Raw genomic sequence first — 68640 nt, 5'->3', positions numbered from 1 at the left:
TATTCCACAGTTGCATGATAAAATTGAGATCTGGAGGATTTGGGTTTGATGACATCATTGATGGTTAAGTCATCTTCGATCTAATGTCCTCATCGATCTGATTACATCAACAAAATTGCTGCTAACATGATCGATCTGATGACATCACCGATCTGATGACTTCACCAATCTGATGTCATCACTGACGAAATCAATGATCTAATGACAGCATTGATGACATCACTGATTACATCACTGATCTGATGACAGAATCAATGACATCACTGATTATCCACAAGAGAAGACAAGACACAAAAATAGAATGCACTCTGGAAAATGGTAATAAATTACTAGGAAAATAATTTTATTGTAGTTGAATATAAAAAAAAAAAACATAAAAAAGGAAAAAACACCAAGAAACAGGAAACTTAAAACCTCTTATTAAGGGACAACAAATCCATAGTTGACCCAAGAAGCAAAAATATTGGATATATAACCTACAGGGAGCTGCATACACATAATATTGTAACCATGATCTGAGTGAGAATAACCAATAATCAAATAAATAAACAATTGTATGATAAGGTATTGGATAACAAAGCAATATATGTCAAAAATACAGTGCACAATCATGCACAATAAATCTAAAAATAGATAAATAGCCTCAAAATGCATAACTATTAAATTATTTACTGGAATAAAGTGCAAATAGTGCAAAAGAAACCCCACTTGCTTCCAAATGGGAGCCTGCTAGTGAGATAATGAACACTAATTCTGACCTCCGTCACTAATGTAAACAACTCCTAATGTGAAATGAATCAGAAATAATAATAATTAAATCACTGTACACCAAAAATTATTAGTGAGATACCAATACCAAAAAAAAACTCAGATAATTATGAAGCAGCCACCCTGGAACAGACTCTGACATCACTGATGACAGTCTGTGAAGTCATCATCAATCTAATGACATCATCAATGACATCACTAATGACATCATCAATCTAATAACAACATTAATGACATCATGGATGACAGATAATGTCACCATGGATCTGATGACATCATTGATGATATCAATAATGTCATCATGAATCTGATGACATCATTGACAACATTATCTCTGGCATCAATTATTACTTTATCAATGACATCACTAATCGGTTTCATGACATCATCAACAACGTCACTGATGACATCATCAATCTGATGGCATTATTGATGTTTTCAGTAATGTCACGATCTGTTATATCACTGATTACATCATCGATCTCACTGCATCATCAATAAAATCATTGATAAAATAATCTCACGACATCATCGATGACATCATTAATGACATTAAGGATGACATAATTGATGTAATCATTAAGGCAATCATCAATCTGATGACAATATCAATGACATCACTGGTTACATCATCAATCTAATGACAACATCCTTGACATCATTGATGACATCATGGGTTTCATAAAATAGTTAATGTCACCATCGATCTGATGACATCACTGATGACATTACCGATGGCATCACTGTTTACATCACTAATGACATCATCAATGAAACCACGGATGACATCATCAATGGCATAAATAAAATCATTATTGATCGGATGACATCATTGACGACATAATTGGTGACAATTGATAGTCATTATCTATCTGATGGCACAATCAACGACATCACTGAAGTAATCTGATGACAGCAACGATGACATCATCAATGGCATCACTGATTACATCATCGGTTTAGTTACATTATCGATGACATAGATAATGTCATCATTGATCTGATGACAATGACAACATCAATGATTGCATCATCGATCTGAAAATCACTAATGAAATCATCGATTTGATGACCACATCCATGACATCACTGATGAAACATTGATGAAATCATTGAGGTACTCATCAATGTGATGACATCATCGATGACATCACTGGTGACATTATCAATCTGATGTCAGTTTGATGACATAAATAATGTCACCATCGATCTGATGACATCACTAATAACATCAATGACATCAATGATGACATTATCAATGGTGTCACTGAAGTCAATATCAATCTGATGACATCATTGACAACATCACAGATCACATGCTACGAAGTTATTATCGATCTGATGACATAATCGACAACATGTCTGATTACATCGTTGATATGATGACATCATCTGGTGACATCACTGATGAAATCATCGATCAGATGACATAATTGATTACATCACTAGTAACATCATTGATCTGATGACCTCATTGATGAAATAATTGGTTTAATTTTATTATTGACATAGATAATGTCATCATCAATCTGATGACATCGACATCACTGATTACATCATCAATCTGATGACAACATCGATGACAAAGATAATGTCATCATTAGCGACATTATTAGCTTGGACTGGCCCACAGTGGGCCCTACCCTTTGGTGGGCCACCAAACAGGAGATGGGCCTGCCTTTCTAGCAGCTCCAGCATGACATATAATTCCCATGCCTGTCACTTAGTCACTTACTGCCTCTATCTAGTAACCTGGGGTTTCATCATATTATATAAAGGCAGGCAGTGACTGGGGTGACAAGCAGCAGCTTGTAGTGTACAGATTTAGCGCAGCCCCTCTCCTCTTCCCTGGGACCCTCCACCACCTTCTCCTCGCAGGCTGCTTTTATGTGCTCTATGTGCTGCTGCTGGCAGTCAGGACACAGGAGGAGAGGATGGAGAGGGGCTGCAGCCTGCAGAGTGTAGCACCGGGGCTGAAAATCTGACAGCATGTGAGCTGTACCTTGTGCTTGACATATGTATATTGTGTGAGTCTGTGTGTATGGTGCATGTGTGTGTATTATCTATGCGTATATGTAATGTGCATTTGTTTAGATGTGCAGATGTGTGTATTGTGCGTGTGTGTGTACTATGTATGCATATAGGTTATGTCTTTATTTCTGTGTATTGTGTGTGTATTGTGCATGTGCTATGTATGAATATAGGTAATGTGCATTTCTTTATATATGTGTATGCATTGTGCATATTTGTATGTAATATATATGTACACGTTATGTGCACTCACTTGTAACTCCCCCTCCCACACCAAAACCTGCTGAGGACTCAACATCCAGGTGTCAATTAAGCAGGGAGTAAGGAGAGAGGAGACATTCCAGGTTGCAGCTATCCAGGAGCATGGAGAAGCCTCTTAGACTCTTTGTACCAGAGGATAGAAACATTTTCTCTGTCATAGAAGCACAGACAAATATATTTAAGGTACCATGTGTCTTCTTGACCTAACAGCATCTAACAGGGTCAGTAGTTGTGAAACACATTACATCTAAAAGGTTCCCTTTAAAGGAGAAGTCTTGTGAAACTAACAAATGAGAGGCAGGCAGGCGGCTGCGGGAAGATAATAAAGAAACTATACTCATCAGTCCCCATGCCCCTGTGCCGCTCTCTCTCTCCCACAGACGCTGGAAGTCATTTTCAGTAATTTTCCACGGGGTTCAATGTATGTTACGGCCCCAGCTCCTTTAGCTGCAATGTCACATACTCAATTATTATACTTTAATTCCACCTGGACACTTAGCTATAACACCAAATTTTATCTACTAAGTAGCTGACAGTACTGTCCAGTATACTCCAAACATCAACGCCTATTTAACATTATATACTCAAAAAGACAAGGCTTGTTTACCATTAAAATCAGGGCCGTTTTAATACATTGGTGGGCCTGGTGCACAGCCTTCAAGAGTGGGCCCCCCCCTTCCCTTTCGGTACATGGTATAATGTACTAAATTTGCCCCCACACTGTATTAAGAGCCCCAATACATACAGTAGTTACCTTATAACACTATTTCCACCATACAGTGATTACATATTACATGAAAACTGCACTGAACAAAACAAAGATATCACCAATGATACCATTACATAATACCGCCACATCATGACCCCTTCACTACAGACCCTATAACAGAGTTCAGTTACATCATGTGACTCACCCAGGGACGTCTTCTCTGATCAGAGTCTGTCACCTTTTCTTTTTCTCTCCATCCAGCCTGGACCACCTTGAAGTCTTCTCCTGGCTGTGAATCTTCTCTCCAGAATCTGCCAGACAAATATTTCAGGCTCCAAAACATACAGTAGTTAGGTCCCTTGTACCCCTATATAGTAGTTACACCCCTCCGTACCCCTATATACTTACACTCCTCTGTTCCTCCATAGTTTTAAGGTGTCCCTGTAGTATATAGACCCTCGCGTGGGCCTCCAGTTATATACAGCCCTCCTGTGCGCTCCCCCAAAAGTATATAGCCCCCTGTGTGCTGTCCCCAGTAGTTTAGAGCTCCCCTGTGTGCTATCCCCAGTAGTATATAGCTCCCCTGTGCTCTCCCCAATAGTAAATAGCCCCCTCGCTGTTGTCTCCCCCAATAGTATATAGCCCCCCCTGTGCTCTTCCCCAATAGTATATAGACCCCCTGTGATTCCCCCAATAGTATATAGCCCCCTTGCTGTGCACTCCCCCAACAGTATATAGCCCCCCTGTGATCTCCCCAATAGTATATAGACCCCTTTGCTCTCTCCCAATAGTATATAGCCCCCTGTGCTCTCCCCCAATAGTATAGAGCCCCCCTGTGCTCTCCCCTCAATAGTATATAGCCCCCCTGTGTTCTCCCCCAATAGTATATATCCCCCATGTGCTCGCCTCCTATAGTATATAGACCCTCTGTGCTCCCCCCAATAGTATATAGACCCCTGTGCTCCCCTAATAGTATATAGACCCCCTGTGGTCCCCCAATAGTATATAGACCCCCTGTGCTCCCCCCAATAGTATATAGCCCCCTTGCTGTGCTCTCCCCAATAGTATATAGCCCCCGTGCTCTCCCCCATAGTATATAGACCCCATGTGCTCTCCCAAATAGTATATAGACCCCCCGTGCTCTCCCCCATAGTATATAGACGCCTTGTGCTCTCCTCAATAGTATATAGCCCCCCCCCCCGTGCTCTCCCCCATAGTATATAGCCCCCTGTGCCCCCTGTCAGGCGCCAGAGGGAGAGTGCTGCCTCTTGTGACCGCAGGAAGTGCGGCCACAAGAGTGACTGACAGGGAGGGAGCCAGTGGTGCTCTCTCCCTGTCAGTACTGCTGCTGAAGCGCAGCGGCGGGCTGGGGGGGGGGGGGGGCCTGCAGGGGGCACCATGGATGGGTAAGTAGATTACCCATCCATGGCGCTCCCCCCTGACAGGCTTGTGGCCGGAGCCCTGTGCGACTGCACTGGTCGCACATAGCAACGGCCGGCCTGCTCGGGGGGGCCCTTTAACCAGTGGGCCCAGTGCACGTGCACCATGTGCCCTCTGGTTAAAGCGGCCCTGATTAAAATATTCGCTTTTATTAAAAAAAATAATAAACCAAACAACATAATGTAAAACGAAGGGACAGACCAGAATAAAGTGGCAGTGTGCAAAACAGCATAAACAGCATAAGAATAATATCACAATTATCATATATTTACTATGGGTAGTGTAGTATAATAAATCGCCAAGCATCCACTTCCTAATTTCCCATATATAACTGCAATCCCACTTAGGGTATCTAGAACAGCATGGTAATGGAAGGTGCATATAAATTGTACACTAAAAACTCTTACCCATATCGTTGCTGTAAAATTGCTACTGCCACCAAATACCCCTCGACGTACGTTTCACGCTTCCTAAGGAGGGTATCATATGTCACATACTCAGCTGATGGATTGCCTGCTCAGCCAGTCAATGACTGCAGCGGTGTCCATCCCCAGTCAGTGATTGGCTGAGCAGGCGATCCATCAGCCGAGTATGTGACGTTGCAGCTGGAGGAGCTGCAGGAGGCCGGTGGCTATTGGATATCATTAAGGAAGAGCTACCCTATAAACAGGAGTGGAGCTTTTTCTGAGAGACGGCTGTGTTCACACAATGCGTATTTCTGTTGCGTTTTTTAGGCTATGTTCACACTACGTAAGTCTCCAGACGTAGCGCGTTCCGTGAAAAAGCGGCCGGAGATTTATGTAGTTTGCGTACAATAGAAAGTATACGATGTACGGCTGCACAGTTCACACTACGTACGAACTTACGCCAGGTTCGTACGCGGCGCCGTAAAAAATTAACCAGACCATTGTTTAAGGACAAAAATGCCGTAACTTACGCCTGTAGCGTAACATGCAGTCCCGTACGTAGTGGCGATTTCTAAATTTTTCCACTTTTCTTTGCCGATCCAAAAGGTTCTGTGGGGTGTCCGGGGCTAGGCGAAGATTTCCAAGTAAAAGACCGCTGTCAGATCGCTACGTAGGGCCCTCGGGAAGCGTAAGTAGACTACGGGCGTAAGTTCGGGGTCCATACGTAGCCGTCTGCAACTTGCGTAAATTCCCGGCCGGAGTTTAACACGTATATGTCCGGCCGCGAAAATATGCAGCCGGACATATACGTAGTGTGAACATAGCCTAAACATGCATTTTGATTGGTGAACTTATTGAAAGACTTAGGAGTTTACCAATCAAATCGCTTCATAAACGCACAGTGTGAACCCATCCGAAAGCTGCCAAGGCTGTTCACGTTGCTGCTTTTAACATTTTTTTTTTTATTTGTAAAGAACTTATTTAAAGCTTAAAGGGGTACTCCAGCGGAAAAGAAAAATCTTTCAAATCAACTGGTGTCAGAAAGTTATTTAGATTTGTAATTTACTTCTATTAAAACCCCTCATCTCCCAATACTTATAAGCTGCTGTATGCCCTGCAGGAAGTGGTGTATTCTTTCCAGTCTGGCACAGTGCTCCATGCTGCCACCTCTGTCTATGTCAGAAACTTACTTTGGACACAGTTCCTGACATAAACAGAGGTGGCAGCAGAGATCACTGTGTCAGACTGGAAAGAATACACCAATTCCTGCAGGACATACAGCAGTTGATAGGTACTGGAAGACTGGAGTTTTATTTAATAGAAGTAAATTACAAATTTCTGTCACCAGTTGATTTGAAAGATTTTTTTTGTTGGAGTACCCCTTTAATACTGAGGACTATTTTACTTTTAAACAACTAGACAACCCCTTTTGTACAGTCAAAGCAATTTCTCCAGTGATCAGCTAATCGAATGATCACCGATTTCCTATGACAGCCTGGGAAATTTAGTTTTACATGCCACCCATACTGCTTGTCTTTACTATGGAGGATTTCCAAGTAGGGATACCCTCCTCTATTCACTTCAACAGCTTTATTATTAATACTCTTTGGCAGCCCTTTCAACACACAAAGAAATCAGATTGTCAGCAGTCTCCTTCATGTTAACAAATCCGCCGTATATAACCCTATATCAGTGGATTCTAAACTGAGTGACCAGAAATGCTGGGATTTGTAGTGTATAGAAATGTCTGTGAACCACAAGTGTCCCTCCAAACAGTTGGAAGGTATGGAGGAAGGGCTGACTGCAAAGCATTATGGGGAAGCTTGATGTCATGTGTTGTCAGTTAGTCATCATCATCATCATCATCATCATCATCATCACATCATTACAACAATGGAGCAGCTTTATCAACCTGCCAGAGACAAAACACAGTCTGATTCGCCTATATCAACCAATCACAGCTCATCTTTCATATCTTAACAAGCTCTTTAATTAACCCCTTAGTGACCGCCGATACGGCTTTCTACGGCGGTCACTAATGGTCCTTATTCTGCTGCCATCAGCTTTTTACGGCGATGGCAGAGAATAAGGCTGCGGGGCCGGGACGGCCCCCACCCCATCCCCCCGGCTACCGGAGGTAGCTGAGGGGTTGGGGCAGTGTGTGGGGTCCGTCCCGGCCCCCCCCCTTACCGACGATCGCCGCTATTAACGTTATAGCGGCGACCGTCGGTAATGGGGATTACCGGTGCCGCCGCCGCCTTTCATCTCCCCCCGCCGTGAATCTACGGCGGGGGGAGATGAAATAAGTGTCCCCCAGACCTCAGATCAGCCCCCCCTAGTGCCCCAATAACTAACCCCCCTCCCCCGGCGGCCATCATTTCCAAGATGGCCACCGCCATCGCTGTGAACCGACTAATGTCGGTTCACAGCGATGTAAAAGTTAAAATGAATGAAAGCCCCATGCTCTCCGCCACCGGAGGTAGCGGAGAGCATGGGGCAGTCATCGGGGACCCCCCTGTTTGGTCCCGGTACGAGCGATCAGCGGTATATACTATATACCGCTGATCGCTTGTGCCATGTGCATCCAGGCACTTTTTATCCCCTGTCACCATGAATGATTGGTGACAGGGGATAAAAAGTGATGTCCCCCCACCCCCCAAGTCGCCCCCCACCCCCCCTGTCACCCCCGTCCCCCAGTCACCCCCCCTTCCCCATATACTCACCGGATCCACGGAGCTCCTTCCTCCTCGACGTCCTGGCTGGTTATGAAGTGCGCATGCGCTTCACAACCAGCCAACTCTGAAAATTTAAAGTGACAGAGACCAATTTGGTCTCTGTCACTGAACTATGATTACTGAGATAGAAAATATCACAGTAATCATAGTAATACAGTGAAAATGAATATGTAAAGTACAAAAAGTGACAAACATACAAAAAAATAAAACACACACTTTTTATTATAGTAATAATTGCAGTTTACTCCCAAATTACCCCTAACCCCTCCCCAGATTACCCGTAACCACCGCACGTTGCCCAAAACCACCGCACGTTGCCCGTAACCACCGCACGTTGCCCGTAACCACCGCACGTTGCCCGTAACCACCGCACGTTGCCCGTAACCACCACAAATTGCCAGTGACCCCCTCCCGATTGCCCGTAACTACCCCAAATTACATGTACCCACCCCAGATTACCTATAAGCACTTCAGTTTATCAGTAACAATCCCAGATTGTCTGTAACCCTTCCAGGTTGCACATAACCCCCCAGGTTCCCCGTAATCATGCCAGATTACATGTAACCCCCCCCAGATTGCACGTAACCACCGCGTGTTGCCTCTGACCACGCCACGATGCCTCTGACCACGCCACGATGCCTCTGACCACCGCACGTCGCTTCTGACCACCGCACGTCGCCTCTGACCACCGAACGTCGCCTCTGACCACCGCACGTTGCCTCTGACCACCACACGTCGCCTCTGACCACGCCACAGCGCCTCTGACCACCCCAAATTGCCAATGACCCCCTCCAGATTGCGGTGCCCATGCCAGATAACAGGTATCCACCCCAGATTGCCTATAAGAACTTCAGTTTATCCGTAACCACCCCACATTGCCCGTAACCACCCCACGTTGCCCGTAACCACCCCAGATTGTCAGTAAGCACTGCAGGTTGCCCGTAACCACCCCACGTTGCCCGTAACCACCCCAGATTGTCTGTAAGCACTGCAGGTTGCCCGTAACCACCCCACGTTGCCCGTAACCACCCCAGATTGTCTGTAAGCACTGCAGGTTGCCCGTAACCACCCCACGTTGCCCGTATCCACCCCAGATTGTCTGTAAGCACTGCAGGTTGCCCGTAACCACCCCACGTTTCCTGTAACCATCCCAGATTGTCTGTAAGCACAGCAGATTGCCCGTAACCAGCCCACGTTGCCTGTAACCAGCCCACGTTGCCTGTAACCACCCCACGTTGCCGTAACCACAGCAGGTTGCCCGTAACCACCACACGTTGCCCATAACCACCCCTCGTTGCCCGTAACCACCCCACGTTGCCTGTAACCACCCCAGGTTGCCGTAACCACAGCAGGTTGCCCGTGACCACCCCATGTTGTCCGTAACCACCCCAGATTACCTGTAACCACCTCAGGTTGCCCATAACCACCCCTGGTTGCCCGTAACAACCCCACATTACCTGTAATCTCATTTTTTTAATTCTATTTTAGTAACTGCGCTATTCTAATAACCATTACTAGCTGCGGTTTTGCTCCAGCAAATTGGCACTCCTTCCCTTCTGAGCCCTGCTGTGTGCCCATACAGTGGTTTATGCCCACATATGGGGTACCGTTGTACTCAGGAGAACCTGCGTTACAGATTTTGGGGTACGTTTTCTCTCCTGTTCCTCGTCAAATTGAGAAATTTCAAACTAAACCAACATATTATTGGAAAAATTAGAGTTTTTCATTTTTACTGGCCAATTTTGAATACTTTCCTCTAATACCTGTGGGGTAAAAATGGTCACCACACCCCAAGATGAATTCTTTGAGGGGTGCACTTTCCAAAATGGGGTGACTTTTGGGGGGAATCTATTCTGCTGACACTAGAGGGGCTCTGCAAACGCACCTGGCGCTCAGAAACTTCTTCAGAAAAATCTGCACTGAAAATGCTAATTGGCGCTCCTTCCCTTCTGAGCCCGGCTGTGTGCCCATGCAGTGGTTTATGCCCACATATGGGGTACCGTTCTACTCAGGAGAACCTGCTTTACATATATTGGGGTGACATTTCTCTCCTGTTCCTCGAGAAATTGAGAAATTTCAAACTAAAGGAACATATTATTGGAAAAAATCGAGTTTTTCATTTTTACTGTCTACTTTTGAATACTTTCCTCAAACACCTGTGGGGTCAAAATGCTCACCACACCCCAAAATAAATTCTTTGAGGGGTGCACTTTCTAAAATGGGGTGACTTATTGGGAGATTTTACTCTACGGACACTACAGGGGCTCTGCAAACGCACCTGGCGCTCGGAAACTTCTTCAGCAAAATCTGCATTGAAAAAGCTAATTGGCGCTCCTTTCCTTCTGAGCCCTCCTGTGTGCCCATGCAGTGGTTTATGCCCACATATGAGGTACCTTTTCACTTAGGAGAACCTGCGTTACAAATTTTGGGGTACTTTTTTCCTCTTGTTCCTCATAAAATTGAGAAATTTCAAACTAAAAGAACATAATATTGGAAAAATTTGAGTTTTTCATTTTTACTGTCTACTTTTGAATAGTTTCCTCTAATACCTGTGGGGTCAAAATGGTCACCACACACCAAGATGAATACTTTGAGGGGTGCACTTTCCAAAATGGGGTGACTTATTGGGAGATTTTACTCCGCTGGCACTACAGGGGCACTGCAAACGCACCTGGTGCTCGGAAACTTCTGCAGCAAAATCTGCATTGAAAAAGCTAATTGGCGCTCCTTCCCTTCTGAGCCCTCCTGTGTGCCCATGCAGTGGTTTATGCCCACATATGGGGTACCATTGTACTCAGAAGAACCTGCGTTACAAATTTTGGGGTACTTTTTTCCTCTTGTTCCTCGTGAAATTGAGAAATTTCAAACTAAACGAACATATTATTGGAAGAATTCGAGTTTTTCATTTTTACTGTCTTCTTTTGAATACTTTCCTGTAATACCTGTGGGGTCAAAATGGTCACCACACACGAAGATGAATTCTTTGAGGGGTGTACTTTCCAAAATGGGGTGACTTATGGGGGGTTTTCTCTCTGCTGACACTACAGGGGCACTGCAAACGCACCTGGCGCTCAGAAACTTCTTCAGCAAAATTTGCATTGGAAAAGCTAATTGGCACTCCCTTCCTTCTGAGCCCTGCTGTGTGCCCATACAGTGGTTTACGCCCACATATGGGGTACCGTTGTACTCAAGAGAACCTGCATTACAAATTTTGGGGTGCTTTTTGTCTCATATTCCTTTTGAAAATGAGAAACTTTAATCTAAACGTATATATTATTGGAAAATTAAAATTTTCAATTTTTTTACGGCCTAATTGTGAATACTTTCCTCCAGCCCCTGTAGGGTTAAAATGCTCATTATACCCCTAGATTAATTCTTTAAGGTGTGTAGTTTCCAAAATGGGGTCACTTATGGGGGTTTTCAGGATACCAGACTTCTAAATCCATTTAAAAAAAGAACTGGTCCCTAAAAAAATCAGTTTCACGAAAATGTGATAATTTGCTGATACATTTCTAAGCCCCATAACACCCTAAAAAAGTAAAATATGTTTACCAAATTATGCCAGAATAAAGAAGACATATTGGTAATGTGACTTAGTAACTAATTTATGTGCTACGACTTTCTTTTTTTAGAAGCAGAGAATTTCAAAGTTCATAAAATGCAAATTTTTTCAATTTTTCATGATATTTTGATGTTTTTCACAAAAAACACACAAAATAGTGACCAAATTTTGCCACTAATATAAAGTGCCATATGTCACGAAAAAACAATCTCAGAATCGCTAGCATACGTTAAAGCATCACTGAGCTATAAGAGCATAAAGTGAGACAGGTCAGATTTTGAAAAATTAGCCTGGTCATTAAGGCCCAAACTAGCTGCAGCACGAAGGGGTTAAAGCTAAGCTTTGATTGGTTGCTATGAGCAGGTTAGACTGTCTAAGGTGTGCATGGCAGCCAATCACAGTTCAGCTTTTATTTTACCAGAGTAATTTGAGAAATGAAAGCTGAGCTGTGATTGGTTGCTATGGGCCACATCAAACCATATTATTTCATGTTCTTAGTGTGGCCTAACCATAGGCTGTTTGCTTGTTCACAAGTGTGTTTAGTGACCTCTGCAGTAAAGCACATCGCCAGTCATTAATGGGTTAATGCTTTAGATGTGTTTACCTGCAGTAACCATGGCAACCGTGCACTGTGATGACAAGCGCTAATGTCATAAAGAAGGTTTCATAAAGCAATGCACCGCGCCCTGATCAGTGCCATCTTGGATGCGCCAGAGGACCTTGAGCTTGACTACTTTACTGCCCCCTACCTTTGGTTCTAGCAGGGGAAAAGGGGTGGTCTGCTTTGGACTACCCCTTCATCAAGTCTCCACCTTCTTGAGAAGTAAACCTGGATCTGTGAGGAAGACGAGATACATCCGCCTAGCCATCAATAAGGTGACAGATATTGCAGCCGGATATCTCTCTCATCCAGTTAAGTATATTTATAGTATGGTATTACCCTCTTAGTCCAGGGGAGGGGCAACTCTCCAGCCATGGCTCCCTCGAAGTTTCCCCCACAGGGGGTTTTTCCTCGCCTGAGTGCTGGAGAGTGACTCTTCGTGAGTCGGGGGTCTGCAATTTTCAGTAATTTTAAATAAAATTGGGACCCTTTGACACCTGAATACAATGTGTTGTGTCTTTATTTTGCGATCTTTGGTTTAACTTATTATGCTTGGGAATTGGGGATCCATCACATATTGCAAAGTCATAAAGCTGGACATTTGCCAGCTACACAGATCTATCACTTGCACAATGAGAACAAGTAGGATGGAGCAGTGGTTAGTAAAACTCCTGCATGTATGTGCGTATCCCTGGATTAAAGGGGCACTCATACATCTTGAAGTAAAAACATGCATCGCAAGGTTTATACCTACATCTGAGAAGTTTGTCAAAAGGGTTTTTCAAGTGTGAGGGTCACACCAATCATAGCAACATGGACACCACCATAAATATACATCATATATATATTGCAGGGAAATGATAAAATCAGGGATTTGATCAAATTCCTAAGGATTTGATGTACATATTGTGCGTGTGTGTGTACTATGTTGTGCTTGTACTGTAGGTAAGGTGCATTTCTTTATATCTGTGTGTGATGTATGTATATATTGTGCATATTTGTATGCAGTGGCGGGTTATAATGTGGGCAGTTTGGGCGGCCGCCCGGGACCCGAGGCTCTGGGGGGGCCCATGCCGCCCACATTATTACTGTGCATGAGGTTGCACAGCAGCAGCTATTAGAGCACGGGGACAGGTAAGTATACTTTCTTTATTATGTTCCTGCACCCCCCCCCCCCTGCCTTCCTGAGATTTGTTAGCTTCATGACACTTTTACTTTCAAGAAAATTAAGTGGCACACTATGCTGTTTGCATAGAGTGACTGATAAGTTACTAGCAGTGAGCTAGCATCGATGGTCACATACACTCAATATCGCTATAGTAATGTAAAAGGTTTGACACTGGTTATATCTGGTGTATGTAGGGTGGGCCCTTAGAATTAAATTCCCTGGTGGGCACAAGGTATCCCAGTCTGCCACTGATCACCGATGACATTATTGATATGATGATATTACTGATGACATCATCATTCTGATGACATAGATGGCGCCACTGAAGTCATTATCAATCTGATGGCATCATTGATGACAACACTGAGGACATCATCGATCTGATGTTATCATCAATTATATCACTTATTACATTATCGGTTTAATTACATTGTCAATGACATAGATAGTCATTATCGATCAGACGACCAACAACATCACTGATGACATAATCGATCTGATAAGATCGTTGATCTGAAGACATCACTGATTACATCATCAATCTGCTGACATCAATGACAGATAATGTAATCATGAATCTATGACAACACTGAATGAAGTTATCAATGGCATCACTGATGATCACAGTCTGATAACATCATTGATCATCTTTGCTGGTGTAATCCATTTGATGATATCATCAATCTGATGTCATCACTGATTTCATCATTGATCTTATGACATCACTGATGGCATCAATGATCTGATGACATCATCAATAACATAACTGACCTAATGACTTCATCAGTGACATCAGCGATCTAAAGAAAACATGGATGACATCACTAATGACATCATTGGTTGGATGGCAACATCGATAATCTCACTTATTACATCATCAATTTGATGACACCATCACTGATCTGATGACATCATTGACAACATCACTGATGACATTGATCTGATGAGATCACTGATTACATCATCAGTTTGATAGCATCATTGATGACATACATAATGACAAAATCAGTGACATCACTAATAGCATCATCAATGCTATAGCTGATTACATCATCAATTACATCACTGATGACATCATTGATCTGATAATATTACTTATGACTTCATCGATTTAATGACATCTTTATCGGTCTGATGAAAACGTGTATGACATCACTGATGACGTAATCGGTGTGATGACATCATCAATGACATCACCGCTAACTTTACTTAAAGTTGAAGTCATCATCTGATGAGTCATGACTACATTGATGATATCACAGTTTACATCATTAGTTTCATGACATCATCAATAACATGACATCCTCGATCTGATGACACCATCGACAACGTCATCGACATAATCATCGATTACATCCTTATGACATAATCAATGGCGTCACCAATGACATTGATGCCATCATTGATTGACACCATCTGATGACATCATCGGTGGTATCAATTATGACATCATCAATGGCATCACTGATGACATCCTCGATCTTATGATATCATCTATTACATCACTTATAACATCACTGATCTGATGACATCATCAATAACATTACTGGCCAAGCCAAATTCCAATGAAATCTTTGCTACGTTACTTAAAGGGAAACTCCAGGTAGAGGTTAAATAAATGAAACTTCTGCAGAAGCGTATAGCATTACTTGGCAAGAAAGAAGAAATGGATTCCTCCAGCTCATATAAAATTCCACTTTATTATATCAAACGTCTAAAATGATAGCCGACGCGTTTCGAGCCTTTACGGCTCTTAGTCATGGCATCTATACAATCAGACAAACAGATTTAGTGTTAATATACAAGATTACAAACATAGTTAAAAGACATATATACATATATAAGTGCACACACATATATAAGTATCGCATGCACAGGAACAAGATCATATTTTTTCTGAACAAGAACATGCAAAAATTACTTCACCCTCATATAATATATTAGTATAGGTATTAAATAAAATGACTCGTGTTACATTATTCTTCCTGTAATACTCTCTTAATGGCATAAACATCACAATTTCTGTATCTGAGTATATATGAATCATACTCCTGTATAATGCATGAGTATAAATGAATAAGAGAGATAAGGAGGAAAAAACATATAGTACCTGCATCTGTACAAAATTCGGGGGAAATTCATCCCAAAAACAGGTCACCAGGAGACAACTGGACTCTAAAAAAATGTGAGTACAAACACCTAAGCAGGCTATATTGAAACCCAAAATCAAAGAACATGAAAAGGAAAAGAATCTAAAGAGTCACATATCAACAAATGGGCAAACACTGTCCTAATATCAACTGACCTCCAATTCCATAGCTGCTGGAGAGATTCCAACCACCGCCGTTTGCCTGGCCGGCTTCTGAGACGTATAATCATCTAACCAGCCTTATATGGGGGAAAAACAGGAAGTGACCTCATACGTCACATCCGCCCGGTGGAACGCAAAATGCGTTCCACCGCCGACATACATGAGTCCAGCCTCATATGAGAGGAAACCGGAAGTGACCCCATAATGCACATCCGCCCGGTGGAACGCAGGATGCGCTCCACCGTTAAAAACACACTTACATCAATTCAGGGCGTCCGGTGAGACGTACGATACGCCCCAAACAAACTATAAGGTACTTCCCACTAACTATAGGATCCTAACTGCGCCGCCCAGCAGAGAAAACACCTGCCATGAACGATGCCCGCTCGGTGGAACGCATATGCGTTCCACCGCAGCCGATGTGTTCCACCGCTGTCACTGGCATATAACAAGCTGTCAAATACAGCTATAGTGGGCAAAAACCACAGCAAGGGGGAATAGATAAAAGGCAGGATATAGATCAAAGCATATATACTAGTATACACAGACCCAGAGTGACAGCAACCATGAGAAAAGTAAACTATAAAACTATCACAAAGCATGAATGAATACAAGTATCAAATGTCAAATACAGGTATAGTGGGCAATAGCCACAGTTAGGGGGGATTAATCAAAAGCAGGATATGGATCAAGGCATACATGTTAGTTTATACAGACCCAGGATGACAGCAACCATGGAAAAAGTAAACTATGATAACAATAGTAACACCTGCAGGTTAAATCTAAGGAAAATGGCAAAAAATGATTAAATAGAGGATTTGTTCTTTATAGAAGAGATATATATACCGTGATAACAAGAAAAGCATCAGTTAACAAAAATGTGATGTACAAACATATACACTGTCAATACAAGAACATAAGATCACTTCTGATATTGAGACCATGTGGAGACCGTGTACCTAGTTTAAAAATCCACTCGGCTTCTTTTTTGAGGAGTTTCTTTCTCCAATCACCACCCCTCATAGGTTCCCGTACTTTCTCAATTGCAAAGCAGCTAAACGTATCAAGGCTACCACCATGTATATTGCAGAAATGTCTAGCTGCCCCAGATAGCTGTACCCCACCGTGTTTGATGCTACTGACATGTTCGGCAATTCTGATTTTTAGTTTCCTGATGGAACATCCCACATACTGTAGGTTGCATTCACAACAAACAATGACATATATGATGTGGTCAGACTCACAACTAAGGGGGTGGCAGATGTTATAGATTTTGCCCCCATTACTCGCACAGAACGATTTGCATCTGTTAGAGTATTGGCACATCCCACATCGTGGTTTACCACATGGGGAGAAACCCCCCTTACCCATTGATCTCAAATTTCTGGTTAATTTTTTGCTAGTGAATAAACTTGGGGAGAGTAGTGTGCCCAAAGAGGGGCCCCTGCGGGAGACAAAATGGCATCCTTCATCTAAAATGTCCGCCAACGCTTCATCATGGCGGAGGATGCCCAAGTGTTTTTTGACAATATCTCTGATCGCCCCAAATTCTCTGCTAAAGGGGGTACAAAAAAATATTCCACCACCAAATCTATCCCTGTTTTTATTCTTATTATTATCGCTGGTAGCCAGGTAGTGACTTCTGGACTTCTTGATGGCTAGCTCTTTTGCTCTATTTAGGTTTTGTGGGGAATATCCCCTCTCTGTCAATCTCAACTCGGTTTCCCGAATTTGGCGATGAGCTGTTTCCATATTAGAACAGGCTCTCACTGTGCGGATAAATTCGCCTACAGGTATTGACTGTATGGTATGACTAGGGTGCTGACTGGTTGCATGTAGCACCGTATTACCTGCTGTAGTTTTTCTGAAGATGGCAGTCTCCACTCTGCCTGTGTGTATATTGCCTGTCAATTCTAGGTCAAGAAAAGAAATTTTGTTAATAGACGTCTCATATGTGAAGCGTAAGTTAAATTTATTGTTGTTGATGGTGGAAACAAAGGATGGTATGGACGACACATCGCCCGACCACACAATCAGTATGTCGTCGATGTATCGCCCATACCACCCAATACTGCCGCCAAAAGCATTCACTTCGGAATATATGGCCACTTCCTCCCACCAGGCCATCACCAAATTCGCCAAAGATGGTGAAAATTTCGCGCCCATTGGCGCGCCCACCAACTGAATGTAAAAAACTCCATCAAAGGAAAAAAAATTGTTAGTCAATAAATACCTAATTGAGTCCAGTATGAATTCACACAAATCCTCAGTGTATGGACTATATCTATACAAGTGATGTGCTACAGCTGTTATGGCTACATCATGGGGGATCGAGGAGTACAATGCGGTAACATCACAGGTCAACCATGAAAAATTCTCCTCCCACCTAAATTTATCAAAAACTCTGAGGATGTTCTTTGATTTTGGGTTTCAATATAGCCTGCTTAGGTGTTTGTACTCACATTTTTTTAGAGTCCAGTTGTCTCCTGGTGACCTGTTTTTGGGATGAATTTCCCCCGAATTTTGTACAGATGCAGGTACTATATGTTTTTTCCTCCTTATCTCTCTTATTCATTTATACTCATGCATTATACAGGAGTATGATTCATATATACTCAGATACAGAAATTGTGATGTTTATGCCATTAAGAGAGTATTACAGGAAGAATAATGTAACACGAGTCATTTTATTTAATACCTATACTAATATATTATATGAGGGTGAAGTAATTTTTGCATGTTCTTGTTCAGAAAAAATATGATCTTGTTCCTGTGCATGCGATACTTATATATGTGTGTGCACTTATATATGTATATATGTCTTTTAACTATGTTTGTAATCTTGTATATTAACACTAAATCTGTTTGTCTGATTGTATAGATGCCATGACTAAGAGCCGTAAAGGCTCGAAACGCGTCGGCTATCATTTTAGACGTTTGATATAATAAAGTGGAATTTTATATGAGCTGGAGGAATCCATTTCTTCTTTCTTGCCTTTGACACCCCGAAATCCAGGGGTTTCATCCCCCGTGCTCAACATCTTCCACGTGATATATGAGAAGCTTGATGATTATTGGGAGCTGACCACACCTACTGTCTTTTTCTTTATTGCATTACTTACCTGTCTATCCCAGTTTTGAAACTACCAAAAATCCATTTGTTTGGGGAGGTTTTGTTCTGTATTGTGTTTCTGTCCTTCCTGGTTGAGCAGTTCCCAGAATGCAATGCTTTCCCTCAGCTGATCATTACATTCCTCTACCCATCACAACACCTGCTTCTGGCCATTCAGAGATGGTGGATCACTCAGGGGATTAGGGGATCCAGCCAAGCCTCCTGTGAGATCACGCCCTGCCCCCTGTCTGCATCATCAGCCTGTCCTCAGCAAACACACACAATGTGAGACAGAGGCATGGAATATTTGTCTCCTAAGGTGGGAGAGCAGTGGGAGCAGGAGACAATGTGAATTGGCACAGGGGCCACTTCTTGGATTTCTATCAGCTACCAGTGTGGCAGAACTGTACAGATACAGTAATACATTGTATAGACACATCTATATAACTTTAAATCTACTTTTAATAGAAAACAAGTTTTTCTTTTACGGAGTTCCCCTTTAAACCATTCCTGAATAGGTATGCAATAGAGTGCAACTTGAGCATGCTTGGGTCTGACTGAACCCGGCTTATCTTTGTTGTATGATTCTGAATAATTTGAATAATTCTTGCTGTACAGCAGGGTATATTTTATTCTGCAGAAAGAGGCCACTGCCATGCAGGGATGTATGTTGTTTGCAACAATATTTAGTTAGGTGGTATGTCATGATCCTCCTCCATACACTCCACACTATGAATGAAAGACTTCCCTTTAACCCCTTTAGGACAGAGCCAATTTTATTTTTTGCGCTTTTGTTTTTTCCACCATAGCGTTTGCATTTTTTCACCTAGAGACCAACATGAGCCCTTATTTTTTGCGTCACTAATTGCACTTTGCAATGACAGGCTGAATTTTTGCATAAAATTGGCTGCGAAACCAGAAAAAAATTAAATGTGTGGTGAATTTGAAAATAAAACAGAATTTTCTTTATTTAGAAGGTTTTGTGTTTACGCCGTTGGCCCATGGGTATATCTGACTTGTTATACATGTTCCTCAAGTTAGTACGATTACAACGTTATTTAACTCGTGTAACTTTTATTTTATTTGATGGCTTTAAAAAATTTTTAAACCTTTTTAAAAAAATAAATGTTCGTTAAAATTGCTCTATTACCATCCTACCATTAACATAACACTTTTATCCTTTGATCTTTGGGGCTATGTGAGATGTCATTATTTGTGTCATGATCTGTACTTTCTATTGGTATCTTCTTTGCATATATGCGACTTTTTAGTACAATTTTTCTGGACTTGATGTTCAATTTTTTGGTGGGTTTTTGCGCTTAAACCGTTTACCGTGCGAGATCAGGAATGTGATCATTTAACAGTTTAGGCGATTATGCACGTGACAATACCAAATATGTTTCTTACTTTCTTTCTTTTTATTTATAAAATGGGGAAAGGGGGGTGATTCAAATTTTAATTAGTGGAGGGGATTTTTTTATCCCCCCCGGGGGACATCTAGTATTACAATTCTGATCTGTCATTGAGATATATGCAGTATAGATCGATCCATTACGGCTCAGACCCCCGGCTGGCTCAGATTTGGGGACCGCTCCTTCGCGATCACTTCGTGGGCGGGGTGATTCCTACCCCCCACCCCCACCCCCCCGCTAGACCACCAGGCATAGGGAAAACAAGTTTGACAGCTGCATTTAAATGACTATTTAGTGCGCACGGCAATCGGACCATGCCCGCTAATTGCCACAGTCCTGGGCTGCAGATAGCAGCTGGGATCACAGCGGTTCAGAGCCCCTCTGAACGCCCCTAGAAACGCTCTGTGTTGTTAAGGAGTTATTCTCTGACCACCCACCTCTGGGCAGGTGTCCTTGTCATGGTCACCAGCAGTTTAGTGCCTCCCCTTTCTTGCTGTGCTACTGAAGTTTCTTTTCTTTCTGCTCCCTTAGCACCTTACTAAGCCAGCGCATTATTCAGTTACTTCTCTCCCCACATACAATCTAAAGTACTGTATTGTGTCATCCTGTTCAGTCCAATGCACTTTCTTTAGTTATATGTCATGCATAGCATGTTTGGTCAGGCAACTAAGGCCTGTGTAAGTACTGCTGGCAAACAACCCAGCTCTGGTCCTAGCTCCTTAAATGGATAGAAAGAGAAATAGCTGTGCGCTGAGGACGGGGCCCTGAGGGTCTTAAAGAGTTTTTTCAGGAATTAAAACAATTGATATCCTATCCACAGTGACTAGGAGCTGAGGCTGCAATACACCGGTGCTATATAGAAAACAGAGTCAACTGCCTGGGGCTCTGTTCTAACTGTAGTGCGGCCATCGGACAATTGATCAGCAGGGGAGCAAGGTGTAGGTTTAAGTTTGATTTTTAAATTACGTCAAGGCCCAGATTTATTAGTCTGTATAAAATGAAAATAATTAAAACTTAACTGTGATTGGTCGGTATGGAAAATTTGCCAGTTTTTGTTTTACACAGATTGATAAATCCGGGGGCATGTTTTTTTTGTTTTTTTTAATTATCAGGTTTTAAATTTAATTGATTCAGACACAACAAAATGAACAATAAAAGGCATATTGTTTGTCCCAGCTATTTCGCCCCTCTTAACTACAATATAGTCATTGTAGTACCAGCATTCTCCTGACATTCTAGGGACAATTAGCCTGTGTCTAAACCTCCCCAGCCCCCTGTAACACACCAAGCTGTATTTAAAGACAGCCTGTCAGCTGCTACGTGACATCAAGTGTCATTTCAGAGACACAGTCTGATATATGCGACACAACTGTCACTGCCAGGAATCTCCTTCACCGTCGCTGCTTTACTGGGGCTCCCAAAATGAGGAAGTTATGCAGAGACCCCCCTCCTGTGCAAGAGCTGGAAGCACTTCTAGAAAACCACAAAGGGGGTACACACCACGTGGATGAGATTATCCCAAACCTTTACCTAGGCGATGTGTAAGTTGCATTTTTATATAAATAAATACAATGACCTTTTCAAGTTCAGATTAAACTAATTCAGAAAAATTACTAGTAATACCTGGAACCTCAATCACAGTATTTTAGGGTACGTTTACACAGAAAGATTTATCTGACAGATTTTGGAAGCCAAAGCCAGGAATGGATTTGAAAAGAGGATAGATCCCAGTCTTTCCTTTATGAACTGACCCCTGTTTATAGTCTGTTGCTGGTTTTGGCTTCAAAGATCTGTCAGATAAATCTGTCTGTAAACGCAGCATCAGGGTCCATTTACACAGAAAGATTATCTGACAGATTATCTGCCAAAGATTTGAAGCCAAAGTCAGAAACAGACTATAAACAGAGATCGGGTTATAAAGGAATACCTAAGATTTATCCTCTTTTCAAATCCATTCCTGGCTTTGGCTTCAAATCTTTGGCAGATAATCTGTCAGATAATCTTTCTGTGTAAATGGACCCTTACATATGTCTAAATAGTGCTCTGCATTATATCTCATGAATGGATTTACTATGCCTTTGTATTATGACAAACATGTAACATTATGGGGGAGATTTATCAAACTCGTGTAAAGTAGAATTGTCTTAATTGCCCCTAGCAACCAATCAGATTCCACCTTTCAATTTTTCAAAGAATCTGTGAGGAATGAAAAGTGGAATCTGATTGCTTGCCAGGGGCAACTGAGACAATTCTACTTTACACCAGTTTGATAAATCTCCCCCTATGTGTTATCAACTATAGACCACTTACTATACTATAGATTTTTTTTAACTATATGGGCCACTATTTCTACATTCTTTATTGTGTAATCTAAGTGATTGTAAGTAAACCATCACTTTAGTAATAGCCTAGTGCTGGCAGTAAATACATATCCACAACCTAACTTTATTTTTTCGTGTAAACCTCTAATAGTGTGATCGCCAGTGACAAAAAGAAGCTGAAGAAAATGGGCATCACTCATATCCTAAATGCAGCTCATGCCTCATGGGAATGCACTGGAGATGGCATTGACTATGGTCCTGACGTCCAGTATTATGGCATTACGGCTGAAGATTGTCCAGAATTTAACATGAGTATATATTTTCGTCGAGGGGCACAGTTTATTCATCAAGCCCTCAATACACCCAATAGTAAGTATCTAAAAAAAAACTACTAGCCAATAAAAGATTCAGTGGTGTCAATAATACTATTTGTACTATTTGCATGGAAATGAAAGTTCAGAAATCTTTGAAAACCTATAGCATTTCCATCACACATAGGGGGAGATTTATCAAAGGGTGTAAAATTTAGACTGGTGCAAACTACCCACAGCAACCAACCACAGCTCAGCTTTAGGCAGTGCTGAAAGGAAAGCTGAGCTGTGATTGGTTGCTGTGGGCAGTTTGCACCAATCTAAATTTTACACCCTTTGATAAATCTCCCCCATAGTGTAGCAAGCTGATACTAATCCAAATAGGAACAAGTGAATCTCCCAGTGTTTTACCAGACAGTCACTCATGGTGGCTCTTTGGCTGACTTGGCTGAGCAAGTGGCAGGATAATAATATTTATTTGTGTAGCGCCAACAGATTCCGCAGCGCTTATTTAAATATATAAATACATTACAGGTTATATATTAAATTTTACAATAAATAAATTACTATAACTAATTAGTGACCTGCTCTCAAGAGCTTACAGGCTAGGATGACTGGGAGTAGCACGAGAGGCAACAAGTGCTTTATTTGTCAATGTTCCAGTCATTGTACATGGAATCTCTAAGTGCCTATAGGTGACTGGGCGAGCCAGTCACAAGCCATTTTCTAAGCTCAGATAACAAGGACAGTGTAACTAGCACCGAAGAAGTTATAGAGAGGGGATAGCAAAGGGAGACGAGATTACGAAATGTTATAAGCACGCCTGAAGAGATGGGTCTTCAGGGCACGCTTAAAACTGGGGATGTTGGAAATAAGTCTGAGGTCTTTGGGTAAAGAGTTCCAGAGAACTGGTGCAGCACGAGAGAAGTCTTGGAGGCGGGAATAAGAAGTTCTGACTAAAGAAGAGGTTAGTGTGAGGTCATAAGCAGAACGCAGAGCACGGGAAGGATGGTAGGTGAAGATGAGGGAGGAGATGTATGGAGGGGCAGAGTTGTGGAGAGCTTTATGGGTGAGGGTGAGGAGTTTGAACTGTGTTCTATATTTAATGGGTAACCAGTGCAGTGACTAGCACAGAAGGGAGATGTCGGTATAGCGGCTGGAGAGGCAGATTAGCCTGGCTGCTGCGTTCAGGATAGACTGGAGAGGGGAGAGCTTAGAGAAAGGAAGACCGATTAGTAGGGAGTTACAGTAGTCAAGACGGGAATGGATCAGGGCGACAGTCAGAGTCTGAGCGGTGTCAGTGGTGAGAAATGGACGGATTCTGGAGATGTTTTTGAAATGAAGATGACAGGAGCGTGTAAGAGCTTGGATATGGGGAGTGAAGGATAGGTCAGAGTCTAGCATGACCCCCAGACATCGAGCCTGATGCACAGGAGTTATGCTAGTACCACAGACTGAGAGTGAGATGTCAGGTTTAGGTTTGTTAGAGGGAGAAAATACAAGAAGTTCAGTTTTAGAGAGATTAAGTTTGAGGAACAGAGAGGTCATAGTGTTAGAGAGAGCAGATAGGCAGTCACTTGTATCTTGCAGGAAGGCAGGGGAGATGTCACGGGAGGAGGTATATAACTGGGTGTCATCAGCATAGAGATGGCATTGCAGGCCAAACCTGCTGATGGTCTGTCCGATGGGGGCTGTATAGAGGGAGAAGAGGAGGGGACCCAGGACTGATCCCTGGGGAACCCCAACAGAGAGAGGTAAGGGAGAAGTAGAGCTCGAGAAGGATACACTGACGGAGCGGTCAGAGAGGTAGGAAGAGAACCAAGAGAGAACAGAGTCCTTAAGACCAAGAGAGCTGAGCATGGAGAGGAGAAGCTGGTGGTCCACAGTGTCAAACGCTGCTGAGAGATCCAGGAGAATAAGCAAGGAGTACATTCCTTGTGACTTGGCCTTCAGCAGATCATTTGACACCTTGGTGAGAGCAGTTTCGGTGGAGTGAAGGGGTCGGAAGCCAGACTGTAGAGGGTCAAGAAGCGAGTTATCAGAAACATAGCGAGTAAGGCGAGAGTAGACAAGACGTTCCAGGAGCTTAGAGATGAAGGGGAGATTGGAGACAGGTCGATAGTTGGCTGCACAGGATGGGTCTAGAGATGTTTTTTTCAGTAGCGGGGTGATTACAGAGTGCTTGAATGAGGAGGGAAAGATACCAGAAGAGAGGGAGAGGTTGAATATTTTGGTGAGGTGAGTAGTGACAGCAGGAGAGAGGGACTAGAGGAGGTGTGAGGGAATAGGGTCAGTAGGGCAGGTAGTAGGACGAGAAGAGGAGAGGAGCTTGGAGACTTCTTCCTCTGTCAATGGATCAAAAGCAGAGAGTGAAGAGAAGGTGGGAGAGGGGATGGGATCTATGGGGCTTTGGGGCTGGGAGGTGATGTCAGAATGGATGGTGTCAATTTTGGATTTGAAGTAGGAGGCCAAATCTTCAGCGCAGAGGTCAGTGATGGGTGACTGAGCTTTGGGCTTGAGAAAAGAATTAAAGGTGTCGAAAAGGCAGGATGACAAGATGTTAAAGAGGTTATCCAGCGCTACAAAAACATAGCCACGTTTCTCCCTTTCTTGTCTCCAGATTGGGTGGGGTTTCAAACTCAGTTCCATTGAAGTAAATGGAGCTTAACTGCAAACCACACCTGAACTGGAGACAAGAGAGAGGGGGGAAAGTGGCCATGTTTTTGTAGCGCTGGATAATCCCTTTAAGTCAGCGTTTTGGGGGGCCCATATTCTTCCTCCCTGGACTGCAGAGAGGCTCTGTACAAAAACGAATGAAACAACATGATTAGCGCATTACTGCTAGCACCCACAGAGCAGTCGTTCCCCCTGATCACAAAGCCACATGGAGTACTCAATCATGTGCTGGATATGGGACCAATAAATGATTGCTGGTGCTCCTCCACTATGACTCCTATCATTTACTAAATGGAACACTCAGGTCCACTAAGCCTCCTTACTGCAAAACCATGATGAGGAAGAGTTTGTGAGAGGCAACACTCAGGTATGTACACTGCTGCTCAAAGTTAAAGGAGCTGATGGAGACAACCGAGTATAGTGCTAAGATTAATGGACACAGATACCGTAAGTGCATCTATCACCTCCTCTGTGATTTATGTAATTTGTAGGAAAACACCTTTAAACCCTTAAGGACTGAGCCAGTTTTAATTCCCGCCCCTTTTTTTTTCCTCCTTGTGTTTACAAAAAATAGTGCTTGCATTTTTTCATCTACAGACCCATATGAGCTCTTATTTTTGTGACCCCAATAGTACTTTGCAATGACACCTTATTTTTCCATAAAATATTAAAAAAACACTATTTTTGTTGTCTTTATGCCGGTTGCCCTGCAGTTTTTTATTTATGTTCCTCAAGTGAGTAAGATTACAAAGATTTATGTAACTTTTATTTTGACTGCTTTTAAGAAAATAAAACTTAAAAGAAAAATAGGGATCAATGCAGTATATATGTACTGCATTGATTAATGCTTTCTTCGATCGATTGCTTTAGGCTCCTGAAGGGAGCCTGAAGAAATCCCCAAGCTGAGGACAGCGTGGGAGTGTTGCTGAGGCCCTGGCCGGTAAGTATGATTGATCACCCACTCGCAATCGCATTGCAGGGGGTGATCCCACCACTGGACGACCAAGTTGTGAGCCCTCTCTGTACCCCCTTAATGGTACCATGATGTACCAGGTACATCATTGGTTGTTAAGGGCAAAAAGGGGTTTGCTAGGACTATATCATTGATGGTCTATCCAAAAGATATATATATATATATATATATATATATATATATATATATATATATATAGCATATAGTGTAAAAATCTGGTAGAAGGGCATCAGAAAAAAGAGAAAATGGAGATTCTCACCTGATGGTGTTGTGCAAATACAAGGAACAACACTCGACCACAGCAGGCATATGAACCGCAGCCACTCCCAGGCAACCACAACGGGATAGTAACAGCAACAGAATCCTCCACTCTGCAGGTCCAGGTAAAAAAGCAAGACAAAATAAAGTACTAAAAATGTACTTAAGTACTTAAAATGACACAAAGCGTTTCAGGATCACACCGATCCCTTTCTCAAGGTCAGACACTTGAGTACTTTTTTTTTGCTTGCTTTTTTACCTGGATCTGCGCCCGTTGGACCCAGTTGTGTAGTGGAGGATTCTGTTGCTATCCAAAGGATAGGCCATCAATTGCTATTTGTCAGGGTGCTGCGGACCAGCAGTAAACCTAGCTGGAAACACCATGCTGTTCAATGTATGGTGGTCGCACCAGGTTACTGCAATACTGCCCAGATTAAAGCAAATGGAAGCTGTTTGACCCAGAACACCACTATGCAATGGTGCAGGGCAATGAACATCTTATTGGCAGGTACCAAACAAGACAGAAAGACAAAAAATGGCGCACCCGCAATATGATAATGAATAAATCTGATATCTTTATTTTCAAAACACATAAACAAAGCAGCAAATGGACATACACTTAAAAACACCTAAAAACCCAATCCGGGTAAACCATCACAGGGAATGCTCGTAATAATATACGTGTCCCTCTAGCCGCAGCCCCAATAGCAAATAAATGTCAGGCCCTGTATCCTGTCTAAACAATTGAGTCGGAGACCCTGACTATTCAAAGTACATATATCCTAAAGTGCACGTGCTCACCAAAATGACATAAATTAATTCATAGACAAATAAACAGTCATGTATGAAATATCAATACTGAAAATCATGAAAATCCCCCCCCAAGAAAGTGACCAAGTGCATAACCTATCCTATCATTTCAAAAAGTCAGGGTCAAAGCCATACAGAATAATCACATATCACCCAGGGCTCTGAGATGGGGCTCCGGTCTGTAACCCTACGCGTATCGTCACCTCACGTGACTTCGTCTTATTGGCAGGGGCGTCAGCACTCCTGTATCCTGTAGATAGGCCATTATTCATAGTCCAACAAATCCCTTTAATTATACTAAACAAGGTGAAATAATAAAAGACATTGTAATAGAAAAATGATACATTGGAGAATCAAACTCAGCCAAGGATTTTGTTCTTCTTGGCTTCTTTCACAGCATATCAATAATCATTCATTAAAGGGGTAGTGCGGCGTTTAACATTTATTCACTAAATAACAAACATTACTAAGTTGTACAACTTTATCATGTGTGTTATTTAAGTGAATGGCCCCCTTCCCCGTGTTCCCCCCACCCTGGAAGTGTGGTGCAGCATACTTACTCAATTGCTGTTGACCCCGGCCTCCATCTTGGGTCGACGTTGTCATCTTCGGGAGGCCAGCTGGAGCTCTCTAGCCGTTCCTCATGCCGCCCCCCTCTGCGATTGGCTGAGCACAGTTATGCTGAGAGGGGGGCCGGCATGAGCGGTCCACCCAGCCTCCCGAAGATGATGTCATCGACCCAAGATGGCGGCCGGGGCAGGTGAGTATAATGCACCACACTTCTGGGGTGGGGAGAACAAGGGGTAGGGGGCCATTCACTTAAATAACACACATTACAAAGTTGTATAACTTTGTAATGTGTGTTATTGAGTGAATAAATGATAAACGCCGCACTACCCCTTTATAGGGAAACTGACAGCACAGCTATGCATTTATCCATACTGCCAGTTTCCAAAAATCTGTCACACGAGCATTGCATGTATACCAGAATGACCGCCCCAATATCGGCTGCGCACAATTTCAACATAAGCCAGTTGTCAATCACTCTACAGCGGCGGCTGGAGAGTGGAATGGGCGCTGACAGTGTCACAGCTCTGCCTCTACAATATCAATGTATCCACAATTAAAATTTTTCTACTAAATATAGAATCTATACTTTTAAGGCCACACCAAATGAGTTGTTTTTTTATAAATTCCATTCATTGCTGTGAAACTCCTAATATTTTACCATATTTTCTATAAGGTCATAAATACTAAAAAGAATAAGGCACTGGCTATTTACTGAACTTACTGTCATAGTGTTGCATGGCGTCACTGATGTGTGCCAACAGATTTGTAACACTAATAAATCATAATAAAACTAACCACATCCTTGGAGCGCCTTACTGCTTCACTGAACAATAAAATGGAGACATTTGACCAGGTGTGGGCTCCCTGGGATGAACATTACCCCCCAACTCGATTATAACTTGATGGGCTCTGCCACCCCATTGTGCTTCCCTCCCCATTTTACCCTTTGTTCCCCCCTCTCCTGTCTTGTTCGTCTGTCCTTGTCCGGTCCTGATATATGTTCTGTTTTGTCTGGTTGCCCGTGGGTGTCTATTTGTTGATTTGGCGCTATCTTATACCTACTACAATACCACATATGGCCCAAGCGCTGGTTTATGCATGTGATTTATGCTCTTCTTTTGGGTACTGTATCTTCATTGTATGGGTTAAGCTACATTGCTATGTTGGAACTCTTTTGTACTTTCCTATGTTTATACTGAAAACTTCTAATAAAAATTACATTTAAATAAAAAAAAACTAACCCCATTCTCTATTTCACCTCTTTAGCTTTTACCCTGGGATAACCGGCACTTGATATCATCACCAAATACTTAGAAGTAAATTCACCCAGTAGTTCACCCAACACCAATTCCTCCCAGCACCTCTATACACATGCATGCTTGGCTTAGCAAAGCCTGCCTGTTCTCTGAATGGGGAAAGGGGATTAAGATACTGACAAAGAGAACAAAAAGGATACTGAAATTCAACAAACCTGATCAAAAGAAACTTCTTTGCCCTTCTTTACCAGTACCACCGAAGTTATGTGCAATGACTAGAAACTTTTTATGAACATATACAATTTTTTTAATATACAAAGTTACCTGCATATTTATATTGTGCAGTTAACATGGTACTGCATCACATTTCTTCTCATCTATGCTAGAAAACTAGGTCTCTACAAAAAAGAACCTGATTCATAGTACACAACAGCACTCTAATGCAGTCAATGATTGTAAATACTAACCAACACATCAACTGTCATATTACACATTAATACAAAAACAGGAAAATGCTACAGCAACCTGTAAGGGCTAGGACTGTATATACTCCGCTCGTCGTACACACAACAAAAAAAATCCTTTAAAGATTTTTTAAAAAAAGAGGTTGTTGGCAAACTATTTAATCCACTAGAGTGTACCATCAGACCATGGTTCCTAACACTGGCCTCTCTCGGGTTGACAATAAGCTTAGAAAACTGGGCATGAAGGATCCAACTTAATATATTAGCCACAGCAGTGTGCAACCTGAATAGTGTGAACAGTGGTATTGTAGTACTATAATTTTTTTTCACGTTCATGTCCTTCTGTAGTTCTTTTAGAAGCACTTAAAGTAATTTCCATTCCTTAATAAACACAGGTGTTCTAGTATCACCATTTATTAGAGTATAAGGAACTGAACAATGGTGACATAAATACTAAAGATATAAACTTTTTTCTACAGGAAAAATTCTTGTACATTGTGTTCTGGGGAAAAGCCGCTCTGCCACATTGGTCCTGGCCTACCTTATGATCTATCAGGGTTTCTCCTTAGCAGATGCCATCCGCCATGTCTCTGAGCGACGTTGCATTGCTCCAAACCGTGGATTCCTGCAGCAGCTACAGCAGCTTGAGATGGATTTGCACTATACGTTTTGGAGGTGCTCTATGCTTTAATATGGAACAAAGGAGCTTATGAGACAGAAGCTGTTAGTTACTGTGGTATTTTACTTACCACCAATGATTCATGTAAAGCTCTGGCAAAATCTGATTCTGGTTTCTTCCATATGTGGAATACATTTTAGGTATTTTATATAAATGATACAGAATATTCCACTTTCAGAAATGTCTGTGTTTGTACTGGAATTTCTACCAGTCTCCTCTATATATTTTTCCTGTGTCAAGTCATGACTTCTAAGCATTCACACAGTGGTGATTTTGTTATTTCAGTAACATGAGAGTTAACATGTTCTAATATATCTTAGATAGGTTTTCCGCTAAAACATAAGTTTTCAAATGTTGCTGCCCATGGTGAGACTAACAGTTTCTTCCATACTTGTTTTATTATATTCAGTCTCCTTCCCCCAGTTCTGATCTGCTGCTTTCTGCTGAATGCACAAAAAACTGTGTATGAGCTTTTCTCTACATCTCCCCCTCACTCCTCCATTCTGAGACAGCTGATGTAAACAAGTCCTTGGCAGGCTTTATCAGCAACTTTACAGCTTCTTTGTACTGCAATGGGGGTTAGTCTGAGGCCAAGTTGCTAATTAACTCACTGTGATTGTCCCTCCTAGCATTACAAAGTCGCAGATAGGGACTTGTTTACAACAGCCTTCTTGAAAGGGAGAGGGGGAGGAGGGGTCGATGGAGAGAAAAGCTCACACTCAGATTTTTGTGTCTTCAGAAGAGAGCAGTAGCTCAAAACTAACTAGAGGAAGGAGACTGAATAGATAATAGCAAGTATAGAAGAATTGTCTGACCATGGGCAGCAACCTATAAAAAGTTTTGTTTGAGTGGAATAAGATCAATCATTTTTCATTGACTTTGCTAGTTTGTAACCTAAATGAGCTTTAATAACAGTTCTGTTCTATTAGGTTGTAAGTGGAGGCTCAATACAAAACAAAATCTTACCAGCATATAGTGTATAAACATTACTGGTACATTCTCCTTTTATACAGTAAAAAAAATATCTGTGGCTGTTCAGTGAAATATTTGAAATAGATTTTAAAATGTGTAGATTTCTTTATGGTTGGTTCACATGCAGCAAGTGTTGCAGATTTTTTTGCAACTGCACTGTGTAACTTGAGCTTATAGAAATCCATGCATATGCTGTAGCAACAACTCCAGTCAGATATATCAAATAAATGAACTAACTATTAGGGCTCATGCATTAAACTTTCTGGCTACTGCACGGTTGCCGAAGCAGCCCAACCTCCCAGCCCGTGCAATGGCTCTCCACACTGCACTTTGCAGAACAGATGAGAGGGCAGCCCTGGAATTGTACTTTAGCCCACTTAGATGCATCTAACGTCTTATGCGCTTGGCAAAGTCCAAACAGTGCATGTGTAGGGCATCATACTCCAATAGTTGTAAGAGATAACACCCCTGTAATACATTATGTAATGGAACAATGTTTGAAAGGCAAGAAAACCTCTATATACCAGTGTACAAACTTAGAGGCATATAGATGTACTGTATCAGCCCATATAAGTCTTTTGAGTACTGAATAACTGACCTGTACAGCACAAATCCATAATATAACCATGTGCCTGAGCATAAGAAGGATAAAAAAAGGTAGGATACTCCTGTTGTTTCACCCATGTTATTCAGATCATTTACTGGTTGTATAGTTAGAGCGCAAGCCCCGACAAATGTCACAATGGCTATCTTGAGAGAATACCTATTAAAGAGGAACTCCAGCCATTTAACATTTTTGCTATAGTGCTGTGGCTGTGTAGAACTAAGTTGGCCATGTTAATATACAGTCATGGCCAAAAGTTTTGAGAATGACACAAATATTATATTTTCACATGCTGCCCTCCTTGAGACCAGGCATGACTCCAAGAATCTCCGCCTCACAGTGCGTGCAGATGCACTCACACCTGACTGCTGCCATTCCTAAGCGAGCCCTGCACTGCTGGTAGCTCGATCCCGCAGCTGAAACACTTTTAACGGTCCTGGCTCTTGCTGGTCTTTCTTCGGCCCCCTGGAGCCTTTTTGGCAACAATGGTACCTCTCTCCTTAAAGTTCTTGATGATGCGATAGATTGATGACTGAAGTGCAATCTTTCAAGCTGCGATACTCTTCCCTGTTTGGCCATTTTTGTGAAGTGCAATGATGACTGCTTGTGTTTCTTTAGAGATAACCATTGTTAACAGAAGAGAAAAAATGATGCCAAGCACCAGCCTCCTTTTAAAGTGTCCAGTGGTGTCATTCTAAGGGTCCTATCACACTGAGCGATTTTTAACGATTAACGACTAACGATAAATGATTGCAAATAAGATTGTTTATCGTTAACCTGAAATCGTTCACCACATTACACAGAACGATAATCGTTAGTTACGATTGTTACTATGATCGTTATTGTGATCGTTACTATGATCGTTTATTTCTGCTGATCCCAGAAAAACAATGAAAAATGTGCTATTACACTGTACAATTAGTGAAAAAACGCGGAACTTGAGCGAATGAACGTGGAATTACAGCGAACGATTAACGATAATTTTAGGTTCAGATCTAAATAAACGATCAATGATATACGAACGATTTTACAAACGTTACCTGCAATTACACAGAACGGTAACGGTTTAACGATTTTTCGCACGATAATTGTCCCGTGTAATAGGGTCCTTACTTAATCATGACAGATCTCCAGCCCTGTCCTCATCAACACCCACACCTGTGTTAATGGAGCAATCACTGAAACGATGTTAGCTGGTCCTTTTAAGGCAGGGCTGCAATGATGTTGAAATGTGTTTTGGGGGATAAAGTTCATTTTCTAGGCAAATATTGACTTTGCAAGTAATTGCTGTTAATCTCATCACTCTTTATAACATTCTGGAGTATATGCAAATTGCCATTTTAAAAAATTAAGCAGTAGACTTTGTAAAAAATTTATATTTGTATCATTTTCAAAACTTTTGGCCATGACTGTCCACATACTTTCCCCATTGAATGTATTGAATGCATTTTCAGTCACAAAAAGTTCTGCTGAAAATCTGCCACATGTCAACATACTCTTAGGGTATAAACCCACACACCGTATACGCAGCGTATTTACTGCTGCGATACGCAGCAAATACGCAGCAGATTAGATCTAAATAAATGAACACAGTATCAAATCTGCTTCGTATCTGCTGCGTATCTGCTGTGTGTGTTTGTACCCTTAGGGTATTTTCACACATAGTGTATAACTCTGCAGATTTTACGCTGTGTGAGGGTGCGTTCATACCTACAGGATCTGCAGCAGATCTGCAGCAGATTTGATGCTGTGTTCAGTTATTTAAATGAAATCAGCTGCAGATCCTGTAGGTGTGAACGCACCATAAAACAATAAATAAAGTAAATAACTGAACACAGTATAAACTCTGCAGCATAAAATACACTCATTAGAATTGTGCATCCGAATAGACATCAAATGTTACTAAATGTTGCTAATACACATACACAACAGGTTCCATCGAGTGTATGAGAACGCCTTATCATGGTGGGATGGTTCACACTGTTTGCAAATGGTATGCCAAGAGCCTCATTGTTTTTATGGAGATTTTTTTAAGCAGTTGGGGGGCTTCTTTTAGTGATTTTCATATCTGTATTGGGTCTGTGTCTTGCCATTAGCCATGAGCTTTTGCGTTTTTGTGTTTTCATGTGTCTGCAATTTCAGCCTTAGCAACGAGCTCCTGCCTAGTGTGAATGGTGTTCTAGGAGAGCTGACCAAATTTGTCTTTTTGCCTGTGTGCCAGACAACTCAAATATGAAATTTAACATACGGCATCATATTTCAAGCATAAAAAGCTCCTCCTTCAAATGAGCTCAGCCAATCTATTTAAACTGTCATGCTTTGTCATAAAGCTAGGACATACACTGACCACAAGATCACCATACAAATCAAACTGCAATCAAAGTTCAAGAAAAAACCAACAGCATATCAGTGCGTGAAAGGACAACACACATGAAGAGTCTGGACATAAACTTGAGTGGTTATAGTAAAATTAAATTAATAGTAGTTGTTAACAAAATGAACTCAGTTCTGAGTTCAGAACTACCAAGGTCTTCCTCTTCCTCTACAGCCTTACTTTCCACGTCCAAACTTAATTTAATTTTTTCTTTTTATAAACATATTTTATTGGTTTTATAAAAAATCAACATGGTGGGGAACTTCCTACTCAAGAACAAGAATAAGTGTGCGCATCAAGTCCCACTGACTTACTAATGCCATATAGTTCTTTTACAAAAGAGGTCATATATACTTATTTATAATAGAAAGGTATAACAAAGCAATCATTCTCCACCCTGCCCCCACCCACTGTGCTCACAGCCCCCCCCCCCCCCCCCCCCCGTTCCCACAACATCTTTTGTTAAGCACCATTTTATATCCTTGAATGGTAGCATAACTTTCCTCCTGAGAAAGAAATAAAAGTTTTCCAGTTTGAAAAAAAAACAACAACACTTTTGTAGACTTTTCTTTTGTGTGACTTTCAGTTGGTCAAGGGACATATACCTTTTAACCTGACATACAACATCCTCTGGAGAAGGAATATGGGGCAACAGCCAGTTTGCTGGCAGGCGAGGAGAGTTACTCTAACTTCAAGCTGCAGATATAGAGTAGGAGAAAGAGCGGATCTAGTGAGACAGATATTCACAGTTTGTTGGTTTCGAGGTTTCTCAACTTGACCCAAAAATGTCTTGTTAAAACACAGGTCACCAACAAATCAGTAAACCTCAATACAATCAGGTTGTTTTGTGGTGTTTGGAAGAGTAAAGACATAAAGTCTTTTAAGTCCTAAAGAGACTCTGTCAGCAGGTTAATGGTGTCCTATCTAAGGGTGGCATAAACTAGTGACAGAGAAGCTGCCCTCATTAAGGCTGCGTTCACACTACGTATATTTCAGTCAGTATATGTATATTGTAGTGACGGGCAAGATAGGTTTTGAGGGACCTTTTAAGTTATCTTTATTCCCTATACACCTCCCCTGGTAATTCAGTTATTACGCTCTTCCAACATTGAAACATTGCAAAGAATCTAAAATTATTATGTGGCACAAAAGTCCCCACATATTGTGAAGCATAGCGTTCTGTAAAATTCCCATAACTATCAATTACAATATCCTGTAATTCTGTTAGCCCACATTCCAAAACAAATAGTCACAACACAAGGACAATCCAATACTAAAAAATCATTCTATTAAACCGCAACCACAGAAGAAAAACATTACATGCAGCCAAACCACCAGTGTTCGCCAAGAACTAAAGAAAGTTTTTTGGCCATATCCTTAAAGGGTTTATCCAGCGCTACAAAAACATGGTCACTTTCTTCCAGAGACAGCCCCACTCTTGTCTTCAGCTTGGGGGGGTTTTGCGGCTCAGTTCCATCGAAGTGAATGGAGCTTAAAGGAGAAGTCCGGCCAAAATTTATTTTTTATATGTTATTACTTATGGAAAGTTATACAATTTTCTAATGTACATTAATTATGGGAAATGCTCATATACTGCTATTTCCCTTAATTTAGTGTATCAGGAAGTGTTAGAATTCTCTCAGAAGCAGTGACGTCACGACGAACGGTGTAATTCCTATAGAGTGTCCAGCAGGGGGCGCTCTCTATATAGAAGTCAATGAGTACCATTGACTTCTATATATAGTGCGTCCCTGCTGGACACTCCATTGGAATTACAATGGATGTGTGTATGTAATGTAATGTAATGTACTGTACTTTGCGATTGAATACATTTATGGAATACTTTGGGGAGCAAGTGTCCTTGCTCCCTAAAGTATCCCATAAATGTAATCAATAAATCTATTTGCTGGGCACCGAGCAGGGAGGGAGAGAGGTGCCATCTACCTCCCCCCTCCCTGATCGGTGCTGGGAACATATACAAAGTACTACTCCCCCATTATCTGCAGATAATGGGGGAGTAGTACATGTGCTATCTTATCGCGCCCGCGCCGCCGCTCACAGAAGTGCCGCCCGCTCCGCCGCCACTCACACAAGTGCCGCCCGCTTTGCCGCCGCTCACAGTAGTGCCCCCTCCTCCTCCGCTCCCCCTCCTCCTCGAAACACTATGGCCCCACTGACTCCCCGCCGCCTGCCCGTGCCGCTCCTCACACTATCCGGCCGGCCACCGCTCTCTGCTCCTGCAGGCTGGCCGCGTCAGCCCTCACCCACCCCGGCCGGCAGCACGGCGCTCCTGGTGCTTCCTGGTGTCCCAGGCCGGTGTGGATAAGGGCTGACGAGGCCAGCCTGCAGGAGCAGAGAGTGGTGGCCGGCGATAAGATAGCACAGGTACTACTCCCCCATTATCTGCAGATAATGGGGGAGTAGTACTTTGTATATGTTCCCAGCACCGAGCAAGGAGGGGGGAGGTAGATGGCACCTCTTTCCCTCCCTGCTCGGAGCCCAGCAAATGTATTTATTGATTACATTTATGGGATACTTTGGGGAGCAAGGACACTTGCTCCCCAAAGTATTCCATAAATGTATTCAATCGCAAAGTACAGTACATTACATACACATCCATTGTAATTCCAATGGAGTGTCCAGCAGGGGCGCACTATATATAGAAGTCAATGGTACTCATTGACTTCTATATAGAGAGCGCCCCCTGCTGGACACTCCATAGGAATTACACCGTTCGTCATGACGTCACTGCTTCTGAGAGAATTCTAACACTTCCTGATACACTAAATTAAGGGAAATACAGTATATGAGCATTTCCCATAATTAATGTACATTAGAAAATTGTATAACTTTCCATAAGTAATAACTTATAAAAAATAAATTTTGGCCGGACTTCTCCTTTAATTGCAAGCCGCACCTGAACTGGAGACAAGAGTCGTGTTGTCTCTGAAAGAAAGTGGCCATGTTTTTGTAGCACTGGATAACCCCTTTAATTCCACCTTTCATTTTTCAAATAATCTCTGAGGAATGAAAAGTGGAATCTGATTGGTTGCTAGGGGCAACTAAGACAATGGAACATGGGAATATGCCCTTAAAGTGTCACTGTCGTTTCGCCAAACTTTTGACATGTCATACAGTGTTCAGACCTGTACCAGAGAACGAGTGGGGAGAGCATCACGCTGCTGCTCTCTGTTAGCATAATCAGTCGGGCTTCATAGAGCTCCATTATAAGCCCGACTGAGGACCGGGAGACGAGATAGGCTTCTCCTGGCTTTTGTCTCCCAAGCTATCTCCCTGAACACTAAGGCTAGTGTATTCACAGAAGTGCATAGGATACACAGGATACAGGCAGGGCGTGGCTTGGCCCACCGGGGAGAGGACGTGCCTGAGAAGAGCTCCATGGTCAGCAGCCGATCTATAGCTGTCTTCTTCAGAAATGTCGGGTTTCCAGTGACAAGTGAGGAATGGAGAGACAGGTGAAGGCATCGGGAGCAATCTGAGCACCTATTCAGAAAAATCAAGGCAGCAGAGAGGAGACACAGGGAAGAGGAACAGCCGAGGCTTCCCTACTGTTGTTGATTCGGCAGCCATCTTGGATCCTGCATTCCTGCACATAAAGGCCCTAAATTGCCCTATGCTAACCTGCAGACACCAGGAGAGACAAGCAATTGTGAGTATGGGCAAAAAAGGACCCCCGATCTCCCCTTAACACCCAGGACAGACAAAAGGAGATTCAGGGAAATCGGGCTATTACAGAAAAATATAATGCAGTTCCAGCAGCCATTTTGTCTCATCTGGAGAGTAATTTGGCCCATAGACTTGAGAGAGCAGAGTTAGCAACAACTGTCAAGGCTCATTATAAGATGGAAAATGATAGTAATTTGACCTTCAGCAATACCTCCAAAAAGAAAAACCAAACATATATGACTAACTTTGAGACTAATCCACATCACAATGGCTCCACATTGGTTTGATTTACATCGCACAAGGGTGCTTCCACCACTAATATATATTACACAAGCACATGCCAGCATTTCTACAAACAGATCTTCAGACAATCCAGCTTCAGACCCTCTTCCACAAAGAAAGAAGAAAAATACTTGATTTTGAAAAAGGACGTGAATACAGTTTAACTAATTTCGACACGCTTGATATGCTCCAATTTCTATACTAGATCTTAAGATGAGGCGGAAAACTCTATGAGACTTACTGACACGGCATCCTGGAATAGGTTGTACTTATTGTTTTGAGAGTGGACACTTATCCATAACCTGCTTACTCTTCTTTAGCATATGTTCTCTCTACATGTATCTTTGATTATAATGTTCTCTTTATTCATCCCAAGAGGCAGTAAGCATGTTTTATTTATATAACAAAATGGTGATATAAGCTATTTTCGACAATTACAGTAAGCTTGTTATATATATTACGGTATTATTTATCTTGTTTCTTCACCATCTTCTAATGCGCTTCTCTCCCTGTACCCCCGACAGCTAAGTAGATTCACATTATTCTTTCTCGTGCTCCACAGATTTATTTCTTTCAGTAAGAGTAGCCTTATTTACATCGCAACTTAGGCCAAGAACTAGCTATTATCCTGAGACTCCACCGGCGCGCCAATTCACGTCCCCCCGTAGTATGTCTTCTTCATACAAGACTTGGTGACATTTGTCACACTTAGTCCCTTTGCGTACTTAGTACGCTTTTTGGGGTTTTTTTTTCTCTTTCCTTTTGTTTCTTACCCTTTTTCTTTTTGTGCAGCTGTTTCAAATTAGTGCTTTGGTGCCTCAGAGACACATCCATGAAACGAAAAATGGTAGTTTATACATTTGAAAGCTCACAACTAATTCAAGAGTATCTTATACACAGATAAGGTTGGACGTACAATCCTTCATTAGCTGAATTTAAAGATATTGATAATTATCTTTCGCACCGATCTTAGACACATATGAACCAATCTTTAACAGTTTGCATTTAAATCTTTAATCTCAAATATAACATTGGGATGTGTCCCTGAGACGCCAATGTAGTATACCTGTAAGAATTTTTCAGTTAATCTGAGGAAGATTTTGTGAATAAAGCGAATACGGTTTAGGAATTCTTTCATAGTCACTGAACTAGCTGCACACACCCTTCCCTACCTTCTCTTCTTCATTCCTCTTCTTCTTTCCCTCTTTTGTTTGTCCATATTTTTGTTCTTTTTCGTTTTTTTTTTTGCTTGGTATTTGTTGAGATGATGATTACGCACACTACCTTTTGCATTGTTACTCCAGCATGTTTCATAATACTTTATAAGCGACTGATAACATTGTTAATAATTTCTACTTTTAAAAGCGACTAATAATTACTTTATTCAAGTTGTTAAAAAATTCTTTCTTTATTAAAAATATAATTTGCAAGGATACACAAGATACAGGACAAGTATGAGATTGAACCTCCATGCCCCCCAGAAATTTTTAGATTGGTGCCTCAACGCCTTTGTTATGAATGCAGCCGTGGGTCAGAGAAGCAGTAGCAGGGAGACAAACTTGTAAATGTTGTGCACAGTCTGATACATAGGATTGGTACAAGCCATCAATGCCAACCAAACCATCAACCAATGGCTTCTCTCCTCACAGATAACATTGTATGATACTGGTGTCAGAGAGCTGCCATACTACACAGCAGCCACTAGATGGAGACCCTGCCTAAATTTGCAATCCCTGAGCTTCTTGCTGATCCCTTCACATCTGCCTCTGGGTGCTCTAATTCAGGAGCCCTTATCCTGAAGACTGACTTCTGACCCCTTTCATTTTGGCTACTCATCCATCAGATGGGCTGCAGGGCTGTAGGACCTCCTCCTCCAGGTTTATTTGCCATTACAGATGTGGTTAGAACTCAATTTACAATTTTCATTTAGTTAGTAGAAAAGGGCGTGGCTTAAAGGCGCACAGGCTGTGATTACATATACTGTGACTGTGCTGGGGAGGGCTGTTCCACTATCATGGCTATGCCATGTCTATTTTGTGTGCTTGCTATATAATGTGTTTGCACTTACATTCAGCTATACACACTTCTATAATGTGCCTGCACTCACACTCCGCCATTCACACTGCTGCTATAATGTGCCTGCACTTTGGCAACATTCACACGTTCTGTGTTCTGCATGGAACACAGACGTGGAATGCATGTAACAGACTTCCCCCCCGGACTTCATATGTAATGACAACGGCGCTCGGCTGATTCATTACAGCGCTGTGCATATGAATACTGTAACGACTGGAGTTGTGGATCCACTGGACCGTCACCAGTGATGGCATAAGCCACACCAGGGAGCGGAGTCTAAGGGGTCACTGGTCTTCACCAGTGCCCACCGCAAGATGGGATGGACCTGGCTTGGCTTGCTAGTGACGGCGGATAAGGTATAGCAGAAGCAGTAGGCAAGCAGGCAGGCAGCTGGATACACAGGAGTGCCGGGGTAGCAATCACAGATGGCAGGAACAACGGGCAGGAACAATGGAGAGCTGGGCCACACACTAATGGGAAGCATGTAGAGGCTCCAACAAAGCAAAGCACCACTGTACTTCTCTTAAAGGACAACTCCCGCGGGAACCCAAAAAAAACAAAAACACAGACACACACAGACACCATACTCACCATCTCTCCGGTGACGATCGCCACTCGATTCGCCCGCCGTCCACCTCTCCGTCGCCGCCGTCCGCCATCCAGCGATGTCTCCGACTTCCGGGTCCAGGGGATGGAAAAGGCTGCCAGTGCGCTTGCGCACCGGCAGCCTTTTCATTGGCTGGAGCGCATCACATGGCTTCCAGCAAGCTCAGCCAATCAGGGCTGAGCAAGCTGGAAGCCATGTGATGCGCTCCAGCCAATGAAAAGGCTGCTGGTGCGCATGTGCACCAGCAGCCTTTTCATCCCCATTCACTTTGCATGAAGACGCCGAGGAGGAAGAAGACCCGGACCACCCCCCGGCTCTGACGTCGTCGTCACCAGATGCCGCCCCGGAGAAGAGGACCGTGACAATCGTAATAGGTAATGTATACATTCTTTAACTTCCGGGGTGGGGGGTCGGGGGTCCGAAAGTGGGGGAAGGGGGCCAGGCCGGGTATTTAACCACATTACAAAGTTATATAACTTTGTAATGTGTGTTAAATGAGCAAAAAAAATTTTTTGTGGGAGTTGTCCTTTAAGCCCCTATTCCACGGGTCGTTTAAAGGAGCAATACCGTTCGTATTCGGCCGATATCGGCCGCTACGAACGATATTCGTCCCGTAGAATAGCGTGCAACGATCAGCCGACATCGTTCATGTCGGCTGATCGTTGCAGTCGCTTGTTTTTCAACATGTTGAAAAACAAGCGACTGATATAGCAGCGATCTGCTGCCGTCGCTCCGTTGAATAGGAGCGTCGGCAGCAGATGCTGCTATATCCTATGGGCTGCCCGGACGATCAGCGATCCTCCGAGCAGCCCCTCCCGCACTCACCTGCTCGCTGCAGCCGCGTTGAATAGCGGCGGCAGCGAGCGGGGAACGAGGAGCAAACGAGCTAATAGCGCTCGTTTGCTCCTCCAAACGACTCGTGGAATAGGGGCATTAGCTCAGTTTAGCGATTAGTGAGTCTCAACACTCAGACGAAGACCAAACAAAACAACTAATTGTCTCATTGGAACAATTAAACCTGTTGTAGGGATAATAGCTATTGTATACTGAGAAGGGATGACTGACGTTAAAGCTTAGAGATCTAAAAAAACCATTGTGTCTAGTAAAGTCCACATCTTATAAAATGATATGTCCTCTAAAGGCACTATAAGGGTACTTAGCCAGAATACTGATAGCTGACAGGGGTGGGGTCTGTGTAAACCGTAGTAACGTACATGGGTTATGCTTTTAGCTTCTGAATGCTATAATGCCTATGTCCCCCCATATTGATGTAATAACACATTCATGCCGAGTCAGTTCTTTGCTCTCAGAAGGTCTCTCATTTATATCCAGCATTAAGAAGCACTTGACAGTAAGCTTTAAGCAACTTGTTTGGACTAACCCTATCTTTCTACCATGTCAGCTCCTTGTAATGAGACGTGATGAGAGAAGGGAAGCCTCTGGAGATAAAATTATCTCAGAATAAAAATAGAAGCAAAGTAAAATTCCCCTGAGTCAGAGCCCAAACATTTGGACTGAGGATCCATCTTGTAATGGAGGAACATTACGGGACACAGTGTGGCATTCAGCTACGGTGAGGACTGCTGAAGAAAAAGGGAGAAATCACGTGTTTACAAAGATCTGCTGTATATAAGGTAAAAACACTTCAGAGACATTGCTTCTATCTGCCACATATTGTAAATGGGAACAAATTACACACAAATAAGATCTCACTGGATAAAATATTTGTAATCTATAGAAAGTAAACACACTGTTATATTGAAGTATAGAAGTGCGTTTTATTAGTGACTAAGCAACTTCACTTTAATAAAACAAGGTACAGCCATCATAACACTTTATTACCATAGTATCATGCCATTATACATGTTCTATTGGACAACAGGAAAAAAACTTGCCCTTTAAAGTGTCCCTGTCGTAACTTTCAAAATCTAAATCAATAGTATATGTGATATACAGCAAGTTTGCAATTTGCATTCATTATTATTTTTTTGTATTAGTTATCACGGAAAACACGTCACTTCCTCTTTTCTGTTGTTTTGTTTTTTTCAGAGTCTAAACACAGGAAGTCCCGTGTATCCCAGGCCATCTGCGCTCTCACAGAGCGAAGGCAGTCATGTAACTGATAGACACATTGAGCCGTGACTCTCTGAATTCATGTGTTTAGTCTCTTTTTTTTTTTTTTCAATCAGCACAAAAAAATCTGCCATTAGAAGACTGGACCTGGATTTCTGGTAAGTTCAGCTTTGTTTTTGATAACAACAAAAAAAATAATGAATGTAAATTGCAAATTTGCTTTATTTCACATCTACTGTGGATTTAAATATTGAGTGCTCACTAAAGGTCTTTAGACTAGGCCGCTGCCTTTTTTGCAGTAGCGTATGTCTGCATATCACAACTGCATGAATTCAGTTATCAGTATGACAGCGAGGCTCCGTCACTACATGCCAGCAATGGAGAAACCTCCTATCCTGGCAGTTTAATATATAACTCCTTTATTTTTTTCAAAAAATGGTTGGAGATTAGTATAAAAGGCTATCGGTCATTTTTGACCGAACAGTACAAGAGTAAAAAAGACGTGGGGCAAAAAGTAAACAAAAAATAAATAAATAAATAAATAAAAACTGCTATTAGTAAGAACCCCTCAAATGAAGAAAAGTCAATGAACCACAAGTTTCAGAACCGCATAATGAATATTTTAAAAAATATCAAATTTCAAACTCGGTCATTTTTGACCAAACAGAACAGCAGGGTCAAGAAATCCCGCCTCCCCTCTGCTCCCGACCTAAAGGAGAGGCAGGGGATGTGTGCCAACACATGTTGCTCAGAATAAGTTTTGCTGCCTGACCGAGTTGATTTATGGTGGAGCTGGATTGTGTATGCACCTATTATTATAAGCTGCAGGTTTACTGCACACAGGGCCGGGGCAAAGGGTAGGCAGGGGTAGGAGATGGCCTAGAGCACCAAATGACAGGGGGCGCAATCTGGATGGGTAAGTAATTAATCTACTTATTAATCCATGCTGCCCCCTGCAGGGCCGGCATCAGCGCCCTCCGCCCTTCCCCTGCACTGTAACTATGAGTGCTCGTAACGAGTAGTGATGAGCGAACAATAAAATGTTCGAGTCGAATCTCGAACAGTAGTGAAGTTCGGTTCGAAGTTCGACTCGAACTCCATTAAAGTCAAAGGGAGAAGTTCGGGTTAATTCTGACACATATATATATAGTAGGAGAAACTGTAATTATCATCCAGAAGAGGAAACTGGAAACATGGTACAACTTATAGCCTGAAATTTGGCTTTAAGAATAAAAGAGATGGGCAAATAGTAAAATATTCGATAATTCGAATAGAATAGCTCCTGATATTCGTACGAATATCGAATCCCATTATAGTCTATGGGAGAAAAATACTTGGGACCTGGAAATGAATATTCGACCAAGTGCACAATGAAACCTCATGAAAGGATGCCAACTGTCACATCCGCGGCACATACCTCTCGCCGCGCCGCTGCTGCCCCATCTGCTGCTCTGTGCCGGGGCTCCTCCTCCTCCAGCTCCCTGTCAGCTTGAGGGGCGCGTCCCTGTCTCCTAGGGAGTGTGCACGCCGGCTCTGCTATAATTTAGAGGGTCAGCGTGCCTTTAATTGGCTGCTGCTCTGAAGCTGTCCTATAAATTGCAGCCCTGCCCCACCACAGGTGTTGGAGCCTCTATATGCTTCCCGTAAGTGTGTGGCCCAGCTCTCCTGTATCCAGCCTGTGTATCCTGTCAGTATACTCCTGCCTGTGTATCCTGCCTAGCGGTTCCTGCCATCTGACTGCTGTCTCGGTTCCAACCGAGCCACCTGCTAAGTACCTGGCTATCTGCCTAGTAGCTCCCAGCTGCACCTCGCCACCGCCACTAGCAAGCCAAGCCTGGGTAGCGACCTGGGGGTCGCCTGCCGCTGCAAATCCATCCTGCCTTGCAGCGGGCTCTGGTGAAGTTATATATCCTGGCAGTTGTTATGGGTTACGGTTATATCATTACCACTGCATGGAAGGCTTGGTTCACACTACATTTTTGCAATTCATTTTTTTTTCTTCAAAAAAACTGAAGGAAAAAATGGATGCATTTGTGTGTATCCGTTATAATGCGTTTCTCCACTGACTTCCATTATTAAAAGAAAAACAGAACCAAACGAATCCGTTTTTTTTAAAGGACACGTAGTCGATCTTTTTTTTGTGCCCGTTAAAAAAATGGATCTGTTTTGATCCGTTTTTATTTTTTATAATGGAAGCCAATGGAAAAATAGATCCACACAAGTGCATTTGTTTTTCCAGTCTAACAGATCTGGTGGTGTCATCCCATCAGCAATCCAGTGATACGATCACTGTCTGACAGAGGGTTTACAGGGCAGGTGAGGGCTTTTAAAGGCCTGCTGTGTATATGCCTCTATACAGAAGCTACAGGCTTACAGGGTGAAATTTATGGTGGTGTTACAGTGTGGGCAGGTGTGTCTAGTTAATACAGAATTGCCCTACACTTTGTGAATGGTACAGTGACAAGTTCATACTTCTTGAACAGTATTAATCCAGTCATCATGTTTCTGTATGAACAACACGGACCTAAATTCATCTTCATTGGTGACAGCGCATCATTAGTCAATGGTTGCTAGAGTCTGGGGTGCCTCAAATGGAGTAACCAGCACTTTCTCCAGACATCAGACCCATAGAAAACCTATGGGATCGGCTGAGTCATCGCATAAAGGCTCTTAACACTAACGCAGAGCCTCAATGAACTGAGGGCCACCCTTTAAGAAGAGTGGGATCCATGACTTAAATACCCTATATTCCCGATATACTATCACTGCACATTCACATTTTCCATATTTTCACCCGCAAGCCAAATATCTCTTTTTGTCTAACTTTTTGTGAGCAGTAGTAGTAGTAGTAGTAGTAGTAGTGTAGATTACCTGTCCGCACAATTCTGACAGGCAGAGACCTCTGTAATATGACACTTTAAAGGGGCTATTTTTTTTTACTAATAATAATGTATTTATTTTAGTATATACTGTATATGGATGCGCAGTAATGTATACAATAGTTCCATAAGTTTATAAATACTGTACATTGCATTATTGGTTTCACCTTTGTAAACTGTAAATGATGAAATATGGAAAGGGGTTATTCCTGATATCAGAAGCCTATTTAAAGGGTATTTTTTGGGACTTCTATATTGATGGCCTATCCTTAAAGGGGATATCCAGGATTAGAAAAAGCACAGCTACTTTCTTGCAAAAACAGAATAACTCCTATCTCAAGGTTGTGTGTGGTATTACGATTAAAGTGATTATCCAGAATTAAAAAAGCACGGCCACTTTCCTTTACAGACAGCACCACTTTTATGTTGTTTTACCTGAACTGGAGATGAGAGTCATGTTGTCTCTGGAAGAAAGTGGCCATGTTTTTCGAATGCTGGATAACCCCTTTAAGCTCCATTCACTTCAATGGAACTGACATGCAAAACCACACCCAAATTGGAGACTGAAGAGTCGTTCTGTTTCTGGAAAAAAAAAGCGGCTGTATTTTTCTCAGCCTTTAAGAAAGACCATGGATCAATGTTTGTAAAACTCCCCATATTCCCATCAGTCTATTGATACATTGGGCCATGTTACTGTGGCCTCTTCATTATTTACCCGTTTTAGTTCTGTACACTTTGTAATGGCTTATAGAAAATGCCATATAGAAAATTAATGAAGCGCCCCATTCTGTATGAGTGGGGGTCCCAAACCTCAAACCCCACCAATTAGCTTGGGAATATCCCTTTCATGTATTAAATACAGGATCAAATGGCAAAATTGTATCTGAATTGAACTAAAGGTCAAGATCAAACATAACACATACAGTACTTGACAAGGGTCAGTACATCTCCTTGCTTGTGATACTGCTAATACTAAAAGAAATCCTCTTGAAAAGGAGTAGGGTTACTAATATCAGTCAGACATGTTTATCCTTAGTGTTAAACTGAAACCTTTTCTGAATCAGGAGGTCAGTGGAAAACCTTTTTTTTTTGCCACCAGTCTACCTTGTTCACAAATATATAAATATCTAATATTTTATATTTATAATGATATTTCTACATAGCCATTACCATCTGCCTCACCAAAGACCATTTTTTTAGCACATACATAGAAAGTGCTTACACTGACAGCAGTGGAGAATCACAGTAATAGATACTAGAAATCACAAGCAGACTAATTACCAGATAACTATAAACCAAAACTTACAGAAAATAAATGATCCTGTAGAAAATTTGCTAATTTTTTAGAAAATAGTTTGGGTACATAGAAGAGTGAGGGCCCGGACACCATAGAAAAGGTCAAAACAGGCCCCTTATTGTGACAGAAAGGTCTGGTTTTTTTTTCCTTTGCTTTCCATGACCTATTTACCTAGCCCCCAGCTTGGGCCCCTCTCTCTAGAACCCCATAGGAACTGCATGGTCTGCCTCTATGGTACACAAACCCTATTATATTTACAGTTTGGCACAATTTGTGACCAGTTGAAAACTAATCTGTGCTGTAATGATAAATGTTACCGTATAACTGTTGATTCTTTCATCCAGCATTATTAATAATATTGTTGTTTTTTTTGTAGGAAAATCTGATACACAACCATAAAGACAGCTATAGCTCAATGAAAGCATCTGTCTGTAAATTTGTATTGTCTTAGAATGGCTGGTGTCGTGTCCAATTATGAGCCATTGCCTGTCCATGATCTGCAGCGCTTTCTGTGGAATCACAGAGGATCCACAGGACATGTGAACCAAGTGTGGCCAAGGCTCTATCTTGGAGATGCGTAAGTAGACATGGAAATCTACAAATAATAGATGTTAAGTTAGTAAAGGATGCTGTCTCTAGTAGTATTTGGAGCAAATTTTTAAAGGGGTCCTCCACTTAAGAAAGATTTTAATCTGGGGCTAGGAACAGCGTAGACATCGGTGAGCGCATCAATATGCTTTTTACCCTTTTTTGGGGGGATTCCTGGAGTTTCCCTTTAAATCTTTAAAAAACATTGAATATTATTCCTACTGTCAGATATACAAATTAAAAAATTTTGTCCACCCAGTGTCAGACTGGAGTACTTTAAGCCCTCCAGAGGAAACCATTTTTAAGCGCACCCTTCAGATACCACACTTACTGACCAAGTCTAGTATACCAAGACCAAATATACCAATAATAAAAGGAAAAATGATTGAATACCAATAACTAATGAATACCAACCATACCCGTTTACACAGAACATTATTACCCCCCATGCTGATTAATGCCACCTCTGCTACTGAATAAAATCCACTTTACAAAGAACAAAATCACTTCATACAGTGACCATGTAAGGGGTAGATACCACTGATTATAGTGCAGTTATATCCAGTGACTCACAGGGGGTGTGTTCTCTGGTGAGACTGGACAGTTATTTTTATCTGTAAGGGACCTGTTTAGAATTAATATCATGTGAGGCTCAAGCTTTAAACTCAACACTGTTTAATAACCTTTTACATAGGGCAACAGATGAGAAAGAAAGATAAAAAATACCACTGATCCCGGCTCGGCAATACATTGCTCTGGCCTGCAGCAGGCCAAAGCAATGTATTACCGATCTAATGGATCTTTGCTGTGTATAAACACAGCATTGATCTCTATGAGAGATCAGTGCTGTGTATATAGAAGTCCCCAAGGGGGACTTCAAGTTAATGTAAAAAAAAAGGAAAAAAAAAAAGGAATTAATAAAAAATCGCCTCCCCTAATAAAAGTCAAAATCACCCCTATTTTCCCATTTTATAAATATAAATAAATAAACAAATAAACAAACCTATTTGGTATCGGCGCGTGCGTAATCGACCGAACTATTAGGTTTTCACATTCTTGATTTCGCACGTTAAACGGCGTAAGCGCCAAAAAATTCCAACGTGCAAAATTGCGCATTTTTGGTTGCATCAAATCCAGAAAAAATGAAATAAAAAGCGATCAAAAAGATGCATATGTGCAAACAAGGTACCGATAGAAAGGACACATCATGGTGCAAAAAATGACACCTCAAACAGCCCCACAGAAAAAAATAAAAGCGTTAGAAGGATGGGAATAGAGCAATTTTAAAGCGTAACTGTCATTTCAGGGTCATTTTTCTGAAAACATTAAATATCAATAGTACAAGCAATTTTAAGAAACTCTGTAATAGGTTTTATGTACTAAAAGAGTTTCCTTCTGGACTGAAAAAGCAATCTCCCAGCCTCCCCCCTCACATCAAATGAAGAAGGATTTCTGTGTCCATTATGTGGCTATGGAGAGGGGAGGGGCTCTTAGAAGTGACTGAGCACGGAGCAGTCCTGCACAGCACAGCCTGCAATCTTCTCTCAGTAAGTTCATAGATAAGCACTGACCTTTCTGACACCTGAATTTAGCGTTTTAGGTGCCCAGAGAGTCTACAAACAGCTGACCTTCATGTCACCTCTTCCTGCTCCCTCATCTCCCTCAGCCCCTCCCCCCTTCATAGGCTTACAATGGAGAGAGCAGAACCCGTCTTCACTGGCTTCTCTGTAATGAAGACGTGTTTGCCTGATAATGCATAGATAAGAAGTCAGGGGGGGGGGAGGCTGGGAGATTGCTTCTTGAGTACAGAAGGAGGCTTTTTTGGCTGATGAAACCTATTACAGAGTTTCTTAAAATCGCTTATACTACTGATTTCTGCAATAAAAAAAACATGATAGTTACGCTTTTAACACATTTAGTTCTTTTTAAAAGATTAAAATTTTTTTAAAGCTGTCAAATAATATAAATGTTATGCAAGTTGCATATCGTTGTAATCGTACTGATGTGAGGAACATAGATAACATGTCAGTTTTACCATAGGGCGTAAATGCCAAACTCCCTGAAATGAAAACAAATTCCTTTTTTTTCAATTTGACAGCGCAAATAATTTTTTTTCTGGTTTTGCAGCATATTTTATGGAAAAATAATGCCTGTCATTGCAAAGTACAATTGGTTTTGCAAAAATAACGGCTCATATGGGTCTCTAGGTGAAAAAATTAAAGCACTATGGCCTTTTAAACATAAAGTGGAAAAAGCAAAAGTGCAGAAACAAAAATTGGCTTTGACCTTAAGGGGTTTGTTGACGGTGCATACTGTTGTGTGCATGTTGCTGGTTTGGAAGCCCAGATTTTGGATCTTAATGAGCAGCTGGTAAGATTGAGAGCAAATGTCAAACTGGAAAGGAGTCTGCTGCTCACTGAGCAAGCAGTCGCAGGGGAAGTTGGGGGGGGGGGGGGATTGTGATAGCATGGAGGTGCAAGAGGATAAAGCAACTAGCTGGGAGACAGTTACAAAATGGGGTAGAGGGAGGAGTACCAGGGAGGCTAATCCTGATCTGGCACACCCCAACAAGTTTGCCAAGTTGGCAGATGAGGGGAATGTTGGTTCAGGAGTGGCATTGCTGCAGCAGGACACTGCCTCTAAAAGCCAGGGGGGTGTCTTCCCTGAAAGGTGGGGAACAAAAGCACAGGGCAGGCCAGACAGGTACTGGGGGACTCAATTATTAGGAGGACAGACAGGGCAATCTGTCACAAAGATCGGGATCATAGAACAGTGTGTTGCCTACCTGGCGCTCGAGTTCGTCACATTGGGGATCGGGCTGACAGATTACTGGGAGGGGCTGGTGATGACCCAGTAGTCATGAAGCACATTGGCACTAGTGATAAAGATAGAGGTAGGTGGCGGGTCCTTAAAAACTATTTCATGGACTTAGGCAGAAAGCTTAAAACAAGGACCTCCAAGGTGATATTCTCCAAAATATTACCTGTACCATGAGCCACACCTGAGAGACAGCGGCAGATTAAGGAGGTAAATAAGTGGCTCAAGAGCTGGTGTAGGAGAGAGGGGTTTGAGTTCATGGAGAACTGGACCAACTTCTCTGACTGTTGCAGGCTCTATGGTATGGGCAGGCTGCATCTGACTGGGAAGGGTGCAGCTGTTCTAGGGAAAAGATAGCTAAGAGCTTTGAGGAGTGTTTAAACTAAGAACTGGGGGAGGGCAACTACAATATAGAAGATGAAGACAGAGTTGATGTAAAACTGGGACTAAGTTATGGAACTGGTGGTGGAGCAGTGGGAGGGGATAGAACAGTCACTAGTGATAAGAGGAAAGGACTGACCCCGCTACAGTTTTACCACCAGCACAGACAGGGATTCTTTATTGTAAGAGCAGTGAGACTACTGAACTCTCTGCCACATGATGTTGTCATGGCTAATTAATTAAATAAGTTCGAGGGAGGCCTGGATGCTTTTCTTGAAAAATATAATATTACAAGTTATGGACTTTAGATTTCATGTGATATAACATTGATCCAGGAGTTATTCTGATTGCCATTGGAGTCAGAAAGGAATGTTTCCTCTTGATCAACACAGTAATAATAATAATAACAATAATAATAATAATTATACATTTTATTTATATTGCGCCAAAAGATTCCATAACACTTTACAATTCTGGAAGTACATACATAGACAAAAATTAGATATAACACAGATACACATGTAATTATCAAGCTGTACATAAGGAGTGAGCTTGAGCTTACAGACTGACGAGAGGGTTGGCGACAAAAGGCAAAGGGGCAAAGCGCTTCGTTGTTACTATGGTCCAGCCATCTTTATAAATAGGGCCGTGCAGGTAAAGAAGGGTGAACCAGCCACCAATGCCTGCATGCTACAGGCATTGGTGCTCAAGTGCTTTCTGTGGGTTGAACTTGATGGACTCTTGTCTTTTTTCAACCTTATTAACTATGTAAACAAACTCAAACAGTTAAAAATAAATAAAACCAAAATGCCATAGTGAGCAGGCAATTATCATTGGGGATACATCTGCCTGGCTCGTTATCACATGTGACCACCCCTGGCCTCTTTTAGCCGTGTTATCAATGCACTGACCCGAGCAGGGCAAGGAGGAAACTGAAATGGTTGTTAAGAATAAATAATGTTACACTTAAATAAGGCTCCACGGGCTCTTCTTTTGCATATTCATGATTCCCAGGGAGCAATGCACCTAGGATTTCACTGCATTGAGCGCTTTACCCGGCAGCCGAAAGTGTTATTGTTTGGCTGGTCTCCCTGAGATCAGTGATTTCCCCCCTCACTTGTCTCCAGTTCAGATGCGGTTTGCAATTAAGCTTTATATACTTCAATGGAAATGCATAAACATAAGCAACACCATGGGACTAAGCCGCACTAAACCGCCTGCTAGAGCAGCAAACTTAAAATAAAAAATGGACAGCATACTGTAAATAAGACATACACCAAAGATATGTTTGATTTTTTATATATAAAAAAAATATATATATATATAGGTACAGGTATACTTGAAAGTCAGAACGGGCAAGTGAGGCAGAGCCAGAACTGAGCTTTGCCCTGTACAGAATGTCCTGACACTGACTAGCCCCAGAACATTGCCTGCTGAGGCATATATCAGTTCTATGAACACTTCTTTCCTGGAGCATAACCCATATTTTATTATATTATGCTCTAATTTCTGTCCTATGATACCCCATCCTATAATCAAAAGTGATACATGCAGGAAGGAAGGGAAACAGCATACACACTAGATAGGGCAGAATAATGCAGAAGCCCAGAGTGAACACAGGATGGGAAAGGGGAAGAAAGGGGAAAAACCTGTGTTATGGGGAAAAGAAGTAGTTCCATAGCCTTAGGGATGAGTGAACCGAACCGCTATGAACCAGATTCGTTACGAACTTTGGAAAAAGTTCGGTTCAGCACCGAACCAAACTTTGAGAAAGTTTGTTACAAATCTGGTAAAGATAACAATGGCGACACAAAATTTTACTTTTTCCACAGAACAGACCAGGATGCAAGGGATTATTACTCCTATAATCCCTTGTATCCTGGTTTTCTGTGAATATCAAGATGTGTGAGGTCACCCCTGTTAGGGGGAGACCTTAAATTAGTCTCCTCAGATATACCTGGATACTGCCTAATCAAAAATGTAATGTGACAGCTGTCTGTGAGTATTAACCAAGACATGAAAGCAACTTCAGTGTTCAAGCTTATCGAATTTATTGAGGAAAAACCCCGTTTAGCCGCAACAACAAAAAGTAAAAAAAAAAGTGCAAAAAAGTCCCGTCACTGTCCGAGAAACAAAAAAAGTCCCAAAAAAAGTCCCATCACTGCACAGTTGTGTAGAAAAATGTTGGCGACTCATTGGTATTCTTGGTGTCCAAGACCGTGCACCCCAGTGCTGATGTCTGGACCTTTAATTATGGGCAAGGGCAGTACATGGCTCTTACTGCCCTTTGGGTCAACATTCTCCCAGAAGACGACCAGAAAGTTAGCCCATTCTTGCCAATGTCACCTCCCCGATGCTTTAGGGGGCCAGTTCTGCAAAAGTTCTGCCTCCACCAGCTTACAACCATCCACCACTTTGACTGCAGTCCAACCTGTACCAGTGTCTTACCACTGATGTCAGGCCCGGCGCTCTCAAGCTGTCCTCCATTTTGTGAGCCTGGGTGAACGGAGCCACAGTGGGCAGGAGCTCCTCCGGACCATTAGGGAGGAGAAGAAGATATATGAATGGCTGACCCAAGGTCAACTAACGGTGGGAAGTGTTGTAGCCCACAAAGGGAGGAACCTTTTCTCTGCAGTGCAGAAGGGAGGGCTGTGTCATACACATTGTATGGCACATGTGAAAAACCTCATAGTGCACAGGTTTTTCGAACATGGCGTGCCAATTGTTGATCCCTTTTGAAGACGCAATTCTGTGAGCAGACATCAACAACATTATCCCACTCATCCGTATTCTTGAAAGTGCGGTGAACAACATCATCAGCGAGGAATCCCAGGCCACCATTCCAAGGCTGAATATCCTCCTCCATGAATAGTCTGTTCTCAATCATACTGGCCTGGGTGCAATCAGGTACTGCCTCCTCCTCCTCAAATAGTCTGTTCTCAATCATACTGGGCTGGGTGCAATCAAGTGGTGCCGCCTCTTCCAAAAGTCTCTTTTCAACCAAACTGGGCTGGGTGCAATCAAGTGCTACTGCCTCCTCCTCCTCCTCCTCCTCCGTCAATTGCCTGTTCTCCATCACACTGGGTCCAATACAGTACTATTACTGCTGCTGGTTCCACTGTCAAATGTCTGTTTTCCAACCTACTGGGTCCAAGGAACTTTGTGTCCTATGTCACATGTAATCACTTACACCTTGGCTAATTTTCTTTCACTATTTTTGCACCTTGATTTTTTTCCCCTTTTTTCATTGTAATAGCAACTGCAACTAAACGAAACAAGGTCTCTTGTAAAAATCTCTACCTTGGCACCCATATCTCTAGGCTCAGCCACCCACAGACTGGACACGTCTTACCTGCACCACTTACACACTGGATACATCTGGTACATAAAGTACCACTTAAACACTGGACATATGCCACACATACCATATACATACTGGTCTTCTCTACACAGGTGTATAGGGTAAATTTAGCAGCTTTCATATCTTTTTTATATCATAAGTCATGGTGCTTGTTTCAGTAAAAAGTGATCTTTTATCATCTGTGAATTGTGCCACCTGGGCGGACTTCACTGCCAAAGCGCCACTTAGCCCTACCCACATCACCACCCGTAGGCCCTGCCCCCGCGATGTCATCATCGCATAGGCCATTGGAAACGGTCAGCATAAAGGTCTAGCCCCCATCCCCTCTAGGTCAACCCATACCAATGCCCGCTGCGCCGATGCTGTCACAGGGGCACCCTGGTAGCACAATTCACAGATGATAAAAGGCCACTTTTTACTGAAACAAACACCATGACGTATGAAATAAAATAGGGTATGAAAACTGCTAAATTTACCCTTTACACTTAGAGAAGTCATAATGCAAAAAGGGTGTGATAGTGTCACTTTAAAGCTATTTTAAAAGGCATTCTTATGCAGACTGCTGATGCTTGACAAGAAACACCACAGACATGCTCTCACTAAAACCTTTCAGGTGTCATTCCATCATTTAAAGCGACTCTGCACCCACAATCTGACCCCCCAAACCATTTGTACTGCTTAGCTGTAGCTGCTTTTAATCCAAGATCTGTCCTGGGGTCCATTCGGCAGGTGATGCAGTTATTTTCCTAAAAAACAACTTTTAAACTTGCAGCCCCGTGCCCAATGGCCGGGGCTTAGAGTATCTGTGCCCTAACTTTGCACCACCCCTCCGTCCCTCCTCCCCACCCTCTTCATCATTAGGAATGCCACTGGAACAATTTCTCCTGTCTGAACATTGCACAGGTGCCTTAACGATCTTGCCCATGTTCGGAATTCACACAGCTGATGAATAGAAGACAATCTACCTGGAGCATTCCTAATGATGAGGAGGGCAGGGAGGAGGGACAGAGAGGTTGTGCCAGCCTAATGCATAGACATTCTAAGCCCCAGCCGTTGGGCACAGGGCTGCCAGTTTAAAAGTAGTTTTTTAGGACAATAACTGCATCACCTGCCAAACGGACCTCAGGACAGATCTTGGATTAAAAGCAGCTATCTGAAGGTACAAGTGGTTTGGGGGGGGGGTCATATTGTGGGTACAGAGTCGCTTTAACTGAGCTTAATTTGTGCATACATATGCAGGGCAAAGACTAGTTCTCCTTCTCTGCTGGGCTACAGATTTGTAACTGAGAGATGATAGACTGGGCAGCAGTACAGAAAATAAGTCTAGCACTGAATATCTGAGGCTTAGACAACCAGGATGCTTGATTTCTGCATAGCTCCCTCCAATTATCACAAAGCATCTGACAATGTGTAGTTTTAAACACTAGAGGGCAGTAGCTACTCTGATGTTGGAGCAGTAAACTGACAATTATAGATGGGACCTGCAGAGGGAAAAGTTACATAACGGGCAAAAATACTTCAGTTTCCTGTGTCATCTGAAGCATCAGTGATTTCTAAAAATCAAGTCAGCAAACTAATGGACATCAGTTTGGAACTGTTTGGTTTTTTCGAATTTTTAAAACTTATATATTGTGTAGGTTCACTGCAAGGGATAAATCCGTTTTACGTCAGTTGGGAATCACCCACATTGTAAATGCTGCCTATGGAAGGTACCGGATCAACACAGGACCAGAGTTCTACAGGGATCTCAACATTGACTTCTATGGTGTGGAGGCAGATGATCACCCGCATTTTAACCTGAGCGAGTATTTCTTCCCAGCTGCACAGTTTATAGGAGCTGGCCTACAGTCCCCCAATGGTATGTAATTAAACATAAATATGCTTTTCTGTCTCGCATAGAAATCTAAGGTGCTGGCTTCATCAAGATATTCTCCCTATAAGCAATGCTATAGAGTGTAATATAAAGTGCTACCATTTTCTTCTTGTTGGATTCATACAGAAATCTTTTTATATGGAAGAACAGATTATTTTTCATTTTGAAATTTGATAACAATTTGATTCCTGCTGTTTGTCCTGCAGGAAGTGGTGTATTATTTCCAGTCTGACACAGTGCTCTCTGCTGACAGGAACTGTCTAAATTTGCTACTGCTCGGTCACAGTTCCTGTCACAGAGGCGGCAGCAGAGAACACTGTGCCAGACTGGAAAGAATAAATTACTTACTGCAGGACATACAGGAGCTTATAAGTACTGGAAGTCTTGAATTTTTTTAAATAATAGAAGTACTTTACAAATAAGTATAACTTTCTTCCATCAGTTGATTTAAAAACAATGTTTTTCTCAAGTACCCCTTTAATATGTGAAAAAGGCCTTAAAAAATTAAGTCTTGGGGTACACTTAAATTCTCTGTCGCACCATTAGGAACCATTGTTTCACATCACATGACCCCTTCACTTATGCAGGTTAATAGGGCCACATTGTGACCCACGGGCAGCCATGACCAGGGCAAAGATGGTGGCCACAGTAGTGAACTATAATAGGTCCGTTTCGGGCAGCAGCCCGAGGCCCATGACCACCCAAACAGACTTATACTTTCAGTGGTGTATTGTCTCTTGGCTACAGTTCTGCCATGATTTGCAAACAATCACACAATGATATTAAATGCCCCCCATGGTGTTTCCTAAGGTAAGTGGTAATTGAAATGTTCTATATATATTTACATGCCCCCTGTCACTATAATATATGTTCACTTGGAGTATAAGAATACGACTAAGCCATCTCATAAATAATTGAGTACTGGTATATACTCAACACAGTCCACTTATAGATGCAGTGAAGCACTTGTATAGCGGTAGCTTGCCACCTAATCCTGACTGAAAAAGAAACATATAGAAACAATATAGCCTGTCAAGGGTGAGTGTTAAATGCTCTTGAGGCCGTAGCTGGGTCCATTATGGGGATAATCACTAGTCCTAGTCAATTAGAAGAAAGCTACAACATGAACTGGCTGACCTACAGGCCTGCTTTGTGGCCTGGAAAGTTAGGCCTGTAGTATGGCCTAAATTGTTGTGTGTGGGTTGTAGATTTGGGATGGATCTATCCTGGCAGCAATGAGGTGGGCCCTGTAGACAGTGTAAGGTTTGGTAAAGTGTACATAAAAGATTGCGGCTCATTTAAGTGTCTGAAAGTGCCAGAGATTTGTAATTCACATTTATTTTAAAAAATCTCAAGTCTTTTAGTACTTATCAGCTGCTGTATGTCGAAGATAAGTAGGACATACAGCAGCTGATAAGTACTGGAAGACTTGAGATTTTTTAAATAAAAGTTACAAATTTCTTGCATTTCAGACACCAGTTGTCCAATTTCGCTGGAGTTGCCCTTTGAGGTAGACCTCAGAGAAGTCTTGTGAGGCCCATAGAGGGAGATTGTCTACGAGACAACAATTTTGCCAAAAAATAATTGGGCCACAAATGGTAATTTCAGCCAATACAATTCCTGTTCTAAAGTGTGTCAAAAGTTCAATAAACTTGTCTTCTACTAAAACAATACATGGTTACTAAACCATACAAGAGACCAAACAATACAGCCAGACTGGAGCATCATGTTTTAGAACATTTATCTGTTTTACCATGGATTATTTTGGGACTAGTGCATAAAGTGCAGACAAATGATGGGACAGTAGAAAGGGATGATACAGAGACAGAAAGCTATGTTACAGTAACTGGGTATACACAGAACCAATGTGTGTTTCAGTATTTCCTAGTATTCTATAATTATCCATGAAATAGTAGGCTAAGTATGCCATCCAGACCTGAATCAGATAGTGAGAATGTACCAAATGTATTGGCTGTCATAGAGAATTTGTGACACTAGTTCATGTAACCTGAATGATTCAACACAGAAATATCCTGTGGAATAATTCAGTGATATCACCAAGGTATAGAAGCAAAACAAATACAAGTAAGATGCCTACTCCTGTCTCTGACACCAGATACTGTGGAATAGGATCTGTTTCTATGAACAAGTTATGTTTTCAGTGCATTGAGGTCGACTATGGATCTTATAACATGCAAGTGATGTTAAAGGGAATCTGTCAGGTCCATACCAGTCCATACAGAGCTGCAGATGCAGGCAGATAGGTAATAAGAACATAAAACATATGATGAATTTGTCTTTGCAGATGGGCATTTGCAGAGATTTAATATAGCATTTCTCCTTGGAAGCTGAAGTGGCACAGAAATAAAGCTGAGCCACAGCATGCATGCCTGCTCCCTTTCACAGATTTCCTGGCTTGAGTTAGAGGTGTGTGTATGGGGGGGGGGGGGGGGGGGGGTTGGCAGAGTGATGTGCTGCACTGCAGGTCAGTTCTCCTGAATTGGCTGTGAAAATCAGCTCGTTAGGGAGGACTGCAGTGAGCATCTCTCCCCATATTCAACTGTATCAGCGCTTTGAGGAGGGGAGCCCTATACTCCCTGTCCTGCCACTTTGCACTCCTGTGTAGTGCTGGCAGAGTAGTAAATAGATGTGCCCTCATTACACATCATATAGCAGGAGCACAGCAGAAGCCTGGAGAGGTGAGATTCCCGGGGGAAGGTGGGATAGTATGAGCTGTGTTCTCCTACCTATGGCTCTCCAGGCTACAGAACCCTTCATGTACATTGATTGATCTCTATTCTGTTGGTTATGAACCTAAAAATCTGGTAAGTTAATGTTGACCAGCACATGGAAACAGGGACACCCATGAGCTGTAGAATTATAGAAACATCATGGTCTCCCCAAATCTTAAAGTGTCACTGTCATTAAAAATTTCTTTGCAGAAATCAATAGTACAGGCGATTTTAAGAAACTTTGTAATTGGGTTTATTAGCCGAAAAATGCATTTTTATCATGAAAAAGCAATTCCTCCCCCTTGGGAGAGATGAGGCACCAAAACGGGACACAAAAGAGTTAATTTACAGCTACATCACCAGGCCTTCTCCTCTGACATCAGCACTGACCTCTCTGACCTCTCAATAAGAACTTTCAGCGCTCCCTGTGCTGTAATGCTTTGTTCTCTGCTCTCTGCTGCTGACTAATCCCCCTCCTCCCTCCTCCACCCTCCCCTCTCCATAGCACAGATAGGATTCGACTGATGTAAAACAGTCGAGATTTCCTGATTCTGAGCAGTGGATGACAGAAAGGAGAGGAGGGGGGGGGACCTGGAAAAAGACTTTTAAAATGCAGATAATGGCATATTTGCCTAATAAACCCAATTACAAAGTTTCTTAAAATCGCCTTGACTATTGATTTCTGCAAAAAAAAATAACGACAGTGACACTTTAGCCTTATTCAGGTATTCAGTGAAGTTTAGAGTGATTGCAGATCCATGATCAGAAATCAACTTATTGCCATATGATTTCTTTGGGGCTATATAGCATTCCATGCTTTTACAGATCCGCAATCCATGCTGCAAAAAAACAGGACATGTCCTAGTGCAATTTTAAATTGCGCACGGATTAGCCAATAGAAGTCCATGGGATGCGTGTTTCACACATTTCCTGTCTTGAGTTAGAGGTGTGTGTATGGGGGGGTTGGCAGAGTGATGTGCTGCACTGCAGAGCAGTTCTCCTGAATTGGCTGTGAAAATCAGCTCGTTTGGGAGGACTGCAGTGAGCATCTCTCCCCATATTCAACTGTATCAGCACTTTGAGGAGGGGAGCCCTATACTCCCTGTCCTGCCACTTTGCACTCCTGTGTAGTGCTGGTAGAGCAGTGATTAGCTGTGCCCTCATTACACATCATATAGCAGGAGCACAGCAGAAGCCTGGAGAGGTGAGATTCCCGGGGGAAGGTGGGATAGTATGAGCTGTGTTCTCCTACCTATGGCTCTCCAGGCTACAGAACCCTTCATGTACATTGATTGATCTCTATTCTGTTGGTTATGAACCTAAAAATCTGGTAAGTTAATGTTGACCAGCACATGGAAACAGGGACACCCATGAGCTGTAGAATTATAGAAACATCATGGTCTCCCCAAATCTTAAAGTGTCACTGTCATTAAATTTTTTTTTGCAGAAATCAATAGTACAGTCGATTTTAAGAAACTTTGTAATTGGGTTTATTAGCCGAAAAATGCATTTTTATCATGAAAAAGCAATTCCTCCCCCCTGGGAGAGATGAGGCACCAAAACAGGACACAAAAGAGTTAATTTACAGCTACATCACCAGGCCTTCTCCTCTGACATCAGCACTGACCTCTCTGACCTCTGAATAAGAACTTTCAGCGCTCCCTGTGCTGTAATCCTTTGTTCTCTGCTCTCTGCTGCTGACTAATCCCCCTCCTCCCCCCTCCCCTCTCCATAGCACAGACAGGATTCGACTGATGCAAAACAGTCGAGATTTCCTGATTCTGAGCAGTGGATGACAGAAAGGAGAGGAGGGGACCTGGGAAAAGGCTTTTTAAATGCAGATAATGGCATATTTGCCTAATAAACCCAATTACAAAGTTTCTTAAAATCGTCTTGACTATTGATTTCTGCAAAAAAAAATTAACGACAGTGACACTTTAGCCTTATTCAGGTATTCAGTGAAGTTTAGAGTGATTGCAGATCCATGATCAGAAATCAACTTATTGCCACATGATCTCTATGGGGCTATATAACATTCCATGCTTTTACAGATCCGCAATCCATGCTGCAAAAAAACAGGACATGTCCTAGTGCAATTTTAAATTGCGCACGGATTAGCCAATAGAAGTCCATGGGATGCGTGTTTTTTGTGGACAAGGATTTGATATGGCTGCACACGGACCATTCTCCACGGATCACAGGAGTGTGAAGCAGGGTAACCTCCAATAACAGCTCCGGTGTGGGAAGGAAGAGATGATGTGACCGGTGGCCTCTCTCCCGTCCCTGCACTGCAGCTGTTATTATCTGTATTGTGTGGGCAACCAGTAGACCTGGATAGATGACTAGACCCGCCGTCCAGACCTTCCATGTCAATTTGCACTTGGGGATAGAGCAGATTGTGCCTGAGGAGGAAGGGCACAGCCTGCTCTTTCCCCAAGCGCAAAGCGATGCAGCTTCAGGGAGAAGTAAAGGAAGGTCCTGACGGTGGGTTGGCTACATGGCTACACGTGCAGCAGTGATGGGATGGAGCACAGGCTGACAGGTCTGACGGAGGAGAGCTGGTGAGAGCAGCTCCCCCAGCAGTTGTCTATGCAGGTCTACTGGCCGCCCACACAATACAGATAATGGCAGCTCTGGTGCAGAGAGACCACCGGGATGATGATGATGATGAGTCACATGTCACATCATCCAGGTGGTCTCTCTCCTGTCCCACAATGGAGCTGTTACCAGAGGTTACCCTGCTTCACGCTCCCATCCCCGCCACTGCACAGCCCAGCCCACACCTCCGTATGTTAGACAGTGGGTCGAGATGTCACCAATTTTGCTAGGGAAAGAAGACTTCAAGCTATAGTAAATGAAGGAATTAAGCACTATGGGGGAGATTTATCAAACATGGTGTAAAGTGAAACTGGCTCAGTTGCCCCTAGCAACCAATCAGATTCCACTTTACATTCCTCACAGATTGTTTGGAAAATGAAAGGTGGAATCTGATTGGTTGCTAGGGGCAACTGAGCCAGTTTCACTTTACACCATGTTTGATAAATCTCCCCCATATGTGCATTTCCCATAATCAGTGTATAGTGAGAATTTGTATAATTTTTGTTGGGCAATAACATACTTAAATATATGTTGTGTCTTTACATGCGCTCATATTTTGTAGGTATTTCGTACTTTTGTTACCTGTAAAATTGAAATGGTATATTTCTGAACAGTTGTTTGACACGTACACATCTCCGTTACTTTGACATGTACTCTGTTTTTTCATATATTTTCCTGTTCAATAAAAAAAGCATTGATTAAAAAAAATACAGCCCCCATCATGTCCTGATGACAGTTTATGATGGGAGTTGTTGGTTTGCAACCTGTGGTTCTCCTGTGTGTCTGTTCTACCCCTGACTGTGTCTGATGGGGGGGGGCGTGATATTTTGGGAACACGAGCCTTTAGCTACACCCCTAGTGAGGTGGTAATATTTGATTACTGTATGCTGGTATATTGCTGGTAATATCAGTCTCGGTTTACTGGATTTGGGCAGTAGAAGTATTGTGGTAATATATATATATTTTCTTCCTGGATTATTCCCCCTTTCACCATAAAAGTTTTGCACATGTGAGGCCAAGGGTACTTAATCCACCCCTGCTTCCAATCTACAAGATACTCTCTCTGTATTTATTTTTAACTTTCTTTCTGTTTATGTGCTGTATTAACTCTATATCTATATCTTTTTTTTACAGGTAGGGTACTTGTTCATTGTGCAATGGGAATCAGCAGAGCAGCATCTATTGTGCTGGCGTTCTTAATGATCTCTGAGGGAATGTCTTTACTAGACGCTCTGCGGAGTGTAAGCGAGCACCGAGACATTTCCCCCAACCCCGGCTTCCTTGAGCAGCTTCGTCAACTGGACATAAAACTGGAGGCAAAGAAAAGAAGCAGAAGTACATAAGACAAGATTTTATGCTTTGTACAATTTAGGTTGCAGAAGTTAGTTAAAAAAAAGTTTTACTGATAAGTTTGATGCACATATGTGTCTTTGCTTACCGTGCTTCTTGATTCAATATATGCTGACATGTGTGGCATGGGGTGACCAGTACTAAAAAAAAACAAGAAAACAAATGTTGCATTTAGGATATTTATGCTATGTATCGCCACCCAGTGGTTGTGATGTGGGTTGAAGCCTGTTTTTGTTACCAGATAATAATGAATTGGATTTGTATTGCGAGTAGAGATGAGCGAATCTACAGTAGGAACAAAGTAAAGCGCTTCATTCCTACCTGCATTCTGCTCATCAGGCTGCAGGCTTTAAAGTCTGCTCCGCTCTGTGCCGGTCCTCCCCGGGTGCTGTAAAAAGATGGATCCTAACCTGGGAAACTTCTACCTGTCCCCACACTATTGCAGCGCAGCATAACAACCTCGCTCAGAAAGTCACTCAGTCACTGACTGACTGAGTGAGGAGTTCCTATCAGGTCATGACGATACAGGAAATTGGGAGATACAGGAGAACAGAGGCTGACAACCAGCGGTGGTGCTGCAGACAAGGGGACAAAGTAAAGATTCTTTTTATGTAACCACAACACCCTGCATTTTTACCTTTCCCTGGAGTTCTTCTTTAATAGCTTTTTTTTTTTCAAATTGGAAAATGCAAAGTGAAGTGAATGAACAGAAGTAAAAATCTAAATCAAATCAATTTATGGTCTGATCGCCCTTTGCCTTCAGATCATCATGACTTCTTCTTGGTACACTTAGTACTGCTTTTAAAGGAACTTGTGAGAGAGGTTGTTCCAAACATCTTGAAGAAGTAACCAGAGATCTCCTGTGGATGTTGCTGCTCAAATCCTTCTGTCTCTTCATGTAATCCCAGACAAGCTGGATGATGTGGAGATGAGGGCTCTGTGCGGGTCATATCATCACTGCCAGGACTCCTTGTTCTCCATTACTCTGAAGATAGTGTTTAATGACATTGGCTGGATGTTTGGGGTCGTTGTCAAGCTGCACAATGAAAATGTGGAGTCAGACACTTTACTTCGCAGGATTTTTTTTTACACCTGTCTGAGAGTTTTGCAGAGTACTGTATCATAGCATACAAATGTTTTAAGTTGCTGGAATAGAATAGACTACAAAGCAACATTATCAGCCATCATTCTAGTCCCCTGGCCGGAAACACTTTAGTACTACGTGTAACTAATCAGATATATTACAGAAACTAATTGTTAACTCAGCTAAGATCATTTTTTTCTGCTCAAAAAGAAAAGTGGAAAGGAAGAAGGAGAGCAATATGTGAAAAAAAAAATGGGATGAAGCTACAAAGGAGAGGGGGATAAAAACTTGCTCACCTGGTCGGGTCGGGTCGGATCAGCATTGATCATGATCCTCCATTTTCTCCATGTGCCAAACTCAAAAAGAAAAGTAAATTGGTTCCCTTACCTGGCCGGGTTGTGCATAGGACACAAACCAATAAAAGTATTGAGTGGAGAAGCCCAGGCAGGAGTTGGGTTCAGAGGAGCTGCAGCCAAGGTTACAATTCAGCTTGGCGATTCCCCCCAGTTTGGAATCAGTTTGGCCCATGGAGAAATAGAAGGACCACAAGTGGCGCTGCTCTTGTGGACGGAATCTTTATTAAGACCTTTGTATTGTGTGTAGGTTGTATTGGGCTTTCTTAATAAAGATTCCATCCACAAGATCAGCATTAATCATGATCCTCCATTTTCTCCATGTGCCAAACTCAAAAATAAAGTAAATAGGCTTTTCTTGGCTTACAAAGAACATAGCACATTGCCGTTTCTTAAGCTGGCTATAAACATAAAACAAGGCTATAAACAAGATAGAAGTGGACACAATCTTGTGTGTATGGGGTCTCCTGACTTCACAGTTAGGGAAAAGAGGGATCAGAAATTTGAGATTTTCACATGCCCAATACGTTATTTTAGGGTGCGTTCACACCTACAGGATCTGCAGCAGATCTGCAGCAGATTTGATGGTGCAGATTTGATGCTGTGTTCAGTTATTTAAATGAAATCTGCTGCGGATCTGCTGCAGAAAATCAGCTGCGGATCCGGAAAGTGTGAACGTACCCTTAGTGGGGGTTAAGCAGCTGCCATGGGTGTCTGATATTCCCCTCTCTTTTTTAAAATAAACATGCATGCCTAACCAAGTTTAAGAGGATCTGGTCATCTCTTCCATGTTGCTGTACCATAAATAGTACAGTACAGGTTTCACCTTGCAAATGCAAACTTTGACCTCTTGCCATTATTGATAATACAGATTGCTGTTATGCAGATCACTACTTTCAATCCTCTCCATGATTTAAGTCTTTCAATCCAAAAGTAAAATGGCTATAATTACTAGCTAACAATTTGCAAGCAAACCAATACAATTTTCCTTTGGAAGTTAAACACAAATCTGTCTCTGGGATTTCATTGTCGTTTGGGTTAATATAGTTGTAGAATGATTATTATTATTTCTTTTGCAGTAGTAGACATACCCTTCATTTGAAAATACATCTGACATTTAAAAATTTGCATCAGCATTTTGGCTGTTAGTGTCCTTCGAATCACTTCTAGAGGTGAACAACTTTTGTAGATGATGGCTCTTCAGCAGTTGGGACAGTGTGTTCCTCCACAGCAGTCATGTTTGTGATTCACAGCGCCACTGCAAACAAAGGCGATAGTTGCTGGCTGTCAAAGGTAGAACATGTAACAGAAACAGCATCTAGAATATGGCCTGGGTAGAGACAGTTGTGTGTAATGAAGGTGCCACCTTTTTTGGGAACTGTTGGAGCTGCTTGTGTTTATCAGCAGAGTAAGCAATCCTCTCACTGGCGGTCTGTCTGGTAATGTGCCTAATGGTGAACAGGCTCCGGACAGTAACCTCTGAGAGTCTTTTTATAGGGCAGCAGAGGAAGCATGATCCAACAAAACATTACAATGTATCACACTGCATCAGCTTACCTCCCTCCACAGTGAGTCTTGGTACCATGTTTTCAGCAGATAAGCAGCATACACACCCAGTCATCCACAATATTGGACCAGCATAAGGACTGACCTTTATGTGACTACACAGCAATCTGTGTTCTGACACTTTTCTATCACAGCATTAAAGCGACTCTTTACCCGCAATCTGCCCCCCCCCCCCCCCCCCCCCACCACCACCACTTGTACTGTCAGATGGCTGCTTTTAGTCCAAGATCTGTCCTTGGGTCTGTTCAGCAGGTGATGCAGTTATTGTCCTGAAAAACAACTTTTAAACTTGCAGCCCTGTGTCAAACTGGCGTGGCCTAGCGTATCTGTGCCCTAGGCCTGCACCGCCACTCCATCCCTCCTCCCCACCCTCATCATTAGGAATGCCCCAGGCAGGATTTCTCCTAATCATCACTTGTCTGAACACTGCACATGAACCTTAACGATCCAGCATATGCGCAGTGTCCAGACAGGTGATGAATAGGAGAAATCCTGAGTGGGACATTCCTAATGGTGAAGAGGGCGGGGAGGAGGGACGGAGGGGTGGTGCAGGCCTAGGGCACAGACACTCTAGGCCATGCCAGCTTGACACAGGGCTGCAAGTTTAAAAGTTGTTTTTAGGACAATAACTGCATCACCTGCCGAATGGACCCCAGAACAGATCTTGGATTAAAAGCAGCTATCCGACAGTACAAGCTGTTTGGGAGGACGGGGTCAGATTTTGGATACAGAGTTACTTTAACTTTATACCCACAAAGTTTTGTGGGAATAGTACCAGACAGGTTAAGCTGTGCTCCTCATGCGCTTCAATAAGCTTTGCATGCTGATGACCCTGTGGCTGATTCTCCGGTTACCATTACATACCAGGAACCGTGCTCCGACATTCGTCTAGCTATTACAATTAGGCTGCTGTGAAAGACACGCATACCCTTATGCTTGCTCATTTGTCCTACTTCCAGAACTTCAACCTCAGTTCCATCATGTATTACACATACCTGTCAGTTTTGAGTAGACCATAGTTTTCTGCAATTCTAGGTGGTTGTTTGGATGAGGTTTCCGGTGTCTATATCTCCCCTTGACAGGTGACAAGTGACTTTGACTTCAGCAGTGAATGGTTCTAACACTAAAGAGGTATTTCCTTGTTGTCAAGATGGTTTCTCTGCCCATCTTTCCTGGTTGCGACCATTGGAGGTGATAGGGAAGCTGAAAACAATCAATGTGTGGAAGTTACACAAGAGGCATGTCCTCACTACTGGTATAATATAAGTTTACATGAACAATAATTCATTATGTTACTTAACAGTCCAATGTATACCATGTATATGTGTGTCTGTATGTATATATAGCACACTATCACAGGATATAGATTACACAATGGAAGGTGTAGGATTACACTGGAATTGGTGTCTGTTATACATGGTGTCCTTGAGGAAACAAACAGTAAACAGCTATGGGCTTATAGAGGACACTGACAATGCCAAATGATGAAGGTCTTACACAACTGAGAGTTTCTATTTCTTTGATTATACCTTAACATGCTTCTGTCATGTGCAAAAAAAACTTTTGACATATTCCAGAGACATTTCAAAAGTTTTCATTAGTCAGGGACTGAATGTTCACCAATAATAAGCTAGGAGCTCTTATAATGGAACTCGTCTCCTGCAGGGTGACAGAGATGGCAGCAAGCAAGAGAGTGAAGTGCACAGCTGCATGCTTCTCCCTGCTTGTTCTAATGATTGTTGGGGGTCTGAACATACAGAACCCAACCTATCAAAAAGTCTTAAAACTTTTTGTAAATGACAGGGACACTTTAAAGGAAACCTGTAGCCAACCCCGCCAAAAAACGATAAAATGTTACTATCATTAGACAGTATCCTGATTACACACATTTTTACAGTTTTTTTATATGCCCACTATTGGTAGCCTCACTCTAAGTGAGAAAAGAAGAGACCTCCCCTGTACAAATATATTATTAAATAAACCGGCTAAAAAACAAAAACAAACAGAGAAAACTGAATAGAGGAAATGAAGACAAACAATTTTTAGCCCAGATCTTTATGAGCTATAGGGAAAACGCAATTTTATTCACACAAATATAGATAGTCACACAGACAGAGAGTGGGAAGAGGAGTGCACAACAGCATGGTTAAGGGCCCTATTCCACCGGACGATTATCATTCAGATTATCGTTAAATCGTTTGAATCTGAACGATAATCGTTCGGTTGAAATGCAGTTAACGATTAACGACCG

The 68640-nt window shown here is 42.3% G+C and overlaps 2 protein-coding genes across 4 annotated transcripts; both read left to right on the top strand.

The window, feature by feature from the left end:
- Positions 1-21865: 21865 nt before the first annotated feature.
- On the top strand, positions 21866-31511 carry LOC138798712 (dual specificity protein phosphatase 13A-like). Its single transcript, XM_069979268.1, has 3 exons — positions 21866-22058; positions 22990-23207; positions 30636-31511. The coding sequence occupies exons 1-3, from the start codon at positions 21940-21942 to the stop codon at positions 30845-30847; spliced, it is 549 nt and encodes a 182-aa protein (XP_069835369.1). The 5' UTR covers positions 21866-21939; the 3' UTR covers positions 30848-31511.
- A 6676-nt stretch (positions 31512-38187) lies between these two features.
- On the top strand, positions 38188-65820 carry LOC138799538 (dual specificity protein phosphatase 13B-like). 3 transcript variants are annotated; one of them, XM_069980854.1, is made up of 5 exons: positions 42951-43071; positions 43487-43668; positions 48063-48263; positions 56471-56691; positions 63171-65820. In XM_069980854.1, exons 3-5 carry the CDS (start codon positions 48139-48141, stop codon positions 63377-63379), a joined length of 555 nt encoding a protein of 184 aa, XP_069836955.1. In that variant the 5' UTR covers positions 42951-43071; positions 43487-43668; positions 48063-48138; the 3' UTR covers positions 63380-65820. The 3 variants fall into 3 exon arrangements, with proteins under 3 accessions (XP_069836957.1, XP_069836955.1, XP_069836956.1); XM_069980856.1 differs by lacking the exons at positions 42951-43071; positions 43487-43668 and adding an exon at positions 38188-38455; XM_069980855.1 differs by lacking the exon at positions 43487-43668.
- Positions 65821-68640: the final 2820 nt, after the last annotated feature.

Source organism: Dendropsophus ebraccatus, chromosome 8 (genome assembly GCF_027789765.1).
Source record: "Dendropsophus ebraccatus isolate aDenEbr1 chromosome 8, aDenEbr1.pat, whole genome shotgun sequence".
Taxonomy (NCBI): Eukaryota; Metazoa; Chordata; class Amphibia; order Anura; family Hylidae; genus Dendropsophus; species Dendropsophus ebraccatus.
Note: the sequence above shows the minus strand (reverse complement) of the source record. Positions and strands in the feature narration are given on the sequence as shown.

Excerpts from the sequence above, each read along its gene's own strand:
- LOC138798712 (XM_069979268.1), top strand. The coding sequence starts at position 21,940 with ATGAGGAAGTTATGCAGAGACCCCCCTCCTGTGCAAGAGCTGGAAGCA. Across the intron at positions 22,059-22,989 it reads AACCTTTACCTAGGCGATGT|TGTGATCGCCAGTGACAAAA; the intron begins GTAAGTTGCATT and ends AACCTCTAATAG. Across the intron at positions 23,208-30,635 it reads AGCCCTCAATACACCCAATA|GAAAAATTCTTGTACATTGT; the intron begins GTAAGTATCTAA and ends TTTTTTCTACAG.
- LOC138799538 (XM_069980856.1), top strand. The coding sequence starts at position 48,139 with ATGGCTGGTGTCGTGTCCAATTATGAGCCATTGCCTGTCCATGATCTG. Across the intron at positions 48,264-56,470 it reads AGGCTCTATCTTGGAGATGC|GTTCACTGCAAGGGATAAAT; the intron begins GTAAGTAGACAT and ends TATATTGTGTAG. Across the intron at positions 56,692-63,170 it reads TGGCCTACAGTCCCCCAATG|GTAGGGTACTTGTTCATTGT; the intron begins GTATGTAATTAA and ends TTTTTTTTACAG.